Here is a 72,089-nt window from a genome sequence, read left to right on the forward strand (position 1 = left end):
CTCAATGCCATGTAGCTCCATTAAGAACATAAGTAATGCAAGACAGAGTAATCCTTCAATCCTTTGTAATTAAATAGTATCACAGCTGTCAGTGCCACTTTCCTATATTAACCTTTTAGCTCTTGACTCCCTTAATGCCAAACTCTTTCAGTCTACATCTTGAGCATATTTATGGAGTGAGCCTCCGCAACCCTTTTAGGTAGAGAATTTAAAAAGATTCACCAGAAGAATTTCTTGTTAAATGCCATTCCTGAATTGCAGTCTGGTAAATGTGCAAACAGGAGAAAATCTGCAGATGCTGAAAGTCCAAGCAACACAAACAAAACACCGGAGGAACTCAGCAGGCCAGACAGTATCAGTGAAGGGTCTCGGCCTGAAACGTCGACTGTACTCTTTTCCATAGATGCTGCCTGGCCTGCTGAGTTCCTCCAGCATTTTGTGTGTGTTGCCTGGTAAATGTGCAGTCCTGTTGCCACAGCTCATCAAGCTCAGTTAATAGGTGTTATTCATTGCCAATGTAGCATCACATTAGCTGCACTTTATAGGTTGTTATAAAACCAGAAGGTATAGCTCTGATTCTGCAATACATTAAATTCCATTACTTGCAAATATAGTTCTAGTTTATCCCTTGTCAATATGTGTAAACATAGTGGCAATAGATTCTAAGCAATTTAAGCTGCTGTTTATTTAACACCAACATCTCTGCCTATGAGGCTACAATTTATTCCAGGCCATTAGGTGTAGTAGCTGCTGCAGTACATTCAGTTCCATAACACGCCAGCATATCTGTATTTCAATCAATGGCGAGGCATGCAGCTTATATGTGAATTACACTCAAGCTAATACACATGGGCACTGCCTGAGTGGACTCAGTGCTAGTGTACAATTCTGCAGTAGCAACTTATTCAAAACCAGGTGGTTCATTTCTCTTTCTGCAGTTTATTTGCTGCATTTCAGCAGCTATAATGTTGCATTTCACTACCTACAAACATTGCAACCCTATTTTCAAAGCCAAAGCAAGAAGAGTTGCAACGTTTAATCATTGCCAACAGAAGCAGCTTTATTGTTTCAGTGTATTTAGTCGCAATTTATGAGTTCCTGCTGTTCTGGTTCAATCAGTTCCATTCACTGCAGCTTTGGTGCTGCAGTACAATCCGTGCCAGAAAATGCAGGTGTACCTTTGGTTTATTCAAACCAGTACATACAGCCAAAACTGTAGTTTATTCAATACAAAAAAAAATGCTGCACATTATTTAAAATAAACTCATACAGTTTCATTACTGCATTTCAGTCCCTCAGCTTTAATAAGACAAAGGAACTGGGAACAGGTGTAAGCTATTCCGTTAACTCAAGCCTGTTCTGCCATACAATAGGTCATAGCTGAACTGACATTGCTCAAATCCATTTTCCTGTCCTTTGCCCAAAGCCCATCATTCCCCATACTAATTAGAAATGTATCATTATCAGTCCTAAAATATACCCCAGGACTCTGCCCAAGCGGCGCTCCGTGGCAATGAGTTCCAAAGATTCTTAGTCCACTGAGTCAGGAAGTTCCTCCACATCTCAGTCTTAAATGGGTGCCTTCTTATTTTGAGACCATATCCTTTGGTTCTGGACTTCCCTGTAAAAAGAAACGTCCCCTCAGCATTTATCCTGAGCAGCTTCTGAGAATCTTTTATGCTTCAATGAAAATCACGTTGCACTTTTCTAAACTCCAAAGAACAATGTACATTCCTATTTAATCTGCCCTTATAGGACAACCCTCCATACCTATAAATATCTTGGTGAAACTTCTCAGAACCATCTTCAATGCAATAATACCTCCATTATATAGTAAATAGATGGACCAAAATTATTCACAGTAGTTTACAAGAGATTAAGCAGTGCTTTGTACAGTTGCAGTAAGTCTCCTCTACTTTTATACTCCAATCCCCTTAAAACAAGGACCAACATTTCATTAGGCTTCTCAATTTTCTCTGTTTCATTCACAGGAACTCCAAATCCCTTTCTGCTACATATTCCTGCATTTTTTTTTTGCTACTTAAGTAATACTCTGTTCTTTTGATTTTTGCCCTTCTGCTACTATATATTCAGTGCCATTACTTGCAATTGTAGCTCCAATTTATTCACTGCTCACATGTGGGATTATAGTTACAGTTCTTCAAAAGAAAATGCATATTTCAGTTCATTCAACTCCAGCATATGTGGTTCCACTGCATTAGATCGTTCAATCCCAATAAATGCAGTTTCTTTCAGGCGGTTTATTCAATGTCAGCTTATGGAGTTGCCACGGTTAATTCAATGTCAGTATACAAAATCATTGGAATTCATTCATTGCCAATGCAAGCAGTTCTGCTGCAATAGTTCATCCAAAGTCAATATGGTTAGTGCAATGTCAGTATATTCAGGTATTGCTGCAATTCATCCATTGCTAGTAATGCAGCTCTGCTACTGCTATTCATTCATTGCAATTATATGCAGCATTGGTGCAGCAGTTTATACAGTTTCAGCGGGAGCAACAATTCAATGCCAGTGCTTACAGCTCTGTTGCCACAGTTCATTGAATCTTCGAAGCAACAATGCCACTCAGCAGGTAGCTTTAACATAGGGCGTAACCATTCTAGGCAGACCCTACCTCTGACTTTTCTCATCATGGCCAAATTCCAAGGTGCTGAAAGTAGGAGCTAACTTTGCCATAAGTCTCTGTATCTCTGCCATAAGTGGCACGCAGGCCTGCTTCTGCTCATCCAGTGCCAATTAAGTGCAGCTCCCTTAGCTGCAACACGTTCCATAACAATACACTCACTTCTGATGCCACGGTTTATTACATTTCATTACATGCATCTCTGCTGGACAATTCGTACAATGTAATCACAATCAGGCTATTAGTTAATGCACAATTATATTGTGTTCATTTGACACTTGCACATTCAAGTGTTGCTGAAGTTCATGCAATATCAGTGCAGAACAGGCAAGCATTGCACATGTCACTCAGCGCTAATACAGGCAGGTAGTGCTTAAGGTCAAAGTTCAAAGCAAAGTACATATATGTCACATGTACAACTCTGAGATTCATTTTCTAGTGGGCATACTCAATAAATCCATAATGCAATAGAATGTGATCAATGCCTGCTCATCTAGTTCTGTTGCTGCAACTCAAGGGTCATTCGATGCCAGTCCAGGGAGACATTACTGCTGTTCACAATGATATCAACACATATAGCTTTGTTACTGCTGTTCACTCTACTGCCCAGTTTTGTGTTACAGCTCCTTCAATGTCAGGAGATGGAAGCATTACTCAATCACTCTTCTTATGGGTGTTACTGTAGTTCATGCCATTCCAATGCAGGATGAACAAACATTGATTTAATTCAGTTAAAGAAAGTATAGGCAGGCCATTCAATATCAGTGCAGTACAAGGAAGCACACACTTCATAAAATGCCACATATGCAGTTCTGCAATTACAATTCATTTCATGCCAGCACATGTAGTAAAGCTGCTGTTGTTCATTAGTGACAATAGTACAGCTCTCTTGCTAAATTAAAAACAATGTGAGACAACCATGGGATTTCACAGGGTAGATGTTGGGATAATGCTCCTCTCGACTGTATCTGGAACCAGAGGTCCAATTCTCAAAATAGGGTGCCTACTATTTGGGAGAGATGAAAGGAAATTTATTCACCAAAAATGAAGTGAATCTTTGGAGACCTGGTCATTGAATATATTCAAGGCAAAGATCAACAGATTTATGGATATTAAGGGGTATTAAGGCATATGGAAGAAATAGTGTGGAAATAAAAATTATTGAACGTTGGAGCTAACTTGAAGAGTCAACTGGTCATCTATTTTTATTTCTCATGTTCTAGTATCTAGTTTCATTGTTGCTATTCACTGAATGTCATCATGTGCCTTGTCTTATTGAAGTTCATTTGCATCTACTATGTGCAGCTCTGCCACTGCAGTCCATCAATGTCATACAATTCTAGTTTTCTCAAGTGTTGCTGCAATTTGTGTAACGTCAGTACAGGGTGAGCAAGCAGTTAATTCTGTGTGAGTGCCGAAGTACTAGTGCTGTTGATTCAATGAAAAGTAGTCATAGCTGCAATTTATTCAATGGCAAGAAATGCAATGTAGTTTCAGTTTATCAAATGCTAATAATTTCAATTGTGCTTGCAGATTATTCAATGTCCCTTAGAAATGAAGCAAACAGAAATTTCTTCATTCAAACGCTGCATCAAATGGAACACAGGACAAAATAGCACAGGAACAGGTCCTACGCTAAACATGATACTGAATCACCAGACCTGATTGTGTGTCTCACCACAGAACATTGACTGTTCAAAGGTTCAAAGTATGATGCAGTATACCATTCTGAGATTCATCTTCTCCAGAGAGCCATGAAACAAAGAAAACCATGGAAGTCAGTTCGACGAGAAACAGCAAACCGCAACCTCCCCCCCCGCACAAAAAATGAATGGCAACAGGATCATCAAACCTCCAAACCCCGCCCCCACACAAAATGCAACAAGAACATCGGCCCTAAATCCACCTCCCCCGAACACAAATGCAACAAGAACGTTGACACCCAAAACCCCTCCCCGCGCAAAAAACTAACAAAGACTCAACAAGAACATTGACCTCCAAATCACTCTGCCCCGCACAAAAAAACTAACAAAAACATAACAAGAACATCAACCACCCCCACCACCCCAAACCCAATTGCCCCCCAAACAAAAAAACAACTAGAAAGAACAGGCGACAACACAGAATACAAAAACAATAAGACTGAAAAAGTTCATAGTCCTTCATCCAAATCCATAAACACAGAACCTTAGTAACATCCTCCGACATTATCAAAAGAGAGAGACACCACTCAAACACAGAGGCCTACCCATTTCTCTCCGTAGATGCTGCCTGGCATTTTGTGTGTGTTGTTCTGATATAAGCTGAATCTCTTCTGCGTGCATGACCCATATCCCTCCATTCATCATACCTTCATGTGTCTAACAACCTCTTAAACTCGCCCTCATATCATATTGGTGATTCTTTCAAATTCTCAACCCCAAAGGAGCACTCATTACTCAAAACAGAAGAAGAAGATGAATAGCCCTTAACTCAACAGTGGAGTTATCGGGACACTGTCTTTGACAGTGTTTCCATAGCGAACTATTCTTGTTTTTACGAGGCCGCGTTTCTAGCTCGACGCTCAACCCGACTTGGATTCAAACTCGGGAACCTTCGCTCTGGAGTCCGGCACTGATACTATTGAGCCACCAAGCGGGACTACTCAAAACAGAGATTGATAGATTTTCTGGCTTATCAGGGATATAGGGACAGGACAAGAAAATGGGGTTGAAGTGGAAGATCTGCCATGGTCTTGTTAATGGTAGGGCAAAAGCATGCTGCAATTTACCCTACATCAGTATGTGCAGCTCTGTTGTTCAGATTAATTTGAAGCACACAGATGCTGCTGCAGTTTATTCAGTGCCAGGAGAGAGAGGGTAATTCAACTTCAGTGCATCTAGCCATTGTTGTAGCCATTCAGGACTGAAGCTTTAATAAACCAAATCCATTCCCAACAATTGTTGGAGGAACTCAATGGGTCAGGCAGTACCTACGGAAGAAAATGAATAGCTGATGTTTTGGCTTGATCAAAAATTCAATGGTCCATTTGTCTCCACAGATACTGCCTGACCCACTCAGTTCCTTCAATGCTGTGTGTTTCTCCATGCTCGAGCATCAGCAGTCTCTTGTGTCTCCATTTTGAAACAAATCATACTAGAGTTCTATCCCTGATTTGGTCGAATAATAATAAATTAGAATTCTAAAAATAATAAACCTTGGCATCTAGTAGTAGAAGTTGGAGAGGAGCCAGAGGAGGATCATGAGAATAATTCCAGGAATGAAAATGTTGATGACTCAGGGCCTGTACTTCCTAGGGTTTAGAAGAATGAAGGGGATCTCACTGAAACCTATCGACAACTAAGAGGCCAAGATAGCGTGGATGTGGATAGAATGTCTCCTCTAGTGGGGGTGTCTAGGACCAGAGGGCACAGCTTCAGAATAGAGGGATGCCCATTTAGAACAGAGATGAGGAGGAATTCCTTCAGCCAGAGGCCAGTGAATCTGTGGAATTCATTGCCACAGACAGCTGTGGAGGCCTGGTCATTGAGTATATTTAAAGAGAAGGTTGATAGGTTCTTGATTAGTAAGGGGTCATGGTGAGAAAGCAGGAGAGAGATGATAAATTAGCCATGATGGAATGGCAGAGCAGACTCAATGGGCCAAATGGCCAAATTCTGCTCCTGTAGAGAGCAGGCGAACAGGAACGTGATGTTGAATGCAGTTTATTCAATATCTCTACTGCCTTTCATTCAATACCAGTGCATACAGTAACACTGCTGCAATTCATTCCGTGTAGTTATCTGCAGCTCTGTTACTGCAGTTCATGCAATGCCAGCATATTTGTTGAGTATGTACCCTCTAGAGTTCAAAGGTGACCTCACTGAAGCTTATAAATTCCTTCTGGCACTTCTCAGGGTAGGTGTAGGAATAAGGCTTCATTTGGCTGGGGTGTGGTGGATCGAGGCACAGTATCAAAATAATACATCAACCACTCAGGACTGAAATGAGAAGAAATTTCCATGCAGAAAGAGCAGTGCAGTTTTGAAATTATCTACCCAAGAATGGTGTGGAGGCTCTGGCATTAAATATATTCAATGCAGAAATCAATAAATAACTATACAACCAAGGCATCAAGGTATATGGAATTAGTGCACTGAGGAAGTAAAAGATTACTGACCACTTTAAACTCCCCTTCTGATGATATAGGGGTAGTTGATGACAATGTGGAGAAGTTACAGGAGAAAATTAGAAGGGGGAATGGGATTGCTCTGTGTATTGGCAATGGGAGGTATGGGACAAACATCCTCCTTCTGTGCTGTAAATCATTTAGAAATATTGATCTTGGCAGAGCAGATGCAAGAGGCCGAACGCTCTTCTACTTAGTGGATAGGGTCGAAGTTTCCAAAGAATACAGCAGGATATAGATCAGTTGCAGAGAAATGTCAGGTGGAGTTCAATATTCCAATTGTGAGATGTTGAAGTTGGGAGATCAAATGTAAAGGCAGAGTACAAAGTTAATGGCAGGACCCTTAGCAGTGCTGTTGTATAGAGGGATCTTTGGGTCCAAGTCCACAGCTCTCTGAAAGTGGCTGCAGAGTCTGTTGGGGTGGTAACGAAGCCATTCAGCATGCTTACCTTTATTAATTGAGACACTGAGTTCAAGAGTCAGGAAGTTAAGTCATAGCTTTATAAAACTCTAATTAGGGTATATCTGGAATATTGTATTCTGTTCTGGTTGCCCCATTATAGGAAGGGTGTTCAAAGTTCAAAGTAAATTTATTAGCAAAGTATGCATTGAGGCCCTCTGTTGGTTGTGGTCAACCATGGATATTTCATCCTATTTGTCTACGTGATACGCAAGCCAGGGCAGTACAATATAGAGAGCAGGCTAAACCTCTCCATGCAGCTAATGAATCCAAAGAAGATGGCAGAGGTCAATACAATTTGGCACCAGCAGCATCGCAGGACTTGCTAGTCAGCATTGGACTGCCTTAGGTAGTCCAGCTATGGATTTTTTCCCTATGTTTATTCCCAAAGCCTTCCCCAAGAGCACGTATAGCCACAAGGCAGCAGAGGTTTGGGATCAGAGTTTCTACATTACAAGATAAGTACATGTCACCATATACTACCCTGAGATTCATTTCCTTGCAGGCATTCACAGTAGAACAAAGAAATACAACAGAATCAATGAAATATCATACATAATGACTGACAATCAATGTGCAAAAGACAAATTATGCAAATACAAAAAACATATAAATAAGAAAATAAATAATACTGAGAACATGAGTTGTAGAGTCCTTGAATTTGAGTGCATAGGTTGTGGAATCAGTTCAGTGTTGAGGTGAGTGAAGTTATCAATGCTGGTTCAGAAGACTGATGGTTGAAGGGTAATAACTGTCCCTGAACCTGATGGCATGGGAACTAAGACTCCCGTAACCTCGTTCTTGATGGCAGTAGTGAGAAGATAGCATGCCCTCAATGATGGATGCTGCTTTCTTGTGGTAGTGCTCCTTGTAGATGTGCTCATTTTTGGGGAGGGCTTTTCCTGTGATGGACGGGATTGTATCCTTTACCTTCTGTAGACCTGGGCATTGGTGTTTCCATAACAGGCCACATTGCAACCAGTCAGGATACTGCCTACTGTGTACCTATAGAAGTTTGTCAACGTTTTAGATAACAGGCCGAATCAGTGCAAACTTCTAAGAAAGCAGAGGTGCTGCCATGCCTTCTTTGTAATGGCACCTACACGCTGGCCCCAGAACAGGTAATGCCAAGGAACTTAAAATTACTGACACTTTCCACCTCTGAACACCCTAATGAACCCCCAATTTCTTCCTCCTGTAGTCAATAATCGGCCTTTTGGTTTTGTTGGCATTGAGTAAGAAGTTGTTGTTGTGGCACCATTTGACCAGACTTTCATTCTCCCTCCTCTATGGTGATTTGTCACCCATTTTGATTCGGCCAACAACAGTGGTGTCAGCAGCAAACCTGAATGTATTGGAACTATACAACCTCACAGGGATAAGCACACAGCCTTGCACTGCACTTGTGCTGATGGAGATTGTGGAGGAAATGTTGTTGGCAATCCAAACTGACTGGGGCCAGCAAGTGGGCAAATCGAGGATCCTGTTGCACAAGCAAAATATGGTGGCCTAGGTCTTGGAGCTTAGTGATCAGTTTTGAGGGGATGATATTGTTCAATGCTGAGCTGTAGGCAATGAAGAGCATCCTGATATAAGCGGAGACTTTGGAGTGGGTGCTGAAGAGGTTTACCTGGATTAGAGAGCAGGTGCTATAAGAAGAGAAAGGACAAAATTGGGTTGTCGTCTCAGAGGAGTGAAGGGGAGACATGATGGATGTTTATAAGGTTATGTGAAGCAAAGACACCCAGTAACTTTTCCCCAGGATGGATATGTCCAATACTAGAAGTCATGCATTAAAGATGAGAGGGGGAAGTTCCAAGGAGATGTGCGGCACAGAGAGTGGTGAGTGTCAGAATCCGCTGCCAGGGGTGATAGTGAAGGCAAATATGTTTAAATTTTTTGATGTTTCAAATGTTCTTAGAGTCTTAGGAGCGAAGTGGTCATGGTGCTAAACCTGACTCCCTTCTTGCATCTTCAGAAGCAGCTCCATTTCTAACTTTGATACCTTTTTTTTTTCCTTTTCAAGGTTCTTTTGAAGACCCTGACCTGGAGTTACGCTCTGCGGGCATGGGACCCGCTCTCAGGGCCTCACGGCCGGCCGCCTTTTGATATCCCAAGGATGCGGCCTGGAAGACTAGCACGCCTTCAGGGTGCCGAATGCTCATGGCTCTGGAGACCGACTGATTCTAGGCCGGTGCCCCGGACTGAGGCATTGCGGAAGGAAACGGAAGATCGGGAGCAGCGGGTTCGCTGCAGTGGGCTGTGTCCAGAGACCTGTCTCTGGGCGCAGAGCTCAGATAAAACTTTTAACATCATAAATCAGCAAGCTGTTTTGTTATGTCTCCCCTCGCGCTGTGAAATGGGGATATATCTTTTTCCCTTATTAGGGAGAGAGGGAATTTGTGGTATGTTGAATTACCTGGTGAACGAGTGCTCTTTGGGGTACTGCATGTCTGCGTCCTTATCGATGCTTTGCTGCACGCTTGAGAGCGCAATGGGGGGGGGGGGGGCTCCAATAGTTTTTTGCTGGTGGGATGCTTTGCTGCTGCTTGTGCATGGTAAGGGGGAGCTGCGGGGGGCTTTAGGGTTCTAGCGTTTAACTATCGTTCATTCTTTGGGACTCTTGTTTTCATGGATGTTTGCAAAGAAAAAGAATGTTCTATGTTCTGTTTCTTTAGTCCCAATCCGTTGCTGTCGTTCGTTCAATATAGAACAGGCGAAATTTGTCGCAGTCGATTTAACGCCGTAGGTGCTGTTCTGTTGTTGCAAAACACTGACTGTCAATACGTGCGGCTTCGTTGCTGCAATTCATTCGATGCCAAGACAGCAACCTGGTCATTTAATGCTTGTGTCAGAGCGTGTGGCTCTGTAGGCTGCAGCGCATTCAATGTCAGTGCGGGCGGAGACCGTGATTGACAGGTGCCGCGCCGCGCCGCGCCGCGCCGCCGTCCCTGTCCCTGTCCCGTCCGGCGAGACGCGTCACGCGTCTGCTGGAAGATGGCGGCGTAGCTGTGCACCCGGGGAGCGAACCCTGAGCCCGGCCGCCGATCGCAAGGATGCCGGCTCACTCTCCCAAGTCCAGGAGTCGTGAGCGGGAGACGCGCGGAGGCGGGAGGCTGGAGTACTTAGTGCAGAGTCGGCCGCCGGGCTTTCTGCAGAGACCAGGCTTGGAGCCGCCATCACCACGGCACCGGGCGACGCAGCTGGAAGGCCACGGCCTGCGCCGGGACTCGGGTTCCTCCTCCTGCCTCGCCACCACCGCACAGTCACAGCTGCCCGAAGAAGACTGCATGAAGTTAAACCCGTCGATGCTCGGTATCGCCCTGCGGTCGTTGCTGGCCATTGACCTGTGGCTGTCCAAGCGCCTGGGTGTGTGCGCCACCGAGGACTCACCTTGGGGTAGCGCCCGGCCCATCATGAAGCTTATCGAGGTGACGGGCCACGGCATCCCTTGGATAGGAGGCACCTTGTATTGCCTGTGGAAGAGCGACAGTGCTGCCGGTCAGGAAGTGCTGCTCAACTTGCTCTTGGGTAAGAGTCATGATTAAATCAGCACAGAAACTGGCCGTTCGGCCCACGCTATCCATCCTGACCACCGAGTCCCCATTTATTCACCAATCCTATTTGTTAATATTTGGTCCATTTGGAGATCCTTTTAAAATGCTGTAAATCTCTTGTTACACCACCTTCTTATGCAGTGCATTTGAAATTCCAACTAGTCTCTAGGTATGGAAAATATTTACTTTCTGGTTCTTATCAGAAAAGAAGTTTCTGTTCTTATCCTGAACTTCTGTCAATGTTATACATTTTCACCAAAGGGAAAAGTTCCTTACTGTCCACCTTATATGTGCCTCTCATAACTTATTGCACATCTATCAGATTTGCCCTCAACATGTACACCAAGGAAAACAAGCCTGAAATATCCAATTTCTCATCATTGGTGAAAGGTTCTATCCCCAACAATATCCTTTGCAATGGTTGCACCACAGTCACATCCTGCCAACAGTCGGGTAACCAGAACAATGCACAAGAGTGGCCCAGTTAATGTTTTATAACATTGTTCCATACCTCCCTATTTTTATGTTCAATGCCCTGGCTAATTAAAGCAAGAATCTAGTATGCTTTCTTGTTTTATCTACCTGTGATGTCACTTTCAGGAATCTTTGGATGCATATCAGAGTCTCTCTGTGCTCTAGAACTCTACTAGCTTTGTTAGTCATGACAAAATATCTCTCCTCATTTATGTCACGATTAAGTTCCATCTGTCTACCATACCATCTTGTTAACATCATCTTGTAGCTGGAGATTACTGTCCTCACTATCAACGTCAGTAATTGTTTTCGGCGGGCTGCTGTCATTGAGAGCAGTTGCGTGATTGTTTGAGGTGGCACGAGGTTTCAATAGAACTCAGGGTCCTTTGGAGCTTTTTGGTGGGCTGCAATCTTAATGATCTCCTAGGCACTTTGGCAAAGGCCAATAAAAAGAAGCAAGGTGTGAGTGCACAGTGTGAGAGTGGTCAGGCTTTGGCTTAACAGGCTTACGCATACACAGACAGATTTTAAGTAAGTTTCTAGTGAGTTTTCTTTTCTCTTTCTTTGTCTGTTAGCTGAGAATGGGTTCAGAATTAGTCTTATATTCTCTTTATGAGATGTGGGAACTCAGAGAGAGCTTTAATCTCCCTGATAACTACATCTGCACAAAATGCATCAAGCTGCAGACGGATGACCTTTGAGAATGAGGAATTGGTAGATAGGAACTGCAGGGAGGTAGTCACTCCTAACTTGCAGGAGGCAGATACCTGGGTGAGTGTCAGGAGAGGAAAAGGGAATAAACAGCCACTACAGAGTACCCCTATGGCCATTCCCCTTAATAATAAGTGTACCGATTGGAAACTGGGGGAAGAGAAACTACATACCGGGGGAAGCTGTAATGACTGGATTTCAGGCACTGAGTCTGGCCCTGTGGCTCAGAAGGAAAGGGAAGTGAAAAGTGCAATAGTGATTGGGGATTCCATAGGTAGAATAGACAGGGGATTCTGTGGATGTGAACGAGACACTCAAATGGTATGTTGCCTCCAGGTGCCAGGGTCAGGTCCACAGCATTCTCAAAGGGGAAGGTGAGCATCCAGAAATCGTGGTACCAACGACAGAGGGAGGAGGTTTTGAAGAGAGAATACTGGGTGTTGGGTAGGAAGCTGAAAAGAGGGTAGTCATTTCTGGATTGCTGCCTGTGCTATGTGCCAGTGAGGTTATGAATAAGGTGATTTAGCAGATGAATGTGTGGTTGAGGAAATGGGACAGGGTTTCAGATTTCTGGATCATTGTGATCTCCTTTGGGGAAGGTGTGACCTGTGCAAAAGGACAGGTTACACCTGAACCTGAAGGGGCCAATATCCTTGGGAGCAGGATTGTTATAGCTATTGGAGAAGGTTTAAACTAATTTGTCAGGGGTTTGGGAACTGGAGTGATGGGGCTGAGAATGGGGCACGGTATACAATTAGATGTAGCGTGTAATGAGACTAAGGAAGGACAAGCAAAATTACAGTCAGTGGGATGATTTGATGGGCAGATGGAGTATAGTGTAGGGGAATGCATGGTCATGCACTTTGGTAGAAGGAATAAAGCTGTAGATAATTTTCTAAACAGGAAGGAAATTCAAAAATCAGAGATGTAAATGGACCTGGAGTGCTCATGCAGGATTTGCTAAAGGTTAACTTGCAGGTTGAGTCAGTGGTAAGGAAGGCAAATGCAATGTTAGCATTCATTTTGAGAGGACTAGAATATAAAAGCAAGGATGTAATACCGAGGTTTTATAAGGCCCTGGACAGACCACAGTTAGAATATTGTGAGCAGTTTTGGACCACTTACCTTAGAAAAGTTGTACACCCATTTTGGAAAGGGTTCAAAGGGGGTTCACAAGAATGATCCTGGGAATGGAAGGGTTAACATATGAGGAGAGTTTGTGTGCGTGTACCAGCTGGAGTTTAGAAAAATGAGTGAGATCTCATTGAACAATCAAATAGAGTGGATGTGGAGGGGATATTTCCTATTGTGGGTGAGTCTAGAACCAGAGGGCACAGCCTCTATTTAGAACAGAAGTGAGGAGGAATTTCTTTAGCCAGAGAGTATTGAATCTATGGAATTCATTGCCACTGATGACTGTGGAGGCCAAGTCATTGGGTATATTTAAAGCAGAGGTTGATTGAAATCCATACTAACCAAGAAGCAAAGGTTGTGGGGAGAAGGCAGGAGAATAAATCAGCCCTGATGGAATGGCAGAGCAGACACAATGAGACACATGGCCCAGTTCTGCTCTTATGTCTTACGTCTTTGTATAAGCCATGCAAGAGGTAGGGTTTAAACAGTTTCTTTCATGTCCTCCCTCATCCCATTCATTAGAAATGGCAATGCAGGGAATGGGATCATAACCAAGAGGTTTTGTTGATTGGAATTTGCAGTGATGTGGAATGTATTGCCTGAAAGAGTGTTGAGTTTAATGGTATCAATCATAATAGCATTCAGTGTATACTCAAAATGTAGTAACTGCAGAAGGAAGTGATTAATTGGGTAACTCTTTCAGAGCCACAAGTGGAATGAATTGGAAAACGTTCAAAGTTATGGCATAATTTTTGGAAGACATAGATTAATAAAATATAAATCTTCAGTGATATTTCTCTCTCTCCTAATTGATCAAACTTGTTGAGGAGCTGACAGTCAAAAGGATGTTTACATGGATTTTATTGGGCACTTCACGGAGTTTCCTCGCAGAATAATCGGAGTAGTAAAAAGAGAATGTGGAAGAGGATCTAATAATGCAGAGAAGGGTGCCATAGTAGCATAGCGGTTAGCACAACACTATTACAGCTCGGGGAATCAGAGCTCAGAGTTCAATTCTGGCGTCCTCTGTATGTCCTCCCAGTGGAATGCACGGGATTCATCTGAGTGTGCCAGTTTCCTCCCATGGTCCAAAGGTGTACTGTTTGGCAGGTTAATTGGTTTCATTGTACATTGTCCTGTGATTAGGTTAGGGTCGAATTGCTGGTTGCTGGGGCAGTGCAGCTCGAAGGGCCAGAGGGCCTACTCTGTGCTGCACCTCAAAGAAAGTGAAAGAAATCAGTGCCTGTGCTGCATGTACTTTTGGATGATATTGATTATTTAGAAATGGAGGAGCCTTCTGTGTAAATGATTTAAAACCTAGCAGTAAGCAAGAGCAGGGAGATGGTTAGAAATGTGATAATTGGAATTCAGTTTTGGTGTTTTGGGGGAGGTCAATTGAAGTAAAGGTATATGATTAAAATGCTGATTCCTTTTTCTCCACAAAATTCGGAATCTTTTAAAGTACATTCACTCGGCCAATGATAGCAGGAGTGGCAATTTATGTGAATGTGAAGGAGTGCAGGATATTTGCCTTCATTGGCAGAGCACAGAATGTAAATGGTCATGCTTAAGCTGTTTAGTACGGCAGTAAGGCTACAGTTTGAATGCTGCATTAACAAGAAAGATGTGATAACGTTGACGAGGTTACAGAAGGTTTACAGGGATATTGTTAGAGCTGGTGTACCTCGGTTATGAAAAGTGCTTAGCTAGACCTGAAGGGAAATTTAATCATCTGGTTGAATAGAATGAACAGCAAGGATTTATTTCCTTTAATAAAAATGTCTGTAACTCCAAGCATTGATTTACAGAAAAGAGTAGGCTTAGCTTAATGCTGACGGTACTGGAAAAAGATAGAATTAGTTATCTATAAACTATTCACATTTAAAATATATACAGTAGAAAGAAAGTGATTCAATGTTCCACCATTCAGTAAGATCATTACTGACCTCTTGCCGCTGCCATTTTCCCAACTCCCTAATGCCTAAAAAATCAACTAATCTGAATCTTCAGCATATTCAGGACTGAGTTTTCACTGCTGTCTAGAATGGTAAATAGTAAATTGGATTATTATTGTCACGTGTGCTATTTGGTACAGTGAAAAACTTGCTTTGCGTACTGTTCATACAGTATTCATTACAACGGTGTATAGGTAAAGCAATAACATTGCAGAATAAAATGTTTCAGTTATCGAGAAAGTGTAGTACTGGTAGACAGTAAAGCACAAGGTCATAACGAGGTAGATTGTGAGGTCAAGGCTCCATTTTATTGTATTAGGGAACCATTCATATGTCTTATAACAGCAGGACAGAAGCTGTCCCTGAACCTGGTGGTATGTGCTTTCAGACCTGTATTTTCTGCCTGATGGCCTGGTGAGAAGAAAAGACAATGTCTGGGTTGGGTAGGGTCTTTGTTTTTTGCTGGCTGTTTTATTAAGGCAGTGAGAACCATATACAGAATCCACGGAGGGTAGGCTGGTTTAACGCTGTTTGAGCTGTATCCTCCACTCTGTATAGCTCCTTGTGGTCACAGCAGAGCACTTGCCATACCAAGCTATGAAGCATCAGGATAGAATGCTTTCTATGGTGCATCAATAAAATGGTGAGAATTAATGTGGACATGACAGATTTCTAACCACCACCTCTTGTCCCCGTCTACCCCCCCCCACCCCCCGGAGGAAGTAAAGGTACTAGTGAGCTTCCTTTGCCATGGTGTCAATGTGGTTGGACCAGGACTAGGACTAGGAACTTGAAGCTGTCAAGACCCCCGTTGTCTTCAGTATCAGTGATTCAAACAGGAGCACGTGCACCAGCCCATTTTTTTAACGTCAATGACCATCTCTTTCGTTTTACTGACGTTGACGGAAAGGGTGTTGCCATGATACCTTGTCACTAGGCTCCCGTTCTCCCTCCTGTACTCTAACTCATTGTTATTTGAGATGCGACCCACTAGAGTGGTATCATCTACAAACTTTGTAGCTGGAGTTAAAGAAGAATTTGGCCACTCAATCGTGAGTGTATAGAGAGCAGAGGGTCGAGAATGCAACCTTATGAGACTTACCATGGCAGAGGAGTTGTAGCCAAACCTTACTGTTTGCAGTTTGTTGATAGGGAAGTCAAGGATTCGGTCGCAAAAAGAGGTGAGTCATAGGTCGTGAAGTTTGGAGATGTGTTTATTTGGAATTATAGTATTGAAGGTTGAGCTGTAGTCAATATACAATAGACTGTTGTTGGTATCTCATGTTGTCTTGATACTCAAGGAGATGGTCTTTGTCATAGCCTTGTTTTGGCAGGAGGCAAATTGCAGTAGGTCAAGGTTGTTTTGGAGGCTGGATACGTGTGCCATGACCAGCCTCTTGACTCACTTCATAACGAGTCCAACAGGTGAACTGAAAAGCCCTCAGATTGTGTGGTGTAGTCAGGTGAAGAGGGTGTAAGCCATCTTTTGGTGAGATGTAGCACACAGCAGCCTATCAGTTCCCTTTCAAAGGCCAGTGTCCCTCTTAGTTCATCAACTTTATACTCAACGGTCTGGACGTTAGCTGGTAGGATGTTTAGGAAGGGAGATTTGAACCCATGTGGCTTCAGTTCACCTGCAGCCCAGCCTGTTCACCTTGCTTCCCAGGTAAGTGGTTAGGTCAGGTTAGTCCTGGGAGTGGAGCCATGTGGACTGGAAGTTAATTAATTTATTCTGGCCAGACCTGGAAGACCTGGAGTGGTTTCTTCTGACCAGTTGTTGTTCCTGTGCAGGTCTGAAAGTTCTGAGGTGGAATGGGCTGTCCATCAGGTAAGTGGGGCATCTGGGGTAGTTTTGTCATTGGGACAACCTTGGGTGCTCTGTAGGTTTGGGCTTCTGATCTGGAGAGGCCTGAACATCAGGGGTTCAGTTGAGTCAGGCATCAGGATAGCTCCCTTTCACTCCTGAGCCTCATCCCCTGCTGCCTCTGTTGTGTTGGTTTTTGCCTTGTGGTCAGCATTGCGCACTTCTGCTGGCCAGGTCTTCTTCACCCTGGTCGGTCCTTGGCATTGGGTCTCTGTCAGGTGCTCTAGTGGAGTCCAGGAGTTGGGTCATGATAGTGTGGGCTTCGTGAAATCAGCTCTTCACCCTGTGCAGGCTTCCAAATAGACTGGCTCATCCAAGATCTCCTGGTCTGGGTGCAGAGGTTAGGTTGGTAGATTCTGGAAGTTGGAGCATCATCAACCTGTGTGCAGATTTTTAAAAAAGTATTATTAATCATTCTTAGATGCAGGATTTAGATTTAAAAGAGTAAAACAATTGTAATAGAAGTAATGACTGGATTTGTATGTGTTTATAAGTATTATAACATGTACAGGCCAGTGGAAGGCAAACAGAACCAGCCTCCAGCTGTATACTCACTGATTGGCCTTGCTGCAGTTTGTGATTTGGGTTTGGATGTGGAGCAGGGCAGGCTAGGCACACGTAAGCCAAGCTGTTTTGCTGCCTCATTTGCACCAGCTAGTAGCATATTTTCCCATTCATTTGATTCAGGGTTCCAATTTAATTACATATATTGATTTTTTCACTTATGTGTTTTAGTAATATTTAATTAAAACTGTAAATTTATCATGAGCCATTCAGACACTCCTGTGGCCCCCAGTTTCTTGTTTTTTTACTTGTATCTGCTACAAAACCCAACATGGCTGCTGCGGTGGAGGGTGGAGAGCATATGGTCCACGTTGAGAACTACTGTTATAAATTGTGAATAACTGGATTGGAACAGCAATCTCTGAAACTCCCTGCTTGTCACAGCATACAAACCCAAAAATGTTCCATTCATCTCTAATGTTTTCTATTTTTTTCTCAGAAGGCCTGAAATTCCAAAAATAACACATCCTTGATTTTTCTTTTTGTCTCCTGTCTTTTTGGGTTAAAATCTGTAAAATCTTTGGTTTCATTCTAATCTCTTCTGAACTCACTCTAAAGCCTTGACATCTTTCTCAAAGTGTAAAGTGTTAAGTTAATAGTAGAATGAGGCTTGACCAGAGATTTATAAGTGTTTAGCATTAGTTCTTAGTGCATTTTTTAAACCTGGTTCCTCCTTTCATAAGGTACAAGTGCTAAATGTCTTATCAAATTGTCTGGGGCACCTTTAAAAATTTTTGGAGGTTCATCCCTAGGTCCCTTCGTACAGTCTTACTTTTTATTTTGTGACTTTCATTTTATTTTGCAACTATGTAAGAAAATAATCTGACAAGACAGTTTTAGTTGAGTTTTGTTCAACCCTTTTAGCTTTACATAGCAATTCCGAAAATCTAAAGTTTTGATTTGGACACACTGATGCTTTCAGTATGAACTGCATACACAAAGCCCTGAATTAATGATAGACTGTGGGACAAGATGATCATGCACTTGGATTGATTTCAGGAGGGGTAGAATTGAAATGCAACCACAACAACTGTGGTTAGAGCACACTTGGAGCTTTGTGACCCATGCTGGTCTCCAAAAGTAAAGCTGATAATGGAATCACTGGTGAAGGTGCTAAATGATTTACTAGATTCATCCTAGAGCTGTGGTTAATCCAAATAAAGAAAGGTTAAATGGAATGGGCTCTTCTGGAAGAAAAAGACTGGGAGATATCTGATAAAAGGTCTTTAAGGACTGTGAAATTGTTTGATAATATAAATTTAGAGAAAACCTTTCAGTTTGTGGAGGAGGCCTGAAAGTTACGTAAATCAGTCACTAATAAATACAAAAGGTGCTTTTGAAGAAATTCTACCAAGAGATTTTTGTAAAGTTGAAGTCTGCTTTAAGGGTGAGATGCGAATTAAAGTGAAATGTAAATGAGATGAGGCTGAGAGGAAAATTGGATTGGCCATGATGAGGTGGTGGAGTAGACTCGATGGGCCAAATGGCCTAATCCTACTCCTATATCTTATGGTCTAAAAGTTAATTGGGTTCAATGAAGAGGGAAGCTAAAATGGCTCACATTGATTATCAACAGTCATGGACCTGTTGTCTGACAGACCTATCTCTTTGTTCATGTATTTGATCAGTACATTTTACATCTATACAGCTCTGCCCATACGATACAAACAACAAATGAAAGGACTATACCCTCAGATTAGTTGAATGAATAGGCAGCTATATGGTAGACACAAAGAAATGGATACGTAAGGTAATCTACTTTGGTGAGAAAAACCAAAATGCATTAAGTAGCACCCAACCCCTTTGTACATCAATATTTCCAAATTTAGTAGCCCTTGTACATTGGTCACTAATAGCAAACATGTAGTAGCAGCAAAGAGTTAAGAAGGCACACGATGGCTATCATTTCAAGAGCTTCTGACTGCAGAAGCAAGATTTTTTTTACCAGAATTACAGCATCATTGTGAGTAGTTTTGAGCAAGTTTGGCTTCTTGACTGAAGGAATGATGTACTTTGCCTTCATTATTAAGGCAGTTCTTCTTACTCTTGAGTGTTGATGAAGAGACCGATGAGAAGGAGAGAAGGGCTGCCACCTCCACCCTTAGTCAATAGCTCACGCACAGAAGTCAGCTCTGTAAGAACCTATATCATGACATTTAATAAAGTCCTAAATGCATTCAAGGCCTGAACTTGCTTGATGGATTTTTAAAAGAAATTGCTTTGCAGCAGTAGCTTCCAGCTGTTACATTGTCATAGAGTCATACATCACGGAAACAGGTCCTTCAGGCCAACTAATTCATGCCAACCAGACTCCCATCTAAGCTAATCTCCTTTACCTATATTTGGCCTCTATCCCTCTAAATATTCCCTATTCATATACCTGCCTAAGTATGTTTTGTATATTGTTTATGTACCTGCCTCAACCACTTTCTCTGGCAGTTCATTCTGTACACTGTCCACCTCCTGGATCAAAAAAGTTGTTCCTCTGGTTCCAATTAACTTTCTACCCCTTCACCTTAAACCTCTGTTTTCTAGGTCTTGATTTCCCAACACTAGGAAAAGGACTCTGCATTAACCCTATCTATGCCATTCTAAAAGGGCACACCTCATTCTCCTATGCTCCAATGAAAAGAGCCTCAACCTGCCCAGACTCTCCATAATGCAGTCCGTTGAGTTCTGGTAACATCTCAGGAAATATCCTTTGCACTCTTTAAAGTTTAATGGAATCTTTACTGCATTAGAAAAATTTGCCAAGAACGATCATGGTCATGGGACCATGATCACCCACATCATACAACACAGCACATGATGATGATGGTGACTATAGCAGGGTGACCAAACTGAACACAATATTCCAAATGTAGCTTCACCAACCTTTTGGACAATTGCGACATAAGATCCCAACTTCTATACAGTACTCATTGCCCTGACTGATAAAGGCCAGCATACCAGCCTGTGTACTTGTGATATCACTTTCTGTGAGCCATGTACCTGTACTCCTAGGTCCTTTGGTTTTACAGTAATCCCCATGGTCATGCTCTTCACTGCAAAAGTTATTTGTCTTCATAAATTGCTGTAGCTAACACTTCCTGTATTAAGTACCAGAGGAGGTCAAAGTGCAGAATTATCTTTTTTTTTATAAATGTTTTCCGCTTCTATATTTCTCATCAATTTTTCTGGATTTTGATAATTATGGTGTGATTTTCAACAAAAGAGAATCTCAGTTTAAAGCAAGATGCTGTAGTCAGGGATAATAGTGTTACTTTAGTTGCTGGAATAATATTGACATACCAGATCAAAGCAACACACAAACTGCTGGAGGAACTCAGCAGGCCAGGCAGCATATATGGAAATGAATAAACAGTCGATACTTTGGGCCAAGACTCTTCTTCAGGATTAGAAAGGAAGGGGGAAGATGCCAGAATAAAAATGAGAGGGGTGGGGAAGGAGGAAAGTTAGAAGGTGATAGTTGAGGCCCAGTGGGTGGGAAAAGTAAAGGGTTGGAGAGGAAGGGATCTGCTAGAGGAGATTTGACTATAGGAGAAAAGGTGGGAGGGCACCCAGGAGGAGATGATAGGTGGATGAAAAGGGTTAAGGGGCCAGAGTGGGAATAAAAGATGGGAGGGGGGATTTTTTTTTAACGAGAAGGAGAAATCAATATTCATACCTTCAGGCTGGAGGCTACCCAGACGATATATAAGGTGTTGCTCCCCCACCCTGAAGGTGGCACAAGAGGAGGCCATGGACTGAAATGTCGGAATGGGACTTGGACGAAATGTTTAGCCACTGGGAAGTTCTGCTTTTAGCAGATGGAGCAGAGGTGCTAAACAAAGCAATCCCTCAGGTCTCAGCAATGTAGAGGAGGCCCCACTGGGAGTGCCGGACACAATAGACGACCCCAGCAAGTTCATAGGTGTGCTATTGCCTCACCTGTAAGGACTGTTTGGGGCCTTGAATGGAGGTGAGGGAGGAAGTGGATGTGCAGGTGTAGCACTTTAGCTGCTTACAGGGATAAGTGTCGGAGGACAGACTAGTGAAGAGGGGTGAATGGACAAGGAAATCACAGAGGGAGCAATCCCTGTGGAAAGTGTTTGGTGGTAGGATCCCTTTAGAGATGGCAGAAGTTGCGGAGAATGTGTTGGATGCAGAGGCTTATGGGGTGGTAGGTAAGGACAAGAGGAACTTCACTGTTAAGGCAATGAAAAGGTGATGAGCGCTAATGTTCGGGAAATAGAGGAAATATAGGTGAGGGAATGATGGAAGGGAAACAATATTCTTTGAAGGAGGAGAATATTCCTGATATCCTAGAAAGAAAAGCTGCATCCTGGGAACAGATGCAATAGAGGCGAAGGAAATGAGAAAAGAGAATAACATTTTTACAGAAGACAGGGTGGAAAGAGGTATAGTCAAGATGAATCAGTTAGGTTTATACAAGATGTCGATTGACAGTTTGTCTCCAGAGATGGAGACTGAGTGACAGAGAAGGGGAGGGAAGTGTCAGAAATGATACCAGATCAAATGCTACCACAGTTGTTTAAAAATCTAGAGCTAAATTAATATATACAGTAATTTTAAATATGAAAGTAAAAATGTATTTGTCATAAATACAACAGCTAGTTTACTAAAGAGGAAAGTTTGTCATCTTTAACTTCTCTAGTTTGTGTGTGATTTCAATTCTACACTCACAAGTATGCAGATTGGCTGCTCTCTAAATTGTCCTAACAAGTTTTCTCAGTTAAGGACAACCAGGCAATAGATGTCAGCCTCGGAAATGAAGTCCTCAGTCCAGGAATTAATTTTGGAAAAGACTAGGTAAATCAGTGATCCAGTGAAATTCATTTAACTGATTAATTCTGTTTGTAGCATATGCTTACCTGACATTAAGATAATCTGTATCTAAATATGCACACACCGAATAGTACAACTGGAAATGCTTCATTAAAAGTTATAGTTCCTTTGGTCATTCCAATTGGATGTTAATTCTAGAGCTAATGCATGCTGATAATCACTGCCCTTCAAGGATTTATGGGAACATAACCCAGTCTATTCCTAGCTGATTCTGTGAGGGTAAATTATTCCATTGTAGGCCATTAACAGGATGATCTGTACTACCTTCAGTATACATACTGTATGCACAGAGCCATGCAGTGAGTTAAACAACTTCTCAAATGTCACCCAAAGCAGAAAGTGAAACTGCAAAAAGTTAAATAAAAGACATTGTTAAATTCAACATCGAATCATCAGGGGCCTGAATATACTAATACTGTTGATTATTCTTACATCCGGTGTTAATCAAATTAATACACATACACAACACTCCATAAATATGCAGTGTGAACAAGAGTAAACTCGTGGCGCAACAATAAACTTAGACATAATACTTCCTTCAAAATATATCTACTAATTGTGAACCAATATTAACAAACACTTAAGACTCATAGATATTGCTGTTTCAAGGGTGGATAAGGAGTGGCTGGTGATGTGTGTCTTCCACCGTGCACTTCAAATAGAATAAAAATAACCCGCGCAGGAAATGATATTAAAAAACAGCTTACGCACAGGAAGGGACATTCATACAAAGCAAACTGCGCCTCTCGTGGCTGGAACACTCCCCACCTGGCATCCATAGGATGTCAAACTTAACTACTGAAACTGAAAGTCAAATAATCACTATGTCTTTGGCAAAAGATAGTGTCAAACTGGTCTTGAAAACATGGCAATGTCTAATGAGCAGACAGATGGCATGGAGTTTACCCAGAATAATAATTGAGTGAGTTATCTCTGAGGTGAATCATGCCTTCTTTATCCATTCTCCAACTTGCTGTAGCCCCTCAGAGTCTAGAAAGGGGCAGAATTTACTAAGGGGACTTTGTTCTGGGAGAGACACGTGCTTTGTGATGCACTGCACATCTCTGCATAAATCTGCCTTTGAACAAGAGGGATTGTAACTTTTGCCCGATTCAGTTGCTTTGTGCGGAGAGGTTGCTTATAAATGTGCCAACCACCACAGAGGCTGTTTGGCTATTCCCTTAAAGGAATGAGCAATGTGAGAGAGCCGGGCAATTGCTCTGGTAGGCGAAAAACAGCTTCAAAAACACGAAGTGTGCACTGCCAAGTTGGAGCAGTGAAAATTGAGTGATTTTGGTCGACACTTCAGGACATATTTTGAGATTACTTCAGGGTCATCTAAGTCTAAAGTTTCCTGCTGACACTGTTCCTGTTAGAGATCAGCAAGAAATGCTGGGCCAGTTAACCATGAGGAGAGGGTGAACTGGTTAGTTTGAAGCCATCTTGTGGCATGATCAGCTGGGTTGAAATCAGTAGGAATATTAGCTCTTCTGAGTTGAATCATATTACGTACATAAACATAGAATTGTCCCATATCGGACCACAAAGCACTCCAGCGGGTGGTGAAAACTGCCCAGCAAATTATCAGCACCCAATTTCCCACCATTGAGAACATTTATCATAAACACTGCCTGAGCAGGGTGAAAAGCATTATCAAGGATGCATCTCACCAAGGACTTTTTACTCTCCTCTGATCCAGTAGGCGCTACAGGAGCCTCCGCTCCCACACCAGCAGGCTCAGGAAGAGCTCCTTCCCTGAGGTTGTGACCCTACTGAACCTCACATCACAGCGCTAAGCAGTATTGCACCCATATTGTACTGTCTCAGTACTTTTATATTTGTATGCTGTAGCACTAATTTTTATTCCCAGTTATTTTGTAAATAACACTATTCTTTTGCACTTCTGGTTAGATGCTAATTGCATTTCATTGGCTTTGTTACTCGGCACAATGACTATAAAGTTGAATCTAATCTAATTTCCTTGTTTCATTAAATAAGTAACCAAACACAACCTTGCTGTATGTAAAAAAACTTGATATCATCTAGTTCTATGTCCACCTCTTTGCTTATCATCTCTGCCATCTCAACTGCTAGAACAGAAGCACTGAGTTCAAGCCTCAGTGTGGTGAGATCTGGTTTGGGTGCAAGCTTTGCCTTGCCCAGGATAAATCCAACTTCACTATATCCAGCAGTGTCTCGACCTTCAGGTATGCAACAACAACAATTGCTTTAGTTGACGCATCACTGAAGATGCAGATCTCTTTCTTTTGGGCTGTAGATACTGAAATTGTTCTGTAGGCTCTTGGAATTTTCAAGCCTACAAGATCCTAAAGGGAAGGACACAACTTGTGCTTCTCATTAGGAAGTGTGCCATTTCCATCCACAAATCTGCAAGGTCAATTTTTAACATAAAATGTGTGTAAATACTGACTGGAGGAGCAAATCCAAGGGGGTCAAGTAGGCTGTTGATATTCAATAGCACGCCACAATATATAAAAGGTCTTTTGATATCAGCAACCCAGAAAGTAAGAGAATCGGTAACGAGGTCCAATCCCAAGGCCCAGACTGTACTGCAGGGCAGGGAGGTCCTGTCCAAGATCAAGATTATTTGGCCAGATCTTCAGATGGGAAACATTGCATGACCTCAGCACTGTTGGATGCAATCTTATGAGATCTGCCTCCAAAAGAACCACAACCTGGTGGCTTGGAGGCTTGTGTGCCTCAGTGACCTGGACAGCTATGAAGGCTTGAGTCAGGGCTTTACGTTTTAGCTCTTGGTAGGGTTACCCATGCTAAACAGATCAAAGAGTAGAGGCCAGACTAAGAGTGGTCCACTGGTCCTCCAGGTTCAGGAGTTTGGCTCAGAGCTATTAACGCTAAGTGGTAAAACAGAATTGTTACAGAAACAGCAATGAAGAATCTTTTTACATTTGAGTGTGATGGTATTCCTGAGATTCCACCCAGGATTTGCATGACTAATGGTAGTGAAAACCTGAGACAGCTGCTGGCACAATGAAGGAAATCCTGAACACCATCAGAGATGGAGGACCTTCATTGCTGCCCTAGACACCAGTGGTGTAATAGACAGTAAGTAAAAATTATGAGGTGTGAGATTAAACTGAGCCAATATGTCTTGTGCTCCTTTCAGTATGCGGAATGCTTCATCTACACTAGAAAATATTTAAGACCATCTTCACATAGATCCTTTCTATGTACCTCTGTGCTTCAGTCCCAAATTCCTTCTCTCCCTCACTAGCTCTCCTCACCAGATTGCCACAGCTGATGAGGGACAGTTACCAAATACATGAACTCTCATGTTATATTTCAGAATCTTGTTGTCCAGTTGGTGGTGGTGAACCCACTAGAGTCTGAGGTAGTCTCAATGATCCTATCTCACTAAGAAGCTGTGGGATATTTATTTGAAGTCAGTCATTATTGCGACAGACTCAGTTCAGAAGTGCATGAGGACCCTGAGTAGACTGTTATTGAGGTCCGGACCTTGCAAGAGGATATTGTTTCATGATATGCCTTTGAACTTCACACTTGACTCAAAGATAGTTCATAATTGTGCATGTTTCTGAGTACCAAAGTTGGGCAAATACCAGTTTTCTTTGTTGGTATCTGGTGAAAGAGCTGGCTGAGCCAGATTGTTCCTGAAGAGTCTCTCCATGAAGTCCATGTAATGATCTTTTATTTCTGGTTTTCTTCTCAATGTGTGATTGAGGGACATGAGCCAACTAGGTAGGAGGAGTTGTGGAGAGCAGAAAGGAAGGGAAGCTACCCAAGTGTTTGACTTGTCTTTACTAAACTTTGTTCATGATTCAAAGGAAGGCATCATCTTCGATGGAAGGTGCCACTTTATAGTCATCTTCCGAGTGACAAAAGACCAGCTTGCCTAAATCTGATTGAGCATAGGTAAGTATGTCAGGGCACGTGATTTGTTTACCTACAATCTTCTCTTTCATACAGAGTTTACTCTCTCAGGGTCTGAAATGGGCACCTATTCTCTAGGTTATTAGTGTTGTCAGTGGGCTGATGAGCACCGTTGAGGAAGACTTCACCTGCTATGGCCCAACCCATGTCCAGTCATTGAGCATAAGGTGCATTGTGCCGACCGTTGCACTGTTCATTTACCTTCTGTACGTGGATGGTGTCTCCGCCAAGCAACGGGAGAATCTCAGCAGAACAGTCAGATTGGAAGATCTTGTCAGCTATGGCCTTAAGATATGAATGACAGCGTGCAGTTTTGGGTTGATATTTCATCCCTGTTGTTGGGAATATGGTTGCACTCAATGAGGGTTAGCAGATCTCCCCTTCTATTAACTCCATGTCAAATCGACTGGCTTCTCTTCCAGCAACTTCTGATGTTCAAGAACACCTCTTTAGAGTGTGTGGGTAGACAAAACTTTGAATACTGAATATGTCAACAAATGGTGATTATTGCCAATGACACATTGCTCTGATCATCTAATATCATGTATGCCTTTATTTTTTGCTCAGGATGTTGGCCAGACATATTTTAGAGTAGGATTTGCCTTGGAAGCTACATCTGATGGATGCTCAGTTGGCTCCCACTGTGCTCTGCTATAGGTGTGCTAGCGCAAATAGTAGCCCGAAGTGCTGATATGTGCTGGTCACTGTTATACTCAGTGCAGTGTATGATAGCTTCATAATCTTTTGCTTGGTGCTCTGTTGAAGCACAACATTTGATATATTGAGTGCTCCTTTTGAAAATGTCTCCGATCTGCCTGCAGTTTTTCTCTGAATCCTCTGCACTTAAGAGGTGGGGTTTCTTAAGGACAGGACATCTGTCTTTTGGGGTTCAGTTTTGCAGGCGTGATTGGAGTTTTGTTTTTCCGTGGTTTTGCTGGAGACCTTTCTTTGAATGAGGTGTTACCAGAAGTTGAGAGCACAAAACTGTGGTCATTTCGCATCTCTGTGCGGCAACAAATAAAGTCCACAAAGAAGGAAAATGGTGGATAGGTGGCATGATGGTTAAATATATATCTGAAATCTTCAGTTATCCACTATTTTGGATATTGTTCAATAGTTTCTGCACTGTAGGTAACCCTCGTTTTTTTGCGGCGTGCAGTTTTGACAACGGGTCTGCAAATTCCTCTAGCTTCTGCAGGTTCTATCTGTCAGAGCTTTGAAAAATGTTCAAGTTTACTGAAGAGAGATTCTTCAATTGCCTCTGGAGAGCCATAGCATTTGTCCAGCCTCTGAAGCAGTATTTGTAAACCTGTAGCTGGATTATTAATGTGAATTGCTTTAACCTTTCTTGTTTCGTTGCTTTGAAAGAAGTTGGGTGACTGCACGGGAACTGTGCTCCACTAAGTATGATGTTGGAAAGGCAATATAGAACATTGTGACCTTTTTTTCACAGTGCAGGGATTCAGAGATTTCTTTCTGCAACCAAAAGTCTTTTTTTTGAACCTGTGCTTCAACTCAAAATCACTTTAGTAGCCAGATCAGTTCTTCCTCCATCAATCTTGTTAATCTCTCATTTCAAGTGTTCAGAGATGGTTTTATTACCTGATCTGGAATTTGGATCAAGGGAAGTTCCTGAAATTTCTCTGGCGTGTCTTCATGCAGCTCACTCAGTATACTTGAAGATCATCATCTGGTATTCTTTATTTCTCTTCCAATTCAAAGGCTCAGTAATTGGAAAAGGTCATGGCAGTCAATGTTGCACTTAAATAGAGTTAACTTGGACAGAAATGTAGAGGTGACTGATTAGATTTTGATAAGATTCATATAACCTCTTTACAATTGAAGATTGCTTCATTAAACTTTGCAAACAATTCTGACAAATAAGCAACGTCAGGCCCAATATTCTTGAGTTGATTACTGAATGAAGTATTAAAGTCTTCAAAGAATTTTAACACAGTTTCAAAAAGTGCATAAAAGTGTCTGTCAGTTTCTTTCTGAGAGCCATCTAACTTTTGTTTGCAACAGCAAACATTCAAACTGTTCATCATTCTCATTACAAAGCTCTTGAAATAGTCTAGAATTGAGAGCATGTGACTTGATTTTGTTTACTGCTGTGATAACAGTATTTAGTAATTGGTGCAGCCAATCACGGGGGTTTTTTTGCAGCAAGATGTCTGTGAATTACACAGTGAATAGTAAATATATTAGGTACAGTTTTTTTTTCAAGAAATCAATAACCCCCATAGTGACATCCTGTCATTGATGGTGCCCCAGCTGTGGCACAAGCACGATTGCTGGTGAGCTGAATGTCCTTGCCTTTGAAATATTGCTGCATAAATCCAAAATATTGACTGCCCCCTTCATAATATGTTTTTAGTCCCCTTAACTCTTGAACCATGCATGCTTCTTTCTTTTATGGAAGAGACCATAACCAAGAAGCAAAGGTTTGTTGTCTGGCAATGCTGATTCATTCAACTGCAGAGCAAATTCTGTTGTCCTAAGTACATTGCACAATGTGTCTTCCACATTCTCCAACATTTCTTGAATTCATCTTTGAACGGAGCTGTCATTGAGTGGAATCATTTTAAGTATTTCATCTGGTAACTTGTGCAAAACTGTACTCACAACCTCCATTTCTGCTGTTAGAATCAGCTCTCCTCCAGTTGTATGGAGCTTTCCAGTTTTAGTAATGAGCAATGAAATGTTGTATGAAGCTCGCAAACCATCACTGCTTTGTTGTGAAGTGTTGGCAAACATGTTTTTTATTTCAGAATTTTATTAAAACTGTACTACAGCAGTGAATGACAATAATGTGCTGGACAGGCTCAGAAATAATCCAGATTTTCAATCCAGATTTCTCATGATATGCTAAATACAGAAATGTCACATTGCTTTTCAACAATTATTAAGTGCTTCGAGCAAAGTCATAAGTCTTAGCTGTCAGGCATTGTAAGAGGACAGATTTCAATTTGTAAAGGAGCTTCCACAACCTCAGGTTATTCTAAAGCATTACATATTCCCTGCAATAACAATTGCTTCTCCATTTAACACTGGAGTTCTCACCAGGTTCATTGCAAAACACTATTGGTATCAGATTTAAAGCAAAGTTACAATTGTACTTATCAAGGGGCTACGTAATTAAATTCTCAAAGAACTTAACGCACTTTAAAGTAGTGCTGAACCAAGAGGATGTCCTTTAGCTCCTTGCCAGCCCGAGCATGCAGCGACAACTGGAGTGTGCTCTTCTTCTCCAGCCTGCAAAGGTCCCGGGCCATTTCTCAGTGTGCAGACTGAAATTGCTTCTGGGATCACAGTGCATGCTCAAGTATTACTCGAAGAGAACAGTGACTTAGCAAGAGATGAGGTGATTATGTGATCATTGTAATCAATTATGAGGCACTGAGGATCAAATGTGTATAATAATTCATTTCTTAAATTATAATTCCTCTCCCTCAGCTGCTCTCCCTTACTACTGAGCGCCCCAAACTGTCCCCTTTATCACTCCTTTAGAAAGCCCCACTACCCCTGGGGGGGGGGGGGGGAGAGGAAGGCACGGGAGAGGGAAGGGGTGTTCAATATTGCTACTTTGATAGATAGATAGATAGGTACTTTATTCATCCCCATGGGGAAATTCAACTTTTTTCCAATGTCCCATACACTTGTTGTAGCAAAACTAATTACATACAATACTTAACTCGGTAAAAAATATGATATACATCTAAATCACTATCTCAAAAAGCATTAATAATAGCTTTTAAAAAGTTCTTAAGTCCTGGCGGTAGAATTGTAAAGCCTAATGGCATTGGGGAGTATTGACCTCTTCATCCTATCTGAGGAGCATTGCATCGATAGTAACCTGTCGCTGAAACTGCTTCTCTGTCTCTGGATGGTGCTATGTAGAGGATGTTCAGAGTTATCCATAATTGACCGTAGCCTACTCAGCGCCCTTCGCTCAGCTACCGATGTTAAACTCTCCAGTACTTTGCCCACGACAGAGCCCGCCTTCCTTACCAGCTTATTAAGACGTGAGGCGTCCCTCTTCTTAATGCTTCCTCCCCAACACGCCACCACAAAGAAGAGGGCACTCTCCACAACTGACCTATAGAACATCTTCAGCATCTCACTACAGACATTGGATGACGCCAACCTTCTTAGGAAGTACAGTCGACTCTGTGCCTTCCTGCACAAGGCATCTGTGTTGGCAGTCCAGTCTAGCTTCTCGTCTAACTGTACTCCCAGATACTTGTAGGTCTTAACCTGCTCCACACATTCTCCATTAATGATCACTGGCTCCATATGAGGCCTAGATCTCCTAAAGTCCACCACCATCTCCTTGGTCTTGGTGATATTGAGACGCAGGTAGTTTGAGTTGCACCATATCACAAAGTCCTGTATCAGTTTCCTATACTCCTCCTCCTGTCCATTCCTGACACACCCCACTATGGCCGTGTCATCACCGTTGGCCTAGCTCTTCACTAGGTTTGAGACCTAGTCCTTCCATGGCATTGCAAAATCTTGACTTTCACTACAGATAACTTGTTATTGAACACTTTCAGCCCTGCTACGGCTAGGTCTCGACGAGCCAGGTACCAAGCCAAATCTAATGCACCTGCAGCTCCTGAATGAGAGCATTGTGGAGACTGGTGCACAAAATGTGTTTCCTGGAATAGGTGGAAGTTCAGTCTGCCCATGTCTGTGCAGATGAGTTTGGCATCAATAGCAACTTTTGACAAAGGTGTTTGCTGTGTTTGAACTAAGGAAGGGGGTGTTGTTGGTCTTTGCTGCTATAGACCTTGACTGTCAGTACTTTGTCTGTGAAAGACAGGCTGGTTGAGTGGTGAGGACAGCTTCTTCTTGTAGAGCTGGAGCACTTTTTTTTTAATAGTTGGACACATTCTTTAGTAAGATGAATTGGCTTTTGTGATGGCAATATGAGTAGATTCAGTTATAGATTCACAACTATCTAAGTCTGTTGCTATTTCACTCACTTTTGCCTCTGCTGAGGAAGCCTTGGCTTCATGATCTACCTTGAGCACACTTGCTCTCTCCATGTCTATATGTGCTTTCTCCATATCTATATGTATTTTCTCTATTTTCATCTCAACTTCACGCTAAGCATAAGCTGCTTTCTTTCTTGTAACTTCACCTTTGGAGAGCTTGTGCTCATTGTGGTTTTGTTTGAGCGTTATAAATGCTTTAGATGAGCCACGTTCTGACCTGACTTCCAGGTCTTGATGATTGATGTTGCTTGGAAGCTGAAGTTATCATCTACAGCATTCAGACAAGTCTCCAGTCCGTGGGTGATGCCTTTGAAAATGAGCTTTCTATTCACTCTATTGCCTTCACTGTGCTAATGTACACAGTTATGCAGTGAGCTAAGCAACTTTTGAAAAATCGCCTGAGGTGGAAGCTTTCCTTAGTGTTTTTAAAGAGATCTCTTTTCTGTGAAACTGCACAGTTAAGTAAAACACGTATTAAATTCAATACAGAACCATCAAGTGCCTGAATATACTAATACTGTTGATTATTTTCCAGTGTTAACGAAGATAGTACACGTACACAACACTTCATAACCATGCAGGGTGAATGAGAGTAAACTCATGGCACAACGATAAACATACTTTCTTCAAAATATCTCTACTAAGTGTTTGTAAATACTAAGAAATAGCTAAGACTCACAGATACTGCAGTTTCAAAGGAGATAAAGAGTAGGTGGAGATGTGTCTTCCACCTTGCGCTTCAAATAGAATAAAGTCTAACCTACGCAGGAAATAATTTAAAAGCAGCTTACGTATAGATAGTGATGTTTGTACAAAATGAACTGCACCTCTAGAGGCCAGAACATGATCCCCATTAATTCTGAGAACCGATGTTATATGTTTGTCTCACTTGGGGAAAAGAAGCTAGCCAGTTTTATTGATACTCACAGAGCAGAAATTAGCATCATAGTCCTTGGGTGGAGTGCATGAAAAGGAACAACAAAAGAATACTTTTTCTAACAAGAACCACCAAATTATAGATTGGAGACTTTTTTTCTAGTTTTTAAAACTGTGAAAGAGTTCTGATAAAATGTTTGATCTGAAGCATTAATTCAGTTTCTTTTTCCACGGATGTTGCCAGACCTGCTGAGCATTTCCAGTTTTTTTTTAAAGTCAGATTTTCAGGATCTGCATATTTTTAACTCTTTTATGAGTTTTTATTAGTCTGAAATTAAAGTAAAATGTTTATTAATATCCTATGAAAGGAGAAGAGTATGTAGTTTATTATTCACATTTTAGACCGTTAGACTCAGGAGCAGAATTAGGTCATTCAACCCCATACACGCACCCTCTCACCGTATCCCTTGATGCCTCAACCAATCAGGAATCTAGCAACTTCTGCATTAAGTATACCCATGGGCTTGGCCTCCACCGCAGTCTGTGGCAGAGCATTCCACAGATTCACCACACTAAAGCTAAAAACTTCCTCTTTCCTTCTGTTCTAAAAAGTCACCCCTCAATTTGAGGCTGTGTCCTCTAGTTTTGGATACCCCTACCTTAGGAAACATCCTCTCCACATCCACCCTATCTAGTCCTTCAACATTCGGTAGGTTTCAATCAGATCCCCATGCATTATTCTAAATTCCAGTGAGTACAGGCCCAAAGTTGCCAAATACTCCTCATATGTTAACCCTTTAATTCCTGGAATCATCCTCATGAACCTCCTCTGGACTCTCTCCAATGACAATACATCCTTTCTGAGATAAGGGGCCCAAAACTGTTGCCAATACTCCAAGTGCGGCCTGACAAGTGTCTTATAAAGGCTCAGTATTATCTCCCTGCTTTTATATTCTATCCCCCTTGAAATAAATGCCAACATTGCATTTGCTGCCTTTACTACAGACTCACTTGTGAATTAACTTTCTGGGAGTCTTGCACAAGGACTCCTAAGTTCCTTTGTACCTCTGCTGTTTGAATTTTCTCCCCATTTAGATAATAACCCACACTATTGTTCCTTTTACCAAAATACAATTATCATATATTTCCCAACACTGTATTCCACCTGCCACTTTTTTGCCCATTCTTCCGATTTGTCCAAGTCCTGCTGCAATTGCATTGCTTCCTCAGCCCTACCTACCCCTCCACCTATCTTCATATCATCCACTTAGTAGATATATTTTCAAGGAGAGAAGCAAGATTCTGCTTTGGGAAATTGATGTTATTTGGCTACATGAATAAATTACCCACTTTATCTAGCAGTTTTGCTTAAAGGTACAGTTCAGGTTACAGCAATACCTCTATTAAATCCTAAGATTAGAAGATTATATATTGGAACTTAGTAAAGGCATGCTAAAATGTACATAAACACGAGGAAATCAGCAGATGCTGGAAATTCAAGCAACACACACAAAATGCTGGTGGAACGCAGCAGGCCAGGCAGCATCTATAGAGAGAAACACTGTCGACATTTCAGGCCGAGGCCCTTTGTTAGGACTAACTGAAAGGAAAGATAGTAACAGATTTGAAAGTAGGAGGGGGAGGGGAAAATGTAAAATGATAGGAGAAGACCGGAGGGGGTGGAGTGAAGCTGAGAGCCAGACAGGTGATTGGCAAAAGGGATACTGAGCTAGAGAAGGGAAAGGATCATGGGATGGGAGGCCTAGGGAGAAAGAAAGGGGGAGGGGAGCACCAGAGGGAGATGGAGAACAGGCAGAGTGATGGGCAGGGAGAGAGGGAAAAAAACAACTAAATATATCAGGGATGGGTAAGAAGGGGAGGGGCATTAACGGAAGTTAGAGAAGTCAATATTCATGCCATCAGGTTGGAGGCAACCCAGCCGGTGTATAAGGTGGTGTTTCTCCAACCTGAGTGTGGCTTCATTTTGACAGTAGAGGAGGCCATGGATAGACATATCAGAATGGGAATGTTCCAAGCCTATACGGGTATCCGTCCCTCTCTTTTCCTTCGCTACATCGATGACTGCATTGGCGCTGCCTCCTGCACGCATGCTGAGCTCGTTGACTTCATTAACTTTGCCTCCAACTTCCACCCTGCCCTCAAATTTACCTGGTCTATTTCTGACATCTCCCTCCCCTTTCTACTGATATCTACTATAAGCCTACAGACTCTCACAGCTACCTGGACTATTCCTCTTCCCACCCTGTCTCTTGCAAAAATGCTATCCCCTTGTCACAATTCCTCCATCTCCGCCGCATCTGCTCTCAGGATGAGGCTTTTCATTCCAGGACGAAGGAGATGTCTTCCTTTTTTAAACAAAGGGGCTTCCCTTATTCCACCATCAACTCTGGTCTCAAACGCATCTCTCCTATTTCCCGCACATCTGCCCTCACCCCATCCGCCCGCCACCCTACTTGGGATAGGGTTCCCCTTGTCCTCACCTACCACCCCACCAGCCTCCGGATCCAATGTATAATTCTCCGTAACTTCCGCCACCTCCAACGGGATCCCACTACCAAGCACATCTTTCCCTCCCCCCACTTCTGCTTTCCACAGGGATTGCTCCCAACGCGACTCCCTTGTCCATTCATCCCCCCATCCCTTCCCACCGTTCTCCCTCCTGGCACTTATCCTTGTAAACGGAACAAGTGCTACACCTGCCCTTACACTTCCTCCCTCACCACCATTCAGGGCCCCAGACAGTCCTTCCAGGTGAGGTGACACTTCACCTGTGAGTCGGCCGGTGTGGTATACTGCGTCCAGTGCTCCCGGTGAGGCCTTTTATATATTGGTGAGACCCAACGCAGACTGGGAGACCGTTTCACTGAACACCTACGCTCTGTCTGCAAGAGAAAGCAGGATCTCCCAATGGCCACACATTTTAATTCCACATCCCATTCTCATTCTGATATGTCTATCCATGGCCTCCTCTACTGTCAAGATGAAGCCACACTCAGTTTGGAGGAACAACAGCTTATATACCGGCTGGGTAGCCTCCAACCTGATGGCATGAACATTGACTTCTCTAACTTCTGTTAATGCCCCTCCTCCCCTTCTTACCCCATCCCTGATATATTTAGGGTTTTTTTCTTTCTCTCTGCCCATCACTCTGCCTGTTCTCCATCTCCCTCTGGTGCTCCCCTACCCCTTTCTTTCTCCCTAGGCCTCCTATCCCATGATCCTTTCCCTTCTCTAGCTCTGTATCCCTTTTGCCAATCACCTGTCTGGCTCTTAGCTTCACCCCACCCCCTCCGGTCTTCTCCTATCATTTTGCATTTTCCCCTCCCCCTCCTACTTTCAAATCTCTTACTATCTTTCCTTTCAGTTAGTCCTGACGAAGGGTCTCGGCCTGAAACGTCGACAGCGCTTCTCCCTATAGATGCTGCCTGGCCTAATGCGTTCCACCAGCATTTAGTGTGTGTTGCTAAAATATACGTAGTATACTTTACTGGCTCATAAGACTTACTAAGCTCTGTTGTACTTAAAAGCATTTGAACATGCAAGACCAATATTTTTCCTCACATTACAGTGATTTTTCTTTCGGTTACATTTTTCCTATACCTTTTGAGACAAGTAATTGATTCAGCAGTTCAGCTCCAAATTGTTAGTAAACCATGCATTTCATTCTAATGCCAATCAATGAGTATTTCAAACAAGTGACAAGTATTTTGCTGTTCCTAGCATTTTATTCTCAATTAGTTTTTACCTATAAAATTATTATGCATTAAAACAAATGTGGTATTAATTGAAAGGACAAATTAGCCATGTGGCAGTTTCAAATCCATGTTCCCAAGGCATTTTGTGTTTAAAATTTGAAAATTGGCTTAGCTGATATTTATTCATTCTTGGCCAAACAAATGCGGGACTGTCACTTTTAAATGTAGGAATTTAGTTTGATTTCTGTAGACTGATTTTCCCTACCCAAGGACAGTTCCTGTTCTTGCATCTTCCATCCATAAAAATGAGTTTCCTCCTGACTAACTGCCCGAAAAAGGCTGAGTGAAGAGAAACAGGTTTGTTATGCTTGTGGCAGATGGGAAGTGAAAGAATGCCAGCATACTAAGTCGGCATCACTTTAATGACAAGTTTCAGGTATTCAGCTTCTTCATACTCTACTTTCGGGCAGTTTGTGGTAAACAGAATTTCTGTGGATGTTCTGACCCAAGATAAAATAATTTTGCATTTGGCTTCCCTTCATCAGACAGACACAGATCCATTGCTTTTGTGTTGCTTCATCATTCATTAACAGAAAGTGAATGCAAGTTCCAAAACCTGAAATTATAGAGAAAGATGTGATCAGATCATTTGAAAGTTAATTGTGAGAGAAGTCGGCATATTGACAGATCCTTGTAAATTTCTGGCTCTAGTTTGGATTGATCAATTCTAGCGTGAATTGACTACCTTTCTGAACACTTTTTTCCTGAAATGAATTCAAGCAATTAATATATTGGACTTGAATGTTTAATTATTGATGGAGACTGTAAATATTTTTCTGTGTCATTTTCCTCTCTGTCTGATGGTCTCTCTCTCCTTCTCATCCCAGCTTTGTTTCTTTTTTGTGGAAGTTTTCTAATATCAAATTAAATATATTATTTTGCATTTTCTGATAAAGATTCTAAGACAGAATTCTTGAATATTATATATTTAGGAGAAGCACAGTTGTTTCACACTGTCCCAGACATTTTCTCTTTTCCTTCTTCCCATCAGGCAGAAGATAGAAAAGCCTGAAAGCACATGCCACCAGGCTCAAGGACAGCTTCTATCTCACTGTTATAAGACTATTGAGTGGTTCCCTAGTACAATAAGCTTGACTCTTGACCTTATCCACCTCATGTAACCTTGCAACTTAATGTCTACCTGCATTGCACTTTCTCTGTACTGTAACACTTAATTCTGTGTTCTGCCATTGTTTTGCCTTGTAATACCACAATGCACCATTGTAATGGTAACATGAGCCTGGAGCAGAGAAGAGTACCCAGACAGTGGAAAACATCCTGTATTGTCCCGGTACCGAAGAAACCACAACCAAAGGAGTTGAATGACTTCAGACCTGTTGCCTTGACGTCGCACGTGATGAAGACCATGGAGCGGCTGATAATACAGAATCTGAGGCCACAAACCAGGCACGCCCAGGATCCTCTTCAGTTTGCGTATAAGGAGAAGGTGGGAGTGGAGGATGCTATCACGTATTTGCTGCACAAATCACTCTCTCACCTAGAGGGGGTCAGTTGTGCTGTGAGGATTACATTCCTTGACTTCTCTAGTGCCTTTAACACCATCCAGCCCAAGATCTTAAGGCACAAACTAACGGAGATGGGAGTAGACTCTCACATGGTGGATTGGATAGTGGACTACTTGACAGATAGACCTCAGTATGTGCGGTTGGGAGACTGTAGGTCTGACACGGTGGTCAGCAGCACAGGGGCGCCGCAGGGAACCGTACTCTCTCCGGTCCTGTTCACCCTGTACACATCAGACTTCCAATATAACTCGGAGTCCTGCCATGTGCAGAAGTTCGCTGATGACACGGCCATAGTGGGGTGTGTCAGGAATGGACAGGAGGAGGAGTATAGGAGGAGAGAAGGACTTAAGAACTTTTTAAAAGCTATTATTAATGCTTTTTGAGATAGTGATTTAGATGCATATCATATTTTTTACTGAGTTAAGTATTGTATGTAATTAGTTTTGCTACAACAAGTGTATGGGACATTGGAAAAAAGTTGAATTTCCCCATGGGGATGAATAAAGTATCTATCTATCTATCTATCTAATGAATTGATCTGTATGGACGGTATGCAAAAGACAAATACTTCCACTGTATTTCAGTGCATATGACAATAATAAACCAATTTACCAATTGTATCACCTCCAACAGCCACTTCATTGTTCTGATTCTTTAATCACAGAACATTGCTATGCAGTTACATATTACAATAAGCAAGAATAAGAAATGATAGTCATGTAAATTTAACACTAACTCTATGCTCCATACATTTTTCCCCAGTTTAACATGGGCATTGCAGCAGCTGATCAGCTGGTATGTACGTAAAATATGACATCCATTCCTTTTCAACCTTACAAGAGAAATGTAGGTTTGAGTAGCTCTTCAAATAATAAATGAAGTTACATTCTTGTAGCCCTAATGCATGAAATGAGTTTAATACATTATTTTCTTACAACTGTGCCAACACTTCATAAATGATTTGGTCCATACTTTCATGTTTTCAGAATGCTTTTGATGGTACGGACTCATCCTAAACGTGATTTTAAAAATTTATAAAAAGCAAATTTTGTGCGCAGCTTGTACTATTAATTATGGCTTTACCACTCTCAGAGTGAAGACTTCATATTGATAGATTACCAGAGTTCCTTGCCTATCAATATATTAAGCCTTCATCCCTTTGCAGAAGACATTCCTGCTATGAATGGGTTCTAAAATAGTTTTATTTAAAATGAATGGGGATTGAGAATTCTGGTTTTGCACATTCATAGAATGGGTTGAGGGGAGGGTGTTGTCTGTGCTTGAGGAATAATTTCACATGTGCATCTCCTTAAGAATGTGCAGGAGACTAGCACCATCTATAGAGGGAAGTGAAGTGGTGACTGAATTACTAATGACCTTTCTCACAAATGGAATCAAATCCTAATCAAAATTGCTTGTAAAATGATTCCAGTTTTCTTACTATAGTTAGAGTTTAGGAATTCACTGAGCAGTTAGAATAGTAAAGAAACAATGGTGGTTAAATGATACTGATCCATTTCATGTCATGACATCTCCACTGGATTTTACAGCAACACTGGGTTGTGTTGGATGGTCTTGCAGTGAAGAGCTGGCTACTTCCTTGATCAATTGCGTTTGCTTTATTCATTATCAATATTATCATCTGCTAATGTGAGCTTCTTTTGCTACAGTGGTTGAAATTTACCCTCAAAGTTGCAGATCCATTCAAGCAAATAGAAGGTGCAATAGTTCGATCTAAAACCACTGAATTATGCCTAAACAATGGAGACTACAATGGGATGAGGGAGGATTTGGCTAGTGTAGACTGGGAACACAGGCTATATGGTGGGACAGTTGAGGAACAGTGGAAGACTTGCAAAGGGATTTTTCACTGTGCTCAACAAAAGTATATTCCAGTTAAAAGCAAGGGTGGGGTGAATCAGACTTGGATAACTAAGAAAATAAAAGAAGGTATCAAACTAAAAGCTCGTGTATACAAAGTCACCAAGAGTAGTAGGAAACTGGAAGATTGGGTAAACTTTAAAAAGCAACTAAGTACCACTAAGCGAGCAATAAAGAAAGGGAAGCTAGGTTATGAAAATAAATTAGCACAAAATATAAAATGGAGAGTAAAAGTTTTTATAATTATATAATGCAGAAAAAGATGGCTAAAGTGAATGTAAGTCCCTTGGAAGACAAGAAGGGGGAATTAATATTGGGTAATGAGGAAATGGCCAAGGCTTTGAATGACTATTTTGTGTCAGTCCTCATGGTGGAGAACACATCTAGCATGCCAAAGAGAGATGTTATGGATGCGATGGAAGGTGAGGACCTCAATACAGTAGCTACCACTAAAGAGATAGTGCTGAGCAAACTTGTGGGCCTGAAGGTAGGTAAGTTTCCTGGGCCTGATAGAATGCATCCCAGGGTACTGAAAGAAAAAGCAGAAGTTATAGTGGAGGCTCTGGTGATGATTTACCACAATTCTGTGGACTTTGGGCAGGTCCCATCAGATTGGAAGACGGCGAATGTCACACTGCTGTTCAAAAAGGATGTAGGCAAAAGGCATGTTACTATAGGCCAGTTAGTTTAACATCTGTAATTGGGAAGATGCTTAAAGCTATCATTAAAGATGAAATAGCGAGGCATCTAAAAAGAAATGGATCCATCAGGCAGACACAACATGGATTCAGAAAAGGCAGGTTCTGTTTAACAAACTTACTGGAATTCTTTGAGAATTAGCGAGCACAGTGGATAGAGGGGAACAGATGGACATTATTTGCTTGGATTTCCAGAAGGCATTCGATAAGGTGCCACATAAAAGACATCACAAGATAAGGATGCATAGATTTGAGGGTGATGTAATGGCATGGATAGAGGATTGGTTAACTAATAGAAAGTAGAGAGTTGGGACACATGAGTGTTACTCTGGTTGGCACTCAGTGGTGAGTGGTGTGCCGCAGGATCAGTGCTGGGCCCGCAACTGTTTACAATATACATTAATCATCTGGAAGAGGGGACTGAGTGTAGTGTATCTGAGTTTGCTGATGATACTAAATTAAGTGGAAAAGCAAATTGTGCAGAAGATATGGAGAGTCTGCAGAGAGATGTAGATAGTTTAACTGAGTGGGAAAGGATCTGGCAGATGGAGTACAATGTTGGTAAATGTGAGGTCATCCACTTTGGAAGGGAAAATAAAAGAGCAGATTATTATTTAAATGGTTAAAATTGCAGCATGCTGCTGTGCAGAGGGACTTGGTAGTGCTTGTGCATGAATCGCAAAAGTTGGTTTGCAGGTGCAGCAGGTTATCAAGAAGGCAAATGGAATGTTGATCTTCGTTGCTAGAGGGATTGAATTTAACAGCAGAGAGGTTATGCTGCAACTGTACAGGGTACTGGTGTAGCCGCCCCTTGAGTACTGTGTGCAGTTCTAGTCTTACTTGAGGAAGGATATACTGGCCTTGGAGGCAGTGCAGAGGAGGTTCACCAGGTTGATTCAGAGATGAGGGGGTTAGACTATGAGGAGACATTAAGTTGACGGCACTGTACTCACTGGAATTCAGAATGAGAGGAGATCTTATAGAAACATAAAATTATGAAAGGGATAGATAAGATAGAGCCAGAAAAGTTGTTTCCACTGGTTGGTGAGACTAGAGCTGGGGACATAGCCTCAAGATTTGGGGGGGAGTAGATTTAAGATGGAGATGAGGAGGAACTGCTTTTTCCAGAGAGTGGTGAATCTGTGGAATTCTCTGCCCAATGAAGCAGTGGAAGCTACCTCAATAAATATATTTAAGACAAGGTTGAATAGATTTTTGCTTAGTAGGGGAATTAAGGGTTATGGAGAAAAGGCAGGTAGGTGGATACAAGTCCATGGCTAGATCAGCCATGATTTTATTGAATGACAGAACAGCTAGATGGGCCAAATAGCCTGCTCCTGCTCCTATTTGTTATGTTCTTACTCTGGTCAGCTCTGCCTTTGAATACCTTGTTTCACAATCAGAGTGTGACTCGCTATCTTACCACTCTAGTTGATGTAATTTACCATCATTACACTAGTAGCATTTGATTTATTAGCTGCAAAATTTGTATCAATAATTTGCATGATCTAATCTGGATTCATGATTATTAAATGATTATAAATCAATAGGAAACTATCACATTTGTACCACTTGAATGACTTGACTTTTTAAGTTGCACTAACTTGGTTTTATTATTGTAACCTTTTGATTAGCAGCTTTCATTTATCTCAGCACCTTGACCTCAATTTGTTGGAATCAGCAGTCTATATCCACCTTAAGAATTATGATTTTTAAATCTAATTTTCCTTTCTTCTTTAAGTACCTAAAGATGTGGTTTAATTATAACTAGCATCTAAGTACAACTGTATAATTTAGCCTTCCCCATATTTTAGCTACTGCTCAAGACTTGAGATTTGTACTTTTATTTTTCATTTTCCTCTGATACCATCTGATACGTATCTGATACCAAAAAGGGAAATGGTTTCTTGTTCTTCTTCCTCACATCCCTTAATCCTCCAAATACCACATATTCACCCTGGAAGATCTCAATTATTTCGATTATCTCACCATTGATTTTATTGAGTTCCCAACTATTTCTGTGTCTGCCAATTATTCATCATGCAGACACTGATTTGCTGAATCATTGCCCCTCTAATACTTTTGATGCCATCTGAATGATGTTAATCTTCATCATCCTCTGTATTAGACTCTTCATCAGCTCTTTTGAGTTCAAGTGGCCATGCACATCATTGGCAGAATGTTAGTCTCATCAAACATCAGCAAATTTGACTGCAATGCATTAAGGATTATTATTTCAATTATTAATTGATAATTAACCAGAATTACTGGAAATGTAATGATAAAACACAATTCTTTCCATCACATACCAGCAAAATATCCTCTCCATTCTCCAATAGATATAAAGAGCCAATAGGTAGTTTTTCATTAGATTATCTGTTGAGATGCCAGTTGCCATTTCCCTCATTTTGCTTTACCCAATGGCTCAAACCTCTCCAAATTTTCTCTGCTGCCCTAGAACTAAGATTGCATTTATCTCTCTTACATTTATCTATCCTGCCCAGCACATTCTCCCCCAAACTCAAATTGTTCCTTTTTCTACTTAATTCTATTCTGATGACTATTGACCCCAACTTCTCCTGTTGTGTCTAACATTACTGATACTGTTAAATGGCTTGCTTTCTTAGATACTGCCTTCCATTCTACATGCCCTCCCCATACCCACCAATCAGATTTCAAATTTTCTACAATTAATTCTCCTTTCACAATAAAAACATGCAGTCTTCACTGTCCTTGTAAGTTATTGCCTCTCTCATGGTCCCCTTTCTCTTTCAATGAATAAGGATGTTGCTTCCTAAATCCTTCCAGTCGTCTTACTGAACCTATCCAAAAATCACCTTTTTAAAATCAGTCTGCAATTTTGGCTGTGGTAATCAGTCCATCCTTGGTATATTTAACTATTTCATCCTTGTTCAACTTTCCTCTTTTGTTATATGCTTCCTTTTGCTTGGTGCAATTCTTGTATTATAGTGTAGCTGGGGATACTTATGTTTAGCTTCCTGTGTTTTTATTTCTCTTTTCATCCTCTGAAGATCTTTTTTTGTTCCCTTCAAATTTATAATTTACATAATAAATGCTGCTCTTCAGTAAAATTCTGCTCTTCAGTAAAATTATTAGAAGACAGAACATCATTCATGCTCGTACTTCCAATTTTGGCTCATCGACACTCCTGTGGACCATTCTAGGGTCTCATAACACACTTACTTACCATCAACCTTCCTCAGTTTATCTTCTGCTGAAACCTGAATCCCTGTTTTACCTCTAGGCTTAGGTATTCCAATCAGCTCTTGGCATCTCATTTCTTTTCCCTGTATAATTAGCTTGTTCAAGTTCCTACTGGCAATGCCTGTGCTTATTGGTCTTCAGTGATTTCTACTCTTGCAGTTTTCAATGTTAAAATGCTCATGCTTCATTTGCAAGATTCTTCATGGCTTCACTACTGACCATGTCAACACCTATCTTCAGCCACAGTGGTGCTAGGAAGTTTATGAACCCTGTAGAATTCTCTCTATTTCTGCATAAATAGGACCTAAAATGTGATCATATCTTCACGTGTCAACTAGAGGAGAACCCAGTCAAATAAGTAACACTAAAACATTATACTTGTTCATTTATTTATTGAGAAAAATGATCCAGTAATACATATATAACTGTTGATCAGTCCTGTAAATCAGCTGGGAGGAATTTTAAACCATTCCTCCTTAGAAAACTCTTTCAACTCAGGGATATTGCTGGGCTTCCTTGCATAAACTGCTTGCTTCAGGTCTTTCCACAACATTTTTACAGGATTAACGTCAGCACTTTGATTCACCCTTTCCAAAACACGATTTTTCTTCTTTTAAAGCCATTCTGTTGTTAATTTACTCTTGTCTTTCTGATGATCATTGTCTTGTTGATTTATTCAACATCTATTAAGCTTCAGGTGAAGGACTGCTACCCTGGCATCCTCCTATAAGATGTCCTGATACGATTTGAATTCATTGTTCCCTCAACGATTGCAAGCTGCCCGGGCTGTGAAGCAGCAAAGCAGCTCCCAACGATTGCAAGCTGCCCGGGCTGTGAAGCAGCAAAGCAGCTCCAAACCATGACACTCCTCCCACTGTGCTTCACAGTTGGGATGAGGTGTTGGTGTGCAGTGCCTTTTCTCCTCCAAACAAAACAATGTGCATTTCTGCCAAAAAGTTCAACTTCTGTCTCATCTGTTCACAGAACATTGTCCCAGAAGTGTTGTACAATATCCAGGTGGTCTTTTGCAAACTTGAGACATGCAGCAATGTTTTATTTTTTGGAGAGCAGTGGTTTCCTCCATGGCATCCTTCCATGAACACCGTTCCTGTTCATTGTTTTTTTAATATATAATGAACACATAAACAGAGACTTTTGCAAGTTCTAGAGATTTCGGCAGGTCTTTTGCTGTTACTTTTGGGTTCTTTTTCACCTCCTTCAGCATTGCATGTTTTGCTCTTGGTGTGACCTTTCCAGGATACACATTCCTAAGGAGAGTAATTTCCTCCATCTGTAGACAGTTTCTCTTGCTGTAAACTGAGGAACACTCAGGTCTTTAGAAATGCTTTTGTAGCCTTTTCCAGCTTATTGCATCTCTACAATTCTTCTTCTGATATCCTCTGAAAGTTTTTTTTGTTCAAAGCACATAAACAGATTTTTCTTGAGAAGAGCAGCCTCTGTCAGTAACCTGACTTTGAGTGTGTTTTTTCTATAGGACGGGGCACCTCTACAACCCACACCTCAGTTCTCATCTCGTTGATTGGAACACCTGACTGCAAATAGCTTTTGTAGAAGGTTCACATACTTTTTCCAACAAACATGTGAAATATTGGATTGTTTTTCTCAATAACAAGTATAATCTTTTTGTGTTATTTAATTGGGTTCTCCTTATTTAGTTTTGGGACTTGCGCAAAGTCTGATCACATTTTAGGTCATATTTATGCAGAAATAGAGAAAATTCTACAGGGCTCACAAACTTTCTAGCACCACAGTATTTCTTGCAGCTTTTCAAACCTATTCTCTGCAGTGCCTCATTAGACTCTTCGCCCAGACCTAATTATTTCGATAGCAATGTGCAGCCTTTCTTCTCCCTTGGACCCACGTTCTATAATATCCTCTCTAAAACTTTATCTCTCTGCCTTTCATCTTTTATGATGCTCATCAAAACACACTTTTTCAACCAAATCTTGGTCAGTTGTCCTAATCTGCTTCTGTCTCAAATCGATTCACTAGTTCAAGGTGGTTTTGTTGCTTTAGGAATGCTTTATTTGCACACTTTGTGGTATTCCTGCATACAATAGTAATAATAGTTTGTTTCCTTGTTTAGCTCTAATCTTAGACCTGGTCTTGGTTGGAATTGTCAAGTCATTGGTCCGCAGGCGACGCCCCACACACAACAGGATGGATATGTTTGCTACATTTTCTGTGGACAGGTACTCCTTCCCATCAGGACATGCAACAAGAGCAGCAATGGGAGGTCGATTTTTCCTTAATCACTTGGTTTTAGCTGTTCCACTTCGCATTTTGGTCGTGCTGTGGGTGTGCATTGTGGGACTCTCAAGAGTGATGTTAGGAAGACACAATGTGACGGATGTTCTTTGTGGATTTATCATGGGATATTTACAGTTTACCCTGGTGGAATATATGTGGCTGTCATCCAATAACCTGCAGACCTTCCTAAGATTATGGGGACTCAAATAGTTAAATAGTAGCATAAAATGTTTAATTTTTATGTATCCAACTAACAAAGGTACTATATTTTCAGTCTGATATGTAGATTGACAGAGGCAAAACCAGTCTTGGCTTATGGTTTTCTATGACTTCTGTACTTGTGTTTCACATAATTTCTGGTTAGCATGAAATCTGTAAATTCTATATTTTTTTCAAATTCAGAAATAACAAAAGATAAATTGCTAACCTTTAATGTTTTTAAATTGATTTTCCATTGATCCTTGTAATTACTTTTCAATTGTGTATGTGCAAAATATTGGTTTTTTAAATTAAGGTTTAACCAAAAATTGGGAACTATTTTGCCTGATTTTGCATTTGTTTTTGGGTCTGTCAGAAATTCAAACCAACTTTTTTTTTCTCAACAGGATGTTGTCTTGATCATATTTTTACTGCTTGTAGTGGGTTTTATTCTGGTGCACTCCTATCTGTTCCTTTGTATATATCTGCTGACTGATAACCCCAAAAGGCAAATGACTGTCTATCCAATATTCTTGCAATTCTTTTTTGTCACTTGGTTTGTTTTTTCAGATGATCTACTTCCTTCTGTGACACCTTTTAATCTATTACGTCTCTCTGGCTGTTCTTTCTTGTGCCTTTTTATTTTTGTATATTAGTTTCTCTTTTTCTATCCCTCTTCCAATCTGTCAACATCTTGCTTCATCTCTTTTTCTTAAAGTCCTGTTCAAAGGTTTGGTTTGAGGTTTGTAGGTATGACTAACCAAACTACTCTTCTCATTACTTTTCTGTCCACCCACATCTCTCCCTCTTCCTCCTTCTTCCTTGTTCCACCCCCGCCCCACTTTTCTGTTCATGTTGTATTGTCCTTTAAGCTTCTATCAGGAAATGATAATGGTAGATGAGGTTGCTCCAGCAAACTCTATGAGCAGATTACTAAGAAATGGACTCATTCACATTAGGACCTCTGTAAAGTCGTGCCACTTAGTAGACCAGCACTTTTAAAAACTGAAACCCAGTGAGTACTACTTTGAATCAGAACAATTTTCTCATTTGGTTGCTAGAGATTTACTTCAGTGACTAGCGACTCATTTATTGTATAATTAACTTACAGTCTTTTCCTTAAATGATCAAAGATTAACTATATGGATCTTGTTCCATTTTTCATATCTTGTTTACACAGTTGTGCTAGAAGAGGGAAGCCCACAATGTCTCAGAATTGGTCATCCTAAAATAAAGCTTTCTGTCAAGGGAATAACTAATGCACCTTGCCCAGCTATAGAGTGAAAAATCAGTGTAAAACGTAATAATTTCATAACATTCAGGAGCCATCCCTTTTTATTCCTGTTCCCACATATGTTAGTAAAACAAAATTTTGTGTATAAACCCAGCAATGATCTAAATGTCTCTTCATTTTATCCATGTATTGTTTTTCTTCCTTATTCAGTGAAATAGTTGAGCCCCAGCCAGTGCCTTTATTCTTGGCAGCTACTGTGATCTGTTATGAATGGGGAATGCTGAATTTTTACCATTATTCCTATCAAGAATTTTTAAAAAAAATCATATTAAAATGTCTGTCCTAAAACTACCTCTGACCAGGTAGTTTCAAAACATATGACACAAATGCAGGAAATATTTAGGTGTAACTATTGTGTAAAATATATCTTCCTTGCAGAAACCTTTTAATTAACTGTCAACTAGAGTAGTTCCAACACCTGGTGACCATCTTTGACTTTACAGAACCTCAAGTCCTCCATGTTAATAGAGATTCAAGATCAGCTTCTTACTTTGAGCATGTACAATGTAAAATGATTGTTTAGCTGTGGCAGTACTGATTTTTGTATTTGTACAGCTGCTGCATCTGTTGTTTTTCTCTGCTGAATTACAATTTAGATTAAATTGATCTTGTTTTATTATATAACAGTTATGTATATTTCTGCAAGACAAGCACAGCTGGTACAAAAGCCCCATGCTCTTGTCCATTAGATGAGGCAGCAGATAATTGATTTACCCCAAAATCACCAGCACATCTTGCTGTGATCAAAATTTTTAGTTTGTATTTTGAGAGGTTTACAGATTTCCCAAAATATACCGCGGATGTGCCATAGATATCAAGGAAGTTGTTGCCTTCAAATCAGTGCACAGAATGTATTAGAAACTGTAAAGTTAAAACCTTTTCAGTAACATGCCAAGTTAAACCTATTCTGCTTTTATGTTTTAATATATCCATGATTATGGACTATACCAGCAATATACAGATGCAGTCATGTTCAGTGTAAGCTGCTATGGTTTTTTCTCATACCACTTGAGTAGACTTGTTTTACGCTCAGCTGAAATACCAATGATCTTATCATGTTTGAGACTAGCTTTTGACTATTTTAAAATGTTTTTATTTTCAAGAATAAATGAAAAATGTTATATGTTGACATTGTTTTTATAATTATGATCTTTGGTATGGCAGCTAAAGTGTTCAATAAACATTTTAATATGATTTATGAAGTCGACAACTGAGGGGGTAAAAGTTCTGGTATGTATGAAATAAACCTTTGATTTTCCATAACACTAAGCTACACTGTTGTGAACCTAATATTTGTGGTGTGTAATTGTACTTGTGTACCTGTTCTGAAATGTTGTCATATATCTAAAGTGTATTTGTGCTGTGTAATTTAGGAAATAGGATGAAAGTTTTTATGGAACATTTAATTACTGTAATAAATGATTATATTAAGAAAATAATGTTATGCGAAAAGTTACACCTGTGTTGTAATGCAAGGTTATTTGAAGCTTACTAAAACTCTGTAGTGCTATTGCAAATCTCAGGATTAGCATTCCATTCAAAAGTCAACCATCCTAATCCAATTATTATTCAGCCATTCTTTTGCAGGCTGTATGATTTTGTGAATGTATTTGTTGCTTTTCCAAAAATAAACTAATGGAAGCACATTTCCTTTTTGAATTCTGACTGAACCTGCTGTTTTACTTAGTGCCTGCAGGAATAGATTTGACTAGTACATTTTCCCATCACAGTTTGGCCAAACTCCAAATAGCTTTAAATAGTCATAAATTCAGGAGTATTTTAGACTTTGTGAACAGGCCAGTCACTATTTTCTCAATCTTGAAAGAACTTCAAATATAACTATCAAAATGATAATAAGTATCAGTGCTGTAGTAACTTTTTTGTACAAAAAGGCATCATTTATTTTTTAATAATTGATAATTGTCCCATCTCGCCGTACCTTGTCTTGTCTGCCCCATTTTTGTTGTCCAATTTTTTAGTTAGCTTTTGATTCTACTCTGAGCTTGCTTACTGATTTAAAATGCATTCCTGTTTGCCTTCTCTTGGGTATGATAATTTTTTGAAAGTGGGAATTATCAAATGGGTAGTTGATAGTCCAAAAGGGGCTTCGTAAAGAAGTTTCTCAACACAACTGTGCTTTGACTCATTCCTAACTGAAGGGTTTATAATCCAAGTATGATGCTTTGTGAAGTTACAGGCAGGTTTTCTGGACTGGTGAAATAGGGCCAGTCTCCTGACTTGCATTAATTGATATTTTTATGTAGTTCCCTGATTAGAATAAAAAATCCTGAGTGATATTAAGTGAGGTCATATTGGAAGAGAGATGTCTTAAATAAATCCAAAGTGATATGAAATAATGCAATGCACTGAGCAAATTGTCAATATGCAACAGCAAAGGGTTCTATCCATCTGCAAGTCTTTTCTAGGATTCTTCTGAATTTGGGAAGTCCTTTTTTTGTAGACTGTGGCATCAGAAGTGATCTGTCAAATAAATGTCTGCTAATTGGTACCTCTGATTGCAATGTCTCAGTTAATCAGGAGGTTATCACTTTGTGGTGAATTCAGAAGGAAAGATTTTTTTTATATTTGCTTGTAATGTTGTTTTCCTAGTTCTTGTTAGTTATAAATGATTCCAGTTTTCAAGAAACCCCTATTTACAGTGGCATGCAGAAGTTTGGGCCCCCCGGTCAAAATTTCTGTTATTGTAAATAGTTAAGTGAGTAGAAGATGAACTGATCTCCAAAAGTCATGAAGTTAAAGATGAAACATTCTTATCAACATTTTAAGCAAGATTAGTGTATTATTTTTGTTTTGTGCAATTTTAGAGTGAAAAAAAGGAAAGGAGCGCCATGCAAAAGTTTGGGCACCCCATGAGATTTGAGCTCTCAGATAACTTTTACCAAGATCTCAGACGTTAATTAGCTTGTTAGGGCTATGGCTTGTTCACAGTCATCATTAGGAAAGGCTAGGTGATGCAAATTTCAAAGCTTTATAAATACCCTGACCCCTCAAACCTTGTCCCAACAATCAGCAGCCATGGGCTCCTCTAAGCAGCTGCCTAGCACTCTGAAAATTAAAGTAAATAATGCCCGCAAAGCAGGAGAAGGCTATAAGAAGATAGCAAAGCGTTTTCAGGTAGCCATTTACTCAGTTCATAATGTAATTAAGAAATGGCAGTTAACAGGAACAGTGGAGGTCAAGTTGAGGCAAATCAAAACCCCCGTTTGACTGCAAAAGACCTTCAAGAAGATTTAGCAGACTCTGGAGTGGTGGTGCACTATTCTACTGTGCAGTGACACCTGCACAAATATGACCTTCATGGAAGAGTCATTAGAAGAAAACCTTTCCTATGTCCTCACCACAATATTCAGCGTCAGAAGTTTGCAAAGGAACATCTAAAAAAAGCCTGCTGCATTTTGGAAACAAGTTCTGTGGACCGATGAAGTTTAAAATAGAACTTTTTGGCCGCAATGAGTAAAGGTAGGTTTGGAGGAAAAAGGGTGCAGAATTTCATGAAAAGAACACCTCTCCAACTGTTAAGCACAGGGGTGGATTGATCATGCTTTGGGCTTGTGTTGCAGCAAGTGGCACAGGGAACATTTCACTGGTAGAGGAAAGAGTGAATTCAATTAAATACCAGCAAATTCTGGAAGCAAACATCACACCGCCCATTAAATAAATAAATAGATAGATAGATAGATAGAAAGAAAGAAAAATAAATCAATCATCCGAAGATGAAAAAAGGATGGCTTCTTCAACAGGATAATGATCCTAAACACACCTAAAAATCCACAATGGACTGCCTCGAGGCTCAAGCTGGGGGTTTTGCCATGGCCCTCCCAGTCCCCTGACCTAAACATAATCGAAAATCTGTGGATAGATCTCAAAAGAGCAGTGCATGCAAGACAGCTCGAGAATCTCACAGAACTAGAAGCCTTTTGCAAGAAAGAATGGGCGAAAATCCCCCAAACAGGAATTGAAAGACTCTTAGCTGGCTACAGAAAGCGTTTACAAGCTGTGATACTTGCCAAAGGGGGTGTTACTAAGTACTGACCATGCAGGGTGCCCAAACTTTTACCTCGGGCCCTTTTCCTTTTTTGTTATTTTGAAATGGTAAAAGATGGAAATAAAAAAAGTAATCTTGCTTAAAATATTAAGGAAATGTGTCATCTTTAACTTTATGCCTTTTGGAAATCAGGTCATCTTTTACTTGCTTAGCTATTCACAGTAACAGAAATTTTGGCCAGGGATGCCAAAACTTCTGCATGCCACTGTATCTTATACAAATAGTAGAGTATAATATTATGGTAATCTTTTTAAATTGTTAATCATTGTTGCAATTGTATAAATGTATTTACATTTAATTCCTAAATTATTTTCTACAATTAAAAAAAGTGAACTTACTTTGTTTTGTGTTTTACATTTTCCCTCTTGAATGTTTAAAAAAATCTTAAGAGCTTCAGACAAAATATGCTCAGATTTAAAGATCCCACTTCACTTAATTACAATATTGAAAAGTGCTACTCACTGTAATTGAGGACCTTGGACCTACTGTAGAATTCAGTTGCCTGGTGCAGTTTCTTCTGAACTTTTTGGGACTGAATTCAGTTCTTGCAAAGTTATTTCCTTCTGGACCTAATTTCACGGGCAGCGCATATACATGTTGTAAGGGATATGCAATGTTGATCACTCTTGGAATATCAGGTTTATAGCACTGTTAGGCTAACAGCAGTGATGTTTAAAAGGGTCCTGCCGAAGGACAGTATTGGGAATCCAGTGCAGGAAGCTTCACTTGGATTTTGTTAAAGCATGCATATTTACAATACTCCCTGCAAGTTCTTGCACACCACCAATTGACACTCTGTATTCAAACCTCCAATGAAGAGCATTTTAAACATTTATGAAGCTAACATATAAGAAGGGCAGTTGATTATACTTTATTCAGTATTAACAACTATACAAATCTAGTTTATAAATAAAATAAAAATATGTGCAACCAAGTGAGGCAGATAAAGTTGGTATCACAATAAAAAGCAAATTCATTAACTTTATTTTTGACACCTAATGCTGAGTTTAACCAAAAGGAAAATTTTAGTTGTAGTTGTAGAATTTAAGGAGATTGCAATAATAAACTTTAATCTATCTAAACTATAATCTACTTTATCTCTATCCATGCTACATTACTGTGCAAAAGTCTTCTGCACAGTACTTATTTGTCAACGTGAAGCAGAGAGCAAGTTTGCAAATCTGGTGGGTATAAAGGAAGTTGGGATTGGTGAGGGTGGAATGCTGCAGGAGGGATGTAGCAGAGGACGGAGTGCCAGGGCAGGGGTAGAGTGTGTGCACTCACACCCAGCACTGAGAAACCAGGCAAGGTCATTTGATTCAAAATAATTGAGTTATTGATCAATACAAAATGTCTCTCTGGTTCTTCGTACTCCTTTCCCTCTCTTCCTTTTCCCAACCATGATTCCCCTCTCCCTGCCCCCTTCCCATTCTCCGTACCCAATAGACACCTATATTAGAATCGGGTTTATCATCACTCATGTATGTCATGAAGCTTGTTTTTTCTTGCAGCAGCAACAGTATAGTGCAATACATAAATTTATTACAGTAATGTGCAGAAGTATTGGGCACCTAGGTATACATATGTACCTAAGGCTTTTGCATGGAACTGTAGATCTCCAGTCACCCCTTCGAAAACCAAAGTTGAATTGTCAATCCACATTCAAAACTTATCCCACTCCCGATCTCCAAGATTTGCACTTAATTGTTCCTCACTCAGGAGGGTAAATAGCACTGGTGGTTGCACTTTCAGATTGATCTCTTATCATTACCAGTCTGTTTTAAATCTCTGGTGAACATTCTCAGAGCTGTAAAAATTTGACTCAGTTCTCAATCATTTCTGACACTACCAAGGGTCCAAGACTTAGCAACATACTCCATGTGATTCCAAAATGTCGCCCTTGATCTGATGTTGCAGTTTTGTGTGCCATTGCATAGGAAAGGATAAGCTAAAAATCTGCTGCACTTGATGACCCTGTGATATCTGTCTCAGGGGCTGATGTTAAGCTGTCTTCAAAGAGAGTGAACCTTCACAAGGCAGAAGGTCCCAGTGGAGTACCTGGTAAGGCTCTGAAAACCTGTACCAACTAACTAGCGGGAGTATTCAAGGACATTTTCAACCTCACACTGCTACGGGCAGAAGTTCCCACTTGCTTCAAAAAGGCAACAATTATATCGGTGCCTAAGAAGAATAATGTGGGCTGCCTTCATGCTGTTACCTGGTAACACTCACATCAACAGTGATGAAATGCTTTGAAAGATTGGTCATGACCAGACTGAACTCCCGCCTCAGCAAGGACCTGGACCCATTGCAATTTGCCTATCACCACAATAGGTCAATGGAAGATGCAATCTCAATGGCTCTCCACACAGCTTTAGACCACCTGGACAACACAAACACCTATGTCAGGATGCTGTTCATCGACTATAGCTCAGCATTTAATACCATCATTCCCACAATCCTGATTGAGAAGTTGCAGAACCTGGGCCTCTGTACCTCCCTCTGCAATTGGATCCTTGACTTCTAACCAGAAGACCACAATCTCTGCGGATTGGTGATAACATATCTTCCTAGCTGATGATCAACACTGGCGCACTTAAGGGGAGTGTGCTTAGCCCACTGCTCTATTCTCTATTACACATGACTGTGTGGCTAGGCATAGCTCAAATACCATCTATAAATTTGCTGGTGATACAACCATTGTTGGTAGAATCTGAGGTGGTGATGCAAGGGCGTACAGGAGTGAGATATGCCAACTAGTGGAGTGGTGCCACAGCAACAACCTGGCACTCAATGACAGTAAGACGAAAGAGCTGATTGTGGACTTCAGGAAGGGTAAGATGAAGGAACACATAACAATCCTCATAGAGGGATCGGAAGTGGAGAGATTGAGCAGTTTCAAATTCCTGGGTGTCAAGATCTTTGAGGATCAAACCTGGTCCCAACATGTTGATGTAGTTTTAAAGAAAGCAAGACAGCAGCTATACTTCATTAGGAGTTTGAAGAGATTTGGTATGTCAACAAATACACTCAAAAACTTATATAGTTGTACCATGGAGAGCATTCTGACAGGCTGCATCACTGTGGTATGGAGGGACCGAAATAAGCTGTGGAAGTTGTAAATCCAGTCAGCTCCATCTTGGGTACTAGCCTACAAAGTACCCAGGAAATCTTCAGGGAGCACTGTCTCAGAAAGGCAGCATCCATTATTAAGGACCTTCAGCACCCAGGGCATGCCCTTTTCACACTGTTACCATCAGGCAGAAGGTACAGAAGCTTGAAAACACACACTCAGCGATTCAGAAACAGCTTCTTCCCCTCTGCCATCCGATTCCTAAATGGACATTGAATCTTTGGACACTACCTCACTTTTTTTAATCTACAGTATTTCTGTTTTTGCACATTTAAAAAAAAATCTATTCAATATACATAATTGATTTGCTTGTTTATTATTTCTATTTTATTTATTATTTTTTCTCTGCTAGATTATGTACTGCATTCAACTGCTGCTGCTAAGTTAACAAATTTCACATCACATGGCATGATAATAAACCTGATTCTGATACAATAGTATCACAAATCTTCTCAAGTTTATTCATATTATTTAAGTCAAGCTTGTAAGTGCAATACTATGATTGACCACGATTTTTTAACACTCATCTTTTTTACTTTATAACTATAATCTACTCCATCTTGGAAAAGTAATCATGTTAAATATCCTGTGGTTTAAGTTATGAATTCTGTGTGCTTTACTGAATCAAGGCATTGAAAGACTAACTATTCTGAATATTCTGGCCCGTAGTAATTCACCTGCTGCCAAAACAGATCAATGGCAGATGTCATCTCCCAGCTCTATGCTCATCTCTGAAGCATCTGGACAGTGAAATGTTACACTTGTTTTCATTGATTACAGCTCTGTCTTTAATACTATAATTCCAAGTAAATGCATCTCCAAGCTCCTAGATTTCTTTCTGACCAAAAGACTGCAGTCGGTAAGGATAGGCAGCAATACCTCCCCCATGATTATTCTCATCACTGACTCCTACAAGACTATATCCTCAACCCCATATACTGCTCGTTATGCATTCATGACTGCATGGCCAAATTCTGCTGTAATAACATCAGCAAGTTTGCAGATGATACCACCATAGTGGTCTGAATCTCAAATAAATGTTGAGTTGAAGTAAAGGAAAGAGAGAGACAAGGAACCTAGTGACATGGTGTCATGACACAACCTTTCCCTCAATTTTGGCTGCACATTGATTTCAGGTAGCGGGTAGGTGCACATACAGTGCCGATGTGAGAGCTTCAGTTTCCTCAGAGTGAACATCACTAATAGCTTGTCAGGCCAAGAAAGCTCACCAGTGCTTCTACTTCCTCAGGAAGCCAAAAAAAATTGGCATGCCCCCTCTAACCCTCATCAATTTTATTGATGCATCTACAGAAAGCATCCTCTCATGATACACGCCAGCTTTGAATGGCTACATGATCACAAGAAACTGCAGCGAGTGCTGGATATAGATCAGTGTGTCATGGAAACAGGTCTCCCCTCCATGCACTGTCTACACTTCCCACTGCCTCAGTAAAACAGCCAAAATAAAAGACTCCACCCACCCGAGATATTCTCTCTTCTCCCCCTCCCATTAGGCCGAGTAAGAGCCTGAAAGTACATACAGCCAGGCTCAAAGACACAGCCCTATCCTGCTTTTATAAACACATTTGTGCGATAAACATAGAAAATAGGTGCAGGAGTAGGCCATTCGGCCCTTCGAGCCTGCACTGCCATTCAGTATGATCATGGCTGATCATTCAACTCAGATACCTGCTTTCTTTCCATACCCCGTGATCCCTTTAGCCACAAAGGCCATATCTAACTCCCTCTTAAATATAGCCAATGAACTGGCCTCAACTGTTTCCTGGGGCAGAGAATCCCACAGATTCACCACTCTCTGTGTGAAGAAGTTTCTCCTCATCTCGGTCCTAAAAGGCTTCCCCTTTATCCTTAAACTGTGACCCCTTGTTCTGGACTTCCCCAACATCGGGAACAATCTTCCTGCATCTAGCATGTCCAATCCCTTTAGAATTTTATACTTTTCAATAAGATCCTCAATCTTCTAAATTCCAGCGAGTATAAGCCCAGTCGATCCAGTCTTTCTTCATATGAAAGTCCTGCCATCCCAGGAATCAATCTGGTGAACCTTCTTTGTACTCCCTCTATAGCAAGAATGTCTTTCCTCAGATTAGGGGACCAAAACTTCACACAATACTCCAGGTGTGGTCTCACCAAGGCCTTGTACAACTGCAGTAGAACCTACCTGCTCCTGTAAGCAAATCCTCTTGCTATGACTGCCAACATACCATTCGCCTTTTTCACCGCCTGCTGTACCTGCATGCCCACTTTCAACGACTGGTGTACAATGACACCCAGGTCTCGTTGCACCTCCCCTTTTCCTAATCGGCCACGATTCAGATAATAATCTATTTTCCTGTTCTTGCCACCAATGTGGATAACCTCACATTTATCCACATTAAATTGCATTTACCATGCATTTGCCCACTCACCTAACCTATCCAAGTCACCCTGCATCCTCTTAGCATCCTCCTTACATCCGCAAACTTGGAGATGCTGCATTTAATTCCCTTGTCTAAATCATTAATATATATTGTAAACAACTGGGGTCCCAGCACTGAGCCTTGCGGTACCCCACTAGTCACTGCCTGCCATTCTGAAAAGATCCCGTTTATTCCCACTCTTTGCTTCCTGTCTGACAACCAATTCTCTAACCATATCAATACCATACCCCCAATACCGTGTGCTTTAAGTTTGCACACTAATCTCCTGTGTGGGACCTTGTCAAAAGCCTTTTGAAAATCCAAATATACCACATCCACTGGTTCTCCCCTATCCACTCTACTAGTTGCATCCTCAAAAAATTCTATAAGATTCGTCAGACATGATCTTCCTTTCACAAATCCCTGCTGACTTTGTCTGATGATATCACCGCTTTCCAAATGTGCTGGTATCACATCTTTGATAACTGACTCTAGCATTTTCCCCACCACCGATGTCAGGCTAACTGGTCTATAATTCCCCGGTTTCTCTCTCCCTCCTTTTTTAAAAAGTGGGGTTACATTAGCCACCCTCCAATCCTCAGGAACTAATCCAGAATCTAAGGAGTTTTGAAAAATTATCACTAAAGCATCTACTATTTCTTGGGCTACTTCCTTAGGCACTCTGGGATGCAGACCATCTGGTCCTGGGGATTTATCTGTGTTTAATCCCTTCAATTTACCTAACACCACTTCCCTACTAATATGTATTTCCCTCAGTTCCTCCATCTCACTAGACCCTCTGTCCCCTACTATTTCCGGAAGATTATTTATGTCCTCCTTAGTGAAGACAGAACCAAAGTAGTTATTCAATTGGTCTGCCATGTCCTTGTTCCCCATGATCAATTCACCTGTTACATTTGTCTTAACCAATCTTTTTCTTTTCACATATCTGTAAAAGCTTTTACAGTCAGTTTTTATGTTCCATGCCAGCTTTCTCTCATAATCTTTTTTCCCTTTCCTAATTAAGCCCTTTGTCCTCCTCTGCTGGACTCTGAATTTCTCCCAGTCCTCAGCTGTGCCGCTTTTTCTGGCTAATTTGTACGTTTCTTCTTTGGACTTGATACTATCCCTAATTTCCCTTGTCAGCCACAGGTGCGCTACCTTCCCTGGTTTATTCTTTTGCCAAACTGGGATGAACAATTGTTGTAGTTCATCCATGCGATCTTTAAATGCTTGCCATTGTATATCCACCATCAACCCTTTAAGTATCATTTGCCAGTCTATCTTAGCTAATTCACATCTCATACCTTCAAATTTACCCTTCTTTAAGTTCAGAACCTTTGTTTCTGAATTAACTATGTCACTCTCCATCTTAATGAAGAATTCCACCATATTATGGTCACTCTTACCCAAGGGGCCTCGCACGACAAGATTGCTAACTAACCCTTCCTCGTTGCCAATACCCAATCTAGAATGGCCTACTCTCTAGTTGGTTCCTCGACATGTTGGTTCAGAAAACCATCCCGCATACATTCCAAGAAATCCTCTTCCTCAGCACCCTTACCAATTTGGTTCACCCAATCTATATGTAGATTGAAGTCACCTATTATAACTGCTGTACCTTTATTGAACGCATTTCTAATTTCCTGTTTAATGCCATCCCCAACCTCACTACTACTGTTAGGTGGCCTAGATAAGATGATTACTTGATGCACAATTTATCTCATTGTGACTTTGCACCTTACTGTTTACTTGTATTGCACTACTGTAACACTACTCTGCATTCTACTATTATTTTACCTTGTACTACCTCCGATGCACCATTGGAATAAATTGATCTGTATGGACAGTATGCAAGATGGATTTTTCACTGTGCCTCAGTACATGTGAGAGTAATAAGCAAATTTATCAGTTTAGAAACATAGAAAATAGGTGCAGGAGTAGGCCATTCGGCCCTTTGAGCCTGCACCGCCATTCAGTATGATCATGCTGATCATCCAACTCAGAAGCCTGTACCTGCTTTCACTCCATACCCCCGATCCCTTTAGCCACAAGGGCCATATCTAACTCCCTCTTAAATATAGCCAATGAACTGGCCTCAACTGTTTCCTGGGGCAGAGAATTCCACAGATTCACCACTCTCTGTGTGAAGAAGTTTCTCCTCATCTTGGTCCTAAAAGGCTTCCCTTTTATCCTTAAACTGTGACCCCTCGTTCTGGACTTCCCCAACATCGGGAACAATCTTCCTGCATCTAGCCTGTCCAATCCCTTTAGAATTTTATATGTTTCAATAAGATCCTCCCCTCAATCTTCTAAATTCCAGCAAGTATAAGCCTAGTCGATCCAGTCTTTCTTAATATGAAAGTCCTGCCATCCAATTGGTGTCAATGCTACATTGTGATAGTTTCTTTTCTCCTTCCAAGCGGTCAAAACCTGCTTCCATACTTGACTGAGGTAACACTGCATTCTGGAATGTTTGAAACCAAAATAGAGTTTGAAATGCCACCTTTTCTTGCAGAAGTTAGCAAACCAAGTGTAGAAATTACTTATTGTAATCATTGTCCATTTATGATGTACTGAAAAGGACTATATGAAAATAAATAATTTCAGGAGGTGAGGAATGAATCTGAAGAAAAAACACAATTAAGTGAAAGCAAAATTGCAAAAAAGTTATTCAGTTTTTTTCACTATCATTCATGTGGGATTCTAGCTTAGAATGCTGCAATGGTTGCTTTGGTCATTGCTGATCAGCTTACAAATAAGGAGTTCCTTGTAATGTTCTGCTTTGCTGATGTCTTTCTTATCTTAACAGCTGATCCACCAAATAGGGCTTTAACATTCACTTAGTTTTGTGGGGGAGGCCTAGTCCTAATTCACAATGTCTTCATTTGCATTCCAGTCTTAATCCTGGTTTCCATCCTCACTCTCTGGTCTGTTAGAAACTACATAAATATTGAAGTTTCATGCATCCTGTCCATATTCATTGTGATCAAATTTCCCAAGTGTACATTGTCAAATGTTTTCTCCCACATAAAAATATCTCCAAATTTGCAAATGAATTGCATCTTCTGTGGCAGTGTGTAAAAATCAGTTTTAATATCACTGGCATATGTTGTAAAATTTGCTGTTATGTGACAGACTAAGAACAAAAGAAATAAGACTACATTGCAATATATAATAATAAAAACTAAATTACAGTAAGAAGTGTATATATATAAATATATATATGTGTGTGTGTGTGTGTGTGTGTGTGTGTGTGTGTGTGTGTACGTGTATATATATTGCTGATGAATGCCACCTTTTTGAAGTATCACCCTTTAAAGATGTCCTGGCTGCTAAGAGGCTGGTGCCCATGATGGAGCTGACTGACTTTACAACTTCCTGTAGCTCATCCCGATCCTGTGCTGTGGCCCCTCCATACCTGACGGTGATGCAACCAGTTAGAATCCTCTCCACGGTGCATCTGTAGAAAACTGCAAGTGTCCTTGGTGACATATCAATAAGTACATTTAATGTCAAAGATATGTATACAAAATACATCCTGAAATCCTTTTTCTTTGCAAACATACACAAAAATAGAGTGCTCCAAAGAATGAATGACAGTTAAATGTTAGAACCCCAAAGTCCCTCCCAGCTCCCCCCTCCCACGCACAAGTAGCAGCAAGGCAATGACCCCCCCACCCCCATGAGCAAAATAGCATCAGTGCCCTCCACCAGGCACTCAAGCGTACAGCAAAGCATCGATAAAGACACAGACTTGCAGTCCCCCAAAGACTACTCATTCACCAGGTAATTCGACATACCACAGGCTCTCTCTCTCCCTAATAAGGGAAAAAGAGGTGACTGTTTCACAGCGGGAGGGGAGACAAAGCAAACAACTAGCTGACTTACGATGCAGTCATGAGCGCATAAGGAGCAGTTCTTTGGTCTTACTAACATTGAATGCAAGGTGGCTGTTGCGACACTGCTCAACTAGCTGGTACATCTCTCTTCTGTACACCTCCTCGTCACAATCGGAAAGTCAGCCAACAATAGTTGTGTCATCAGCAGGTTTACAGATGGCATTTGAGCAGTACCTAGCCACACAGTCATGGGTGTAGAGAGAGTGGAGCAGCGGGCGAAGCAGACATACTTGAACTGCATCAGTATTGATTATCAGCAAGGTGGAGATGTTATTTCCGAACCTCACTGACTGTGGGTTTTTGCTGAGGAAGTCAAGAATCCAGTTGCAGCAGGAGGTACAGAGACCCAGGTTTTGGAGCTTTTTGATCAGAACAGTAGGAATGATTGTGTTAAATGCTGAGCACTAGTCAATAAGCAGTAGCCTGACAATTACTATTGCCCAGGTGATCCAAGGCTCCGTGAAGAGCCATTGAGATCGCATCTGCTGTAGACCTATTGTGATGATATGCAAATTGCAGTGGGTCCAAGTCCTTGCTGAGGCAAGAGTTGATTCTAGCCATAACCAAACTCTCAAAGCACTTCATCACCGAAGATATGAGTGCAACTGGACGATAGTCATTAGGACAGCCCACCCTGCTCTTTTTGGGTGCTGGTATAAATGTTGCCATTTTGAAACAGGTGGGAACTTCTGTCCGTAACAATAAGAGATTGAAAATGTCTTTGAACATACTCACCAGTTGTTTGGCACGGGTACATCACTGGGGCCTGTCGCCTTGCAAGAGTTCTCCCTTTTCAACAACGTTCTGACATCAGCCTCTGAGACAGATTACAGGGTCACTGGATGCAGCAGGGATTGTCATAGCTGTGGTTTTATTCTCTCTTTCAGTGGGTGCACAAAAAGCGTTGAAAGGGTCTTCAGTGGAAAGCAATATACAAGAATGTATCCTTTATTAAATTGAGATCCTGTGATCAAACCTCTAATGAAAAGCATTTTAAAAGTTTATGAAACTAACAAATAGGAAGGCAACTTGATTATATTATTTTTTGTTTAGCATTACAAAATATGTGAGGCAATAAAAGATTGATACACACAATAAAATACAAATTCATTAGGTTTGTTTTAACACCTAATGCCGAGATAATAAAAAAGGAGAATTGTAGCAGCAGTTGTGGAATTTATAAACTAAAGATATTTGTTTGGAAGAAGAAAATGCTTGAATGTATTTTTCAGCTAGTAAGTCCTTTTTAAAAAATAAATTGGATCTCAAAGTAATGATAGATGTTTCTTCATCAAGAAACAGTGACATAAACTTAAACATGAAGAAAACTTTAATGGCATAACTTCAAAGAGTGGCTAATTACATCAGAATGCCAGAAATTGCTGGGGGGAGTGAGGGAAGGACTCTATGAATATTAATATCAATAGTGGCATGATTGAGGCACCTCATTATTTGTGAATCATTGCAGGTTGAGTGGTTTGCCCTCATCTTTGAAAGTAGCAACTTGCCCTTAATCTGAGTTTCATGAAGTTATTGCCTTTGCACATTAATTGGTTATTCAATTTGGCAGAGAAAGTCTAGTAATTACCATTTAATTAATGTGATAATTTTTCTTGTCAGTAATTCATCTCTATTCCCTATAAAATGAAATATTCAGAATGTTGTTTATTTGGTTATGGAATTGTTGGGAGTTTTCAAAACTATAACTCTCTCTTTCTCTGTCACTGTCTCAACCCAAACATTTTAATTGATTTGAGGAGCCCAGTGGATTAGCCTACTGTTGAAGGAGGATTTCAGTTGTAAGGGTGCTATAGGTGAAAGTTGTCAAATAAGGCTGCTGATGGTTACGCTTCACCATTGGTTCTTTGTGCTGCTCTTTGCTAAATTGAGATGTGAAGAATTGTCCAAGGAGTGGTTCAGCCATGCTAATGACATTGGAAGTAATCAATACCAAAAATAAGCATTCAATATTCATTTTCCTTTTTTGGTTCTCCTCAGAGTAAACATCACAAGTATTGTAAAGGGTGCTGTATTAATGTACGTCAAAAAAGTTTGGATTTCTCTTAAGAGCATATTCTGAGCTTCTGCCCCAGAGCTCTTGCTGATGGCCATTATCGGTGGCTAAAAGCAGTCCTGGGAAAACAGCTGCAGTTCCCTCCCCACATCACAGAGACTACATTGCAGCTTAATATTGTGTTGTGGTCTGACTCATTGAAGCTTGAGCTTACCATGCCATGGGAAGAACACATGGAGGAGGCCTACGAATGGAAAAGAGCCAAGTATGAAGATCTGAAGAACAACTGCCAAAGAAGAGGCTGAAGAGCAAAGTGTTGGCCCGTGGAGGTCGGGTGTCGTGGCTTTGCAGACCAGTTGCTCTGCAAAATATACACTGCACTTGGAATCACGGGAGAGAGAAGGAGGAGAACCATTTCTACCGCCACAGATGCAGCAGAGAAAGCATCAAGATGGCTCTGGATAAAGAGGGCAGATCCGTGGGTTGTTGCTAGGGAACAGGCCGGGATCTGATCAACCCCAGTCGGGTTGCCTGGGTGAGGGTGTATGATGCTGAAAGACCAGAAACACCTGACAACCCCGGGTAACATCACTGATGATGTGCCCTAGCTTAGCATCATGCAGATGTTTCTGTAAGAAGAAGAAGAAAAAGAATTTGGGTGCCCTAAAATGTAATTCCATTTAATACTATTACCAAATTGGGTCTCCCATTAATCAGAATTAGGTTCAATATCACAGGCATAGTTTGTGAAATTTATTAACTTTGCAACAACAGTACAATGAAATATATGATAAATAAATACAGAGAAAAAAATGAGTTACATCAAGTATATATATGCCTATTAAATAGTTAAGTTAAAATAAGTAGTGCACAGAAAAAACAAATAAAAAAGTAGTGAGGTAGTGTTCCTAGGTTCGTTATCCATTTAGGAATCAGATGGCAGAGGGGAAGAAGCTGTTCCTGAATCGCTGAGTGTGTGCTTTCAAGCTCCTGTACTTCCTTCCTGACAGTAACAATGAGAAGAGGGCACGTCCTGGGTGGTGGGGGTCCTTAATGATGGACGCCACTTTCCAAAGGCACCGCTCCTTGAAGATGTCTTGGATACTATGGAGGCTAGTGCCCATGATGGAGCTGACTAATCTTACAAGTTTCTTCAACTCACTTTATTCTTGTCCAGTAGCCATCCACCCCCAACCCCACCCCAGTCATCTTTTAAAATGATGCTAATTAATCAGGTAATTTAAGTCCTGAAAGAAGTGCCAAACTGGGAGCAGTGTGCCGTTCCCAGCAGAACCAGGCTGAAATGAACAGTTTCTTTGCAAATGCAGATTTACTGCCATGGCAGACAGAATCATAGAATGGCTACAGCAGAAAAGAAGACCTTTAATCTCATCTATCCTTATGAGGTCTATCAGAGTGAGCTGCTGATGACTGAAAACATTGCTCCAGCCATTTTCCTCTGCATCCCATCCTCTCCATTACAGGCCCTCACTGATGCCTGCCTGTTGACATTCTAACCCATCTAACACTACACAAAGATCCATATGCTGGAAGATGTTTCTTTTATTGTGCAGAGTGAAGTTACAGTGATCTACTAGTTGCTTCAACTTATAAGACTGTTAATGTCATTTATAGCCAACTAGCTTAAGGTAAACCATAGCCTCCCAACCTGGGTACTACAGACCCTTCAGATCCATGGCATAAAAAAAGGTTGGGAACCTCTGAGGTAAGCATTAATTGATGTGACCAATAAAATTGCATTTGAAATATAACCAATGAACGCATTGCAGCAAAGCACGAGGTTGTGGATTAACATGACTGCTCAGAATCAAATTTATTAACACTGACTTAGATGACATATTTATTGTTTTGCTGCAGCAGTAAAGTACAACGGCATGAGTTACTATAAGTTACAAAAAGATAAATATTGCAAAAAAAAAATAACAAGCAGCATTCATGGGCCATTCAAAAATCTGTAACAGAGGGAAGAAGCTGTTTCTGAATCTAAAGAGCAAACACGAGGAAATCTGCAGATGCTGGAAATTCAAGCAACACACACAAAATGCTGGTGGAACGCAGCAGGCCAGGCAGCATCTATAGGGAGAAGCACTGTCGATGTTTCGGGCCAAGACCCTTCGTCAGGACTAACTGAAAGGAAAGATAGTAAGAGATTTGAAAGTAGTGGGGGGAGCGGGAAATGCAAAATGATAGGAGAAGACCGGAGGGGGTGGGTGAAGCTAAGAGCTGGAAAAGTGATTGGCGAAAGTGATACAGAGCTGGAGAAGGGAAAGGATCATGGGATGGGAGGCCTCAGGAGAAAGAAAGGAGGGGGGGAGTGTGGAAGCACCAGAGGGAGATGGAGAGCAGGCAAACAACTAAATATGTCAGGGATGGGGTAAGAAGGGGAGGAGGGGCATTAACAGAAGTTAGAGAAGTCAATGTTCATCCCATCAGGTCGGAGGCTACCCAGCCAGTATGTAAGGTGTTGTTCCTCCAACCTGAGTTTGGATTCATTTTGACAGTAGAGGAGGCCATGGATAGACATATCAGAATGGGAATGGGACGTGGAATTAAAATGTGTGGCCACTGGGAGATCCTGCTTTTTCTGGCGGACCGAGCGTAGGTGTTCAGCGAAACGGTCTCCCAGTCTGCGTCAGGTCTCACCAATATATGAAAGGCCACACCGGGACGCAGTACACCACACCAGCCGACTCACAGGTGAAGTGTCGCCTCACCTGTCTGGGGCCCTGAATGGTGGTGAGGGAGGAAGTGTAAGGGCAGGTGTAGCACTTGTTCCGTTTACAAGGATAAGTGCCAGGAGGGAGATCAGTGGGAAGGGGTGGGGGGGGGGACGAGTGGGCAAGGGAGTCGCGTAGGGAGCGATCCCTGTGGAAAGCAGAAAGTGGGGGGGGGGGGGGGGGGAGAGAAAAATGTGCTTGGTAGTGGGATCCCATTGGAGATGGCGGAAGTTACGGAGAATTATACTTTGGACCTGGAGGCTGGTGGGGTGGTAGGTAAGGACAAGGGGAACCCTATCCTGAGTGGGGTGGCGGGTGGATGGGGTGAGGGCAGATGTGCGGGAAATGGGAGTGATGTGTTTGAGAGCAGAGTTGATGGAGGATGAAGGGAAGCCCCTTTGTTTAAAAAAGGAAGACATCTCCTTCATCCTGGAATGAAAAGCCTCATCCTGAGAGCAGATGCGGCAGAGTTGGAGGAATTGTGAGAAGGGGATAGCATTTTTGCAAGAGACAGGGTGTGAAGAGAAATAGTCCAGGTAGCTGTGAGAGTCAGTGGGCTTATAGTAGATATCAGTAGATAGGCCGTCTCCAGAGATGGAGACAGAAAGATCAAGAAAGGGGAGGGAGATGTCAGAAATGGACCAGGTAAATTTGAGGGCAGGGTGAAAGTTGGAGGCAAAGTTAATGAAGTCGATGAGCTCAGCATGCGTGCAGGAGGCAGCGCCAATGCAGTCATCGATGTAGCGAAGGAAGAGAGGGGGATGGATACCCGTACTGACCTCTTCCTGGCCGAGGCACAGCGACAACTCTCTGATACCTCCTCTTATTTACCCCTTGATCATGACCCCACTGATGGCATGAACATTGACTTGTCTAACTTCCGTTAATGCCCCTTCTCCCCTTCTTACCCCATCCCTGACATATTTAGTTGTTTGCCTGTTCTCCATCTCCCTCTGGTGTTCCCCCCCCCCACCTTCTTTCTCCTGAGGCCTCCCATCCCATGATCCTTTCCCTTCTCCAGCTCTGTATCACTTTTGCTAATCACCTTTCCAGCTCCTAGCTTCACCCCACCCCCTTCGGTCTTCTCCTATAATTTCGCATTTCCCCCTCCCCCCACTACTTTCAAATCTCTTACTATCTTTCCTTTCGGTTAGTCCTGACAAAGGGTCTTGGCCCGAAACGTCGACAGCGCTTCTCCCTATAGTTGCTGCCTGGCCTGCTGTGTTCCACCAACATTTTGTGTGTGTTGCTGTTTCTGAATTGTTGAATTTGGGTCTTCAGCTTCTTGTAACTCCTCTCTGATAAAGGTAATGCAAAGAGTTGGTGAGGGTCCTTAGTGAAGGATGCCACCATCATGAGGCTCCGCCTCTTGAAGGGGTCGAGCCTTAGCTGTTATGTTATTCTTGCAGTTAATATGAGTAAGACCGCTTGTAAGGTTGAAATCATAACTACTGTGAGAAGACATCAAGTAGGGGAAAGGGCCAGATTGTACAAGAGACTGAGGAATGTGAAGAAGGTCAAGTGTTTAACTGTTCTCCAGGAACCCCCATTTAAATGTGAGATTGAAACACTAGGAAGAGGTGAGAGGGTGTTAGTTGAAACTGATTGCTTGTGCAGGAACATTTGACAATTCAATGATCACATCATGTGGGTGTGAAACATGATGCTGCCACTACTGATATTTCATTATTGTTGTGCATTATTCTCAGCTGCTTTGGCTGCAATATTGAAAATCTCATTCATTGAAAGTGACAAGGCAGGTTGAGAAAGTAAGTTTTACACAAGTTTATCAACAGAGGCAAAGAGTATAAAAACAGGTTTTACTGGAACTTAATAAAATACAGTTCACTCTCAAGTGGGGTTCTGTGTTTAGTTTTAGGAAGAACGTGGAGGCATTGAAGGACGGTCGAAAAAAGTGGTTCTTGAGATAAGAGAATGGAGTTACCAGCTTGGATTAAAAATGCCTGAACAGCTTTCTTGGTAGAGAAAGCTGAAGGTAAATTTGATATAAGTATATAAAACAACTAGAGCCCAAACAGAGTGGAGAATGCAACATCATTCTCTTTAGTGGAGACTGCTAGAGCCACAGGTTAAAAATAGAAGAAAGTTCAGTGATGTGAGGGAAAGCTTCTTTATGTAATGTATGTGGTTGGAGTCAGTGTGGCCTTCACGAGGGAATAGGAAAGTTATATAGTGAGCAATATTGCATAGGAGAGTAGAGGAAGGGCTGGCAGGTGGAACTACTGAGTTGCTCTCATAGAGAATCAGTATGCATATGATGGGCAGAATGGCATCCTGTACTGATTTAAAGCATACATCTCATGATAACACATTATCAGTGATTGAACCTGAGGTTGTTGTGTGTTTTGTGTGTTTCAACATCAGACAACCGAGCCATGGTCAAACCTTGACTTGTATTCAGGTAGCAAGTGCTGCAGGTCTCCATGGACTTTCTCCCTTCATCCAAAGCCATCCTGAGGCTTTCTTTGCTGCCTCAGTAATATTGCCAATGGCTCTCTGCCTCCTTGTATCTGCTATGCCCAATGCGCTGAGGGCTCTGTGAAGAGACAGTTCTGTAACTTCTATAGATGTGTAGTGGATAGTGTAATGACTGGCTGCAATATGGCATGGTATGAAAATACCAATGCCTTTGAATGGAAAATCCTACAAAAGGTTGTGGATTCAGCCCAGTACATCACTGATAAAGTCATTAAGTACATCTACATGAAATGCTGTCGCAGGAAAACTGCAACCATCATCAGAAATCTCCACAACCCAGGCCAAGCTCTTTACTCGCTGCTGCCATCAGGTAGAAGGTAGAAGAGCCTCAGGACTTGCACCACCATGTTCAAGAACAGTTCCATCAGGCTCTTGAACAAAAGGGGATAACTACACTCACCCATTCATTGAGATATTCCTACAACCACTGATCTCACTTTAATGACTCTTTATCTTATTATTTCATGTTTTCATTATTTATTGCTATTTATTTATATTTGCACTCGCACAGTTTGTTGTTTTCTGCACTCTGGTTGATCTTTCATTGATCCTGTTGTCATTACTATTCTATAGATTTCCTGGGGTTTTAACCAGGCCAGTCTGAAAAAAAATCACTAAGCAATTGCCATCAACAGATCACTTGCATTACTAGAGGAAACAACACACTGGACCATTGCTACACCACCATCGAGAATGCCTACAGTGCTATTCCACGCCCTCAATTCGGGAAGTCTGATCACCTGGCTGTACTTCTACTCCCGGAGTATAGGCAGAGACTGAAGACTGCAGCACCAGCAGCAAGGACCAAGAAGGTTTGGACAAGGGAGGCACAGGAGCACCTACAGGATTGCTTTGAATTGGTGGTCTGGACCGTATTCAGGGATTCATCTTCAAACCTGGATGAGTATGCTGCAGTTGATACTGTGTGGATGAGCGTGTGTCTACAAAGACTTGCTGTACATTTCCAAACCAAAAGCCGTGGATGAACCAGGAGGTACGTCATCTGCTGAAGGCTAGATCTGTGCCATTCAAGTCTGGTGACACAGGTCTGACTTGCGGAGGGCTATTTCAAGGGCGAAGAAACAATTTTGAATGAGGTTGGAGGTGACAACGGATGCTCGACAACTCTGGCAGGGTTTGCAAGACATTACTTCGCACAAAGGGAAACCCAATAGCATGAATGGCAGCGATGCTTCACTACCAGATAAACTCAATGCCTTCTATGCCCGCGTTGAAAGGGAGAATACAACTACAGCTGAGAAGATCCCTGCTGCACCCGCTGACCTTGTGATCTCTGTCTCAGGGACCGATGTTAGGCTGTCTTTAAAGAGGGTGAACCCTCACAAGGCAGAAGGTCCTGATGGAGTACCTGCTAAGGGTCTGAAAACCTGTGCCAAGCAACTTGCAGGAGTATTCAAGAACATTTTCAACCTCTCACTGCTATGTGCAGAAGGTCCCACTTGCTTCAAAAAGGTAACAATTATACCAGTGCCTAAGAAGAATAATGTGAGCTGCCTTAATAACTATCGCCCAGTAGTATTCACATCTACAGTGATTAAATCCTTTTAGAGGTTGGTCATGACTAGTCTGAACTCCTGTCTCAGCAAGGACCTGGACCCATTGCAATTTGCCTATTGGCACAGGTCAATGGCAGACGCAATCTCAAAGGCTCTCCACACGGCCTTAGATCACATGGACAACACAAACACCTATGTGAGACTATAGCTCAGCATTTAATACCATCATTCCCACAATCCTGATCGAGAAGTTACAGAACCTGGGCCTCTGGACCGCCCTCTGCAATTGGATCGACTTCATAACTGGAAGACCACAATCTGATGGATTATGATAGTATCTCCTCCTCACTGGCGATCAACACTGGTGCACCTCAGGGGTGTGTGTTTAGCCCACTGCTCTAATCTCTCTATGCCCGTGACTGTGTGGCTAGGCAGAACTCAAATGCCACCTCAGTAGTTCCACCTGCTGATGATACAACCATTGGTGGTAGAATTTCAAATGGAGACGAGAGGGCGTACAGGAGTGAGGTATGCCAACTAGTGGAGTGGTGTCGCAACAACAATCTTACGCTCAACATCAGTCAGACGAAAGAGCTGATTGTGGACTTCAGGAAGGGTAAGACAAAGGAACACATACCAATCCTCATAGAGGGATCAGAAGTGAAGAGCAGAAACAGTTTCAAGTTCCTGGGTGTTAAGATCTCTGAGGACCTAACCTGGTCCCAACATATCAATGCAGCTATAAAGAAGGCAAGACAGCGACTACACTTCATTAGGAATTTGAAGAGATCTGGTATGACAACAAAGACACTTAAAAACCTCTATAGATATACCAGGGAGAGCATTCTGACAGGCTGCATCACTGTCTGGTATGGGTGCAGGGGGGGCTACTGCACAGGACCAAAAGAAGCTGCAGAGGGTCATAAATTTAATCATCTCCAGCTTTGGTACGAGGCTACAAAGTACCCTGGACATTTTCAAGGAGTGGTGTCTCAGAATGACAGCATCCATTATTAAGGACCTCCAGCACCCAGGGCATGCCCTTTTCTCATTGTTACCATCAGGTAGGAGGTGCAGAAGCCGGAAGGCACACACTCAGCAATTCAGAAACAGCTTCTTCCCCTTTGCCATCTGATTCCTAAGTGGACATTGAACCCTTGAACACTTCCTCACTTATTGTTTTTGCATGATTTTTTATCTATTCAATATACATATACTGTAATTGATTTACTTTATTTTTTTTTTTACTTTTTTTCTTCTATATTATGTATTGTATTGAACTGCTGCTAAGTTAACAAACTTAACCAGCGAACCAATCGTGAGCTGGAGAGCTGTGACCAAGGAGGCAGTACACAGGTCCAGGAGAGATGTTTAAAAGGGCGAGTTTCGTGGGAACTTGGCAATAACCAGTGAACCAGTTATGTGTTGGAGAGCAGGGAAGGTTCCAACATAAAAGGAGAACACTGCCTAGTGAAGCGGCCATCAAAAGAGCAGTCATCGTTGGAGTGGTCTGAGTCAGAGTGGTAGGGCTTTGGCTCATACAGGCTTCAGTGAGGTAAGTGAATAGATGGACCTCTTTTTTTTCCCTTGCATTTTTTTTTTGATGAATAGAAAGCATGTCTGTAGGGTTAGTACTTTGCTATGGGTGTCAGATGTGGGAATCCTGGGAATCTTCCAGTCTCCCAGGTGGCCACATCTGTGCCAGGTGCACTGAGATGCAGCTCCTGAGAGACCGTGTTAGGGATCTGGAGCTGCGGCTTGATGACCTACAGCAGGGAAAGTGAGCAGGAAGTAGATAGGAGTTAGTCAGCCCGAGGCTGCAGGAGGTAGACAAGTTGGTAACTGTCAGGGAAGGGATGGGAAGAGCTCAGATAGTAGAGAGCGTCAGTCTGGCCATCCCCTTCAGTAACTGTTATCTCGTTTTGGATGCTGTTGGGGGGGGGGGGGGGGTGACCTGTCAGGACGACCACGGCAATTGGGTCTCTGGCACTGAGCCTGGTTCCGTGGTGCAGAGGGAGAGAAATGAGGTATGTGGTAGTCTAGGGGATTCCATAGTGAGGGGAACAGACAGGAGGTTCTGTCAGCCTGATAGAGATACCCACATGGTGTGTTGCCTCCCAGGTGTCAGGGTACGGGATGTCTTGGATAGGGTGCAGAGTATCTCAAGGGAGAGGGTGAACAGCCAGAAGTCTTGGTACGCGTTGGTACCAATGACATAGGTAGAAAAAGGGAGGAGGTCCTGAAGAGAAAATTCAGTGAGTTAAGTAGGAAGCTGAAAAGTAGGACTACTAGGATAGTAATCTGAGGATTGCTGCCTGTGCCACGTGCTAATGAGCACAAGAATAGCATGATCAGGCATATTAATGCATGGCTGAGAGACTGGTGTAGGGGGAAGGCTTTGGGTTTCTGGATCACTGGAGCCTCTTCTGAGGGAGGTACGACCTTTACAAAAAGAACGGGTTACACCTGAACCCAAATGGGTCCAATATCCTAGCATGCAGGTTTATTACAGCTGTCAGGGAGGGTTTAAACTTATTTGGCATGGGGATGGAAACCAGAGTGATAGGACTGAGGAAGGGGAAAATGGAAATAAATCAAAAATGACATGCATCAGAGATGATAGAAAGGACAGGCAGGAGATGAGGTATAATTACAGCCAGTGGGATGAGTTACAGGGCAGTAGAGGAGTGGTATAGTTAAAACAGAAAGCAACAAATACTGGACTTAAAGTGTTATATTTGAA

The 72,089-nt window shown here is 41.5% G+C and overlaps 1 protein-coding gene across 2 annotated transcripts; it reads left to right on the forward strand.

The window, feature by feature from the left end:
- Positions 1-10,162: 10,162 nt before the first annotated feature.
- On the forward strand, positions 10,163-50,771 carry plpp6 (phospholipid phosphatase 6). 2 transcript variants are annotated; one of them, XM_073063559.1, is made up of 3 exons: positions 10,163-10,803; positions 38,253-38,285; positions 45,402-45,496. In XM_073063559.1, the coding sequence occupies exons 1-2, from the start codon at positions 10,329-10,331 to the stop codon at positions 38,255-38,257; spliced, it is 480 nt and encodes a 159-aa protein (XP_072919660.1). In that variant the 5' UTR covers positions 10,163-10,328; the 3' UTR covers positions 38,258-38,285; positions 45,402-45,496. The 2 variants fall into 2 exon arrangements, with proteins under 2 accessions (XP_072919660.1, XP_072919659.1); XM_073063558.1 differs by lacking the exon at positions 38,253-38,285 and having other exon boundaries at positions 10,217-10,803; positions 45,402-50,771.
- The last annotated feature ends 21,318 nt before the right edge of the window (positions 50,772-72,089 follow it).

This window comes from Hemitrygon akajei, chromosome 12 (genome assembly GCF_048418815.1).
Source record: "Hemitrygon akajei chromosome 12, sHemAka1.3, whole genome shotgun sequence".
NCBI lineage: Eukaryota > Metazoa > Chordata > Chondrichthyes > Myliobatiformes > Dasyatidae > Hemitrygon > Hemitrygon akajei.

What these genes read in the sequence shown, in the direction of transcription:
- plpp6 (XM_073063558.1), top strand. Translation starts at nt 10,329, where the DNA reads ATGCCGGCTCACTCTCCCAAGTCCAGGAGTCGTGAGCGGGAGACGCGC. An exon ending in GCTGCTCAACTTGCTCTTGG is followed by an intron (nt 10,804 to 45,401) that starts GTAAGAGTCATG and finishes TTCCTTGTTTAG; the next exon opens with CTCTAATCTTAGACCTGGTC.